This window comes from Oreochromis niloticus, linkage group LG2 (genome assembly GCF_001858045.2).
Source record: "Oreochromis niloticus isolate F11D_XX linkage group LG2, O_niloticus_UMD_NMBU, whole genome shotgun sequence".
Classification (NCBI taxonomy): domain Eukaryota; kingdom Metazoa; phylum Chordata; class Actinopteri; order Cichliformes; family Cichlidae; genus Oreochromis; species Oreochromis niloticus.
This window is the reverse complement of record NC_031966.2, coordinates 5601846-5673934: the sequence shown is the minus strand read 5'-3', so window position 1 is coordinate 5673934 and position 72089 is coordinate 5601846. Positions and strand designations below refer to the sequence as shown.

Sequence of the window (72089 nt, the reverse complement as noted above, 5' to 3'; positions counted from 1 at the left end):
TAGTGCACGCTTGAAACAGCCATCCACACATCTCGCCACAAGCGCTCTGTTCTGTTCAACATCAAAATATGGCAACGTTTTCAGAATTTTACCCAGAAATTCACTGAATTGAAAAATATATAAGAACATTTTTCTTATTTCCATGGGACATTTATACAAATACTACACATACCTTTGGTTGTGAACACTCTTGCCTGACAGAAAGCTTCCTCTTCCACAGCCCCGGATGGTGAACATGCATCTTGCTATTCCAACATTTTCCACCCCTTGATCCCCTCGAACTCTGAAACAAAATTAAACATCGACAGTACAATTTCTTTTAAATCTAAAAAAAACATGTCACTCTTAAAATTTATTGCAGCCTTTGTGTTTTTAATATAGTTTTACTTTAGACTGGTTATTAGAAGTTTATTGTTTTGGTCATTCAACAGTGTGGAGCTCTGTATAAGCACACCTTTCAAGAATTTGTCAAGGTTCAAAAATATTGAGGGGGAATCTAAAAATAAGCACAGATCCAGCCTGGTGCAATTAGACGGCATTTTAATGAATTACACATGTGTGAGTTCAACAACCCAATCAGTATTGAACTGTCTTACAAAAGTCAAAACAAAGACTTTATAGAGGTGAGAATTGTACCGCCCCCTCTTCTGTTGCTAGGCAGATTTAATACAGCATACGTCAGCCTAAACCACAATGACTTTTAACATAGTTTAAAAGAACATTGTCTTCGCGTCGAAGGCAGAGGCTTCCTGTCTCCATCCTCGGACGCTCGCCTCCGCTGTCGCTTATCTCTGGGACATCTGGTGTACTTCCTGGAACAGACTAACACGTACACCTCGACTTTGCAGCCATAAGCAAAACGTATTTCAACTCTTGCCTACTAAATGAGTCTATCTAATTTGTGTGTGCGTGCACGTGCGGGGGCGCGTGCATGCTGTGTACTGCGTACGTGTCATGACCTCTCTCACTATATGTGTCTGTATGTGTATGTCTCGTCTGTCTGTGCGTGCAGAGTTTGCATGTGCTCTCTGAACCTTAGTTGACCTCAACTTAGGCAACCAGGCTAAGGCCATCCTGTGTGTACCGATCTTGACTTATATATAAAATGTATAAAACAACTATTTCAATCTAACACAACTACTCAACGCTTACTCAAAGCTAGATGCATAATAACAATAGCCTACTCTTTGGCTTGCACTCACTCTGCTTTCGGTTTCACTTCTGCAAAAGCATGCCCTGCAGAAGTGTTTCCTGTCACTGAGATTATAGAAGCATTAAAAACATTTAAAATTATAGATTCAACTCAACAGTTTAAAGTGGTTCTTCTTGGACCTGTAATAAAGACTAATATAATACCAATATATTTGAACATCTGAATGCATCTGAAATGCAACATCACTATTAATACTGAAATGGTAATGATGATTATCCTAATAGCAGCAAATAATAGCAGTAAAATATTTCTCCTCTGGACAATCCCCTCCCTCGACCTCTGGCACACCAGAGGTCACCATACATTACGTTGGGTCACTCCTTGGCCCATTCAGCTGCTTCCCTGTCCACCCCTGACGTCATGGACATTAGGATCACTGACCCTCTCTAGGCATCCTGTGACTTAGCGAACCAGACAACCTCATGTCATCTAGGTGGTCTTAGTTATAAAAGGCCCACTCCCACTTGAGAACACTCATGCTTAAGGTTAATCACACCAAAGTATCAGTGAGCCTAAAGTTGATCAGAGGCAGGAGAGAATAAGAGTGCGAGCAGAGCTCAATCAGCACTTCTCCCTCACCCCTGAACCCAATCATACCCGGTGAGAGACCCCTTACACTTGTGAATCTCCAGTGGTCTGTCCCTTTCCTGGGTCCCTCTCTTGTTCTCTTTAATCAAACCTGATTCAACCTAATATTACTCAAAACATGAACCTAATTTCGTATTCGTAACACTACTCAGCCTTTGTAAAACTCTTAAAAGCACTGCTTGCACGTCTCTGCAGGCGCTTCCTGTTGCTCCCTTTATCTGATTATCAGCATCCTGTACACAAAACTGTCGCTGCTGCAAGTGCCTACCTCTCATCTAAAGTCACCTATCACAAGAAAATGTATCAAGAAAATCACTATAACTGCTTATTCTACTAAAGGATCAAAGAAAAAACAACCACTTTAATTGACTAAGTGTAAACACATAGTTAATTGCTCCTAAGTAAATTTCATCATAGCTAAAAGCTGAACTCTAACTGTATTTTTGAACTCCCATTTCCTGGGTTATAACCTGTTCTAATATATCATTTTATTTCATTTTGCTGCCCTCAATGTAATGATTCACTCTAATTTATACTTTATCAGACTTAACCAAAATATATATAAACTTCCTCCCTTTGCTTCTGTTTTAAACAAAAACTTGGTCACTTCAACAAGCATTTGTTATTCTGTAACTGCATTTTATATAATAAGACTCATTTAGAGCTGCATGTGTTATCTCAATACTAACACGTCACATAGTTTAGTCACAACCAAACTCCTATTCAGTTCCTCTTGTCTGTCACTTGTTACAGGGCCAGCTCAAATTCAGTTAAAAGCTAAAGGAATTTCAGGCCCTAGGCCTCACCTATGTTTAAACCATATGTGTTTGTAAGCGTGAATGCTGTTTATCCTTCTGTTGCTCCAAGTCCCCTACAATATATCGACTGAGACATAACGCTCATCGAAGCTTATGACCTTAAATGGACCGAACATCAACTCTGTTAATGAGCACGATTGCAATGTGTCAGAAAAAATCATTTCTACATATTTAATCTCCAATATTATTCATTTGAGTCAGCGAGACTTTTAACATCCTCATAAAAGCTCTCCTCTACCCCAGAAATAAATCTCTTTACTATCTTTTTCTAAAGCCTACATTATAACAACTTTATTCTAAAAATCAAAAAGAAATCACACATTTTCTACTCCTAAAATCTTCACTAATCTTCCCCATTATTATTATTCCCACAGTTTCCCTTTAAGTTTGGTATACAACTTCTGATTAACACCAGCAATTTATCTTCTAAACCGAATTCAGTTCATTTTAATCCTTTCTTTAGAATTAACAATCTCTGCCTCAGTTTTACCATATCTAAATTATCAAACAACCCCAATAGTTATAAAATCATACTAAAACCCATTTCAAATTAAACAAGTTAAATCTTAAACCCCTCTCTTTTTTGACACATCTCATGTGGCAAAAAACTCAAAATGCTTCACCCAAGCTTAGGAAATTAAAAGGGAAAAAAAAAGGTTAGTCATATCATATCATTTCTCAGGACAGCTCAGCAATCCTCCTCTCCGGTATTTTGCTCCAGCCCTGAAAACCTGTGTTTAAGGAATAAGATCAATTTAATCATCATGTCAAATCTTCTCAAACTCGTTGCTCCATCGAACTCTGGATCCTTGGAATTTCCTGGAAACAAAACCTGTACTTTACATTTCATACTCAACTTCCCTTTATGATCCAATCTGTGTCATAACACAAAATAAACTTAAACAGAACAGTTATTAATCATGTGTTACCTCAGTTAATGGTAACTTGAGTTACATCAAACAATGTTTCCCTTTTAGCATTTAGCATTCTCCCAACAATATAATGTAATCCCATAATCTAACCCCAGTAAAAAAGAAATTTTTTCCAAGCAAACATCAGCATCCCAAAATCAGCATCCCTAGATTTAAGTCTCCCACTTGTCCTGCTTATGGCAAAAGCAAAACAAAGCATCCCCTTTCTTTTCCTCACATGGTAAATTTGTCCACATTTATTCATCCCCACCTTAGTCCAGTCACTCACATTCACTCACACACATTCACACATGATATTTTTGCTGATCTGCAGCCTTCCGCGAACGTCATCAGATGCTCCACATCAGCAAAATGAGCTCAATCATTTGTTTTATTTCGTTTTCCTTCCTTCCCACACCACCGCTCTCTCTCGAACTGAAAGCCTCCGAGACACACACACAGGAAGTGTCTTTGTCGCTCACTCACTCCAGCTAATTTGCATACTGAGTCACAGCTCAACAGCCAACTTGACAAGAGAAATACATGTTTAAACCTTATCACATTATTGAATTATTTTCATTTTCTTTCTATACTAATCACTGGTTTGATCACTCAGTACGAGAGCACTCCTAAGTCACTCTTATAAAAACTGCTTTAATCACTTTTCTTTTGTTTTTTCCATCTATTTTATTAAACATTCACACCATTCTATCACTCATACAAGTAGCAAGCTGATCTTCATTGCATATGCTTATGTTCTTAGCCAAGTTTATTCAATATCTATGCATTAAGCTTCATGAGCTTGTCTTTGTAAGGTTAATGCATTCTGTTTGTGTGTGTTATTTTTGCATCTATGGCTTCGCAGTCTCCCAGACACCTTCCCAATTCTCCAGTTAACCAGTCAGTTTTCTCTTTCCCCGAATTACTAACCCAAATTTTAATTTCCCACCTTGCATAACAGCCCTCCTGGTCTTCAGCCAGGAGTTAGGGCTTGCTTTTCAGGTTCCTGGACACATCATTCTGTGAACAATTCAACCAGAAACTTGCCTTAACTTATCCATTGATGTTAACCTCTAATTTCTTCCAACTGCTGGATCTGGAGAGTTGGTCCAAGTCTGCTTTACTCCTGAAAATAACAAAACTAAGACATTTTCATTATTATCATCATTGCTTAAACGACCCACTTCTCTCTCTTTCCTGTCACAAATATCAGTTATGTCATGTGATCATCTTAATTAAGTGTAAGCTGCATCTTCATTGCATCCTATATATTCATATTTTTATTTATGCATCTTTTCACTGAGCTTTAGATTCAAACTATCTCACTTCTGATTCATTTCAAAAATAATTTCACATGTAACAATTTGTGCATGTGTGTTTTCTATTCGTGTTTACCTCTTTGTTGTGATGTGGTGGACATCCCTAAACAATCATGAGTTCAGGTTTCAATTTCAATCCAATCATATCCTATATTCTCGCAGTCCTACTCGTCCAGGTTCATCTCTCACTGGTCCTTTTTCATTCACAGTGTCCTGTTCGGGCTTCAAAGCTCCAGCAAACACAGTCTCAACTCAGCTGTTGTCTTCTTCTCTGTTTCTTTACAGTCTTTTCTTTTAAATTAAGTCCCAGCATGGCAAAATATCACATTCAGTGCCTTCAGTCTTATTTTCATTTGTTCTGTTTTCTTCTCCATTCATCTTTTCAGTCTTCTCTTCCAAGATTGCTCCAAGCATGGCAAATATGACACTCAATGTCCAGTGCTCTTCCACAATTCTTTATCCCACTGTTCAACTGCCCAGCCTGTCATTCACAGCACATGTTATAGCTTTGCTTTTCTTCCGTGCTTCTGCTGGTCGTCAGTCGTCATCAGTGTTAATGGATCAGTGGCACTGTCGTTTGCCTGCTGTATTCAAGTCCACGATGTTCTGTCGGTCTTCATCAGGAGATTGACTGTCCTTTGAGTTTCTTCTCAGGGTCAAGGACAAAGTGAGAGATCAAGCTGCACAATTTCGAGCCAAAGACTGGCTTATTTTCTCCCAATTCTATTAATCTATTGTTCTGCCGCCGTACTCAAGGTTCCAATGTTGAGAGAAGTCCACCTGTATTGGCACACTCAAGCATATAATTAGTATCATATTCATTTTTCATCTTAAACCCTCCATTTTGCTTCATCTGCCTAGAGTTAACTCCCTCTCTTCTCTGGGTGCACACTTGTCACCGTAAGCTTCCCTTTTATGGGCATGCATTTCCTGTCCCAAACACACACACACGGTTTCCTGTTTCTGCAGCCTCTGCAGAGACTTCCTGCAGGCAACAGGCAGACTCTGTCTCCCTTTGAATTTCACAGTCTACAAACAATCAGTAATTCTACTAAATCTTGATTTAAAAACAATACACCTTCATTTCACTCACACACATTTAAATAGAGCTCTTTCAAACATCAGGACAATTAACACTCCTTCACACACATGACCATTCTTTGGTCAGTTTTGTAGCGTATACACTTATGTGTTTTCAATCAGAAAAAATAAACTCAACCTCTCATAACATCACTCATGGATTTCTTGAATTAAAAGCACTTTCAAACTTTAAAACATCCTACTTTACATCACAAAAGAAATATATTTCACACTCTTTTATTTCATACACACTTTTTAAATGTTCTAACCTCTTTCAGACGCCATCAATCGTCTCACACACACTGCCTTTTCTCTCTCAAACTTCCATTTTCCACTCACTCAGACAAATCATGCAGAGTGACTCAAACCAAATACTGACAGCATTCACATGGTTAAAATCACTCAAAATACGCTTTCATACGAGTATTTTGGACATGCCTTCCATAATCAGAAAGAGCAAGTCAAAAGAAAAGAAAAAAAACCTGAAACCTCTCATCATCCTCACAGCTTCTCACCACACACACATAGCTAAAAATAAAACACACCACCATTTATTACTCAAGATATATACATCTATCAAAATTCAGTCAATTACTATACATAAACACTAATATATTCAAATCGTATTTATACTCTCGTAATAAGCAAAACCAGCCTCTTAATTACAGGCATTTAGGAATATTGGCAAACAATGGTTATAAAGCTCAATACTCTCGAAACTGAAACCACCCTCTCTTGCTGACACAGAGACTGATCTTACTCATAGATCTCATATCTTATATTTACACAGACGTCTTATATTTACAACTGCACAGATTTTTTTTTAGGCCTTTATAAAACCTACCGAATTTCGACAAATTTAAGAATAACGGTCCAACCGATAAAGTCCCTGACTTTTTTGCGACCAATTTTAGCCAATATTCCGTCCCTGACGGTGGCCCGATTACTAATGCCCTAACCAAATTTATCGTAGCCAAAAAAGCGCAAAGTAGGAGACTCTAACTCCTAGCAATTTTGGAGGTTCCCCAGTTCTCCCCGGTTTGTCGTACCGTACTATCCCATTAGTCGCCGCTAGGTCAAGGATAAACGTCTTTATCCAGGAGGGAGCGTTACCTCCGAGAAAATGCGCTTCTTAAGGGTCCCAGACTCCTCGTCCTAAAGTAATTTAGAATAATTTGAAACAACAATCTACACCCAAAACAGGATTAAGATTAAGGACAACCCTCAACAGTTTTGGAGATTCCCCAGTCCTCCTTGGATGTTGCCCGAAACTATCCCTAGTCGCCGCTAGGTGAAGGATAAATTTCTCTATCCAGCAGGGAGCGTCACCTCCAAGAAGCTTCTTAAGGGTTGCATAACCAATTGGGCTCCAACCCACAAAATGACCAAATTCCCTACCACACTAAATTAGCAGCTCCAACTGCTTTAAATACACTTATTCTCTTTACTCTTTACTTATTTTCTCTTATTCTCTTTACTCTTTACTTATTTTCAACGTTTCGTTACCTTTACTTCAACTTATACTTTAGTTCTCATGAGATTTTCACCACAATCAAAACAGACATTCACCAGTAATTTTCAGTGAGTAGACTTTAACTTTTTTGTCATATCCAATCTAGCACATTTTGGAAAATTCAACAGGTATGTGCCTTACCTTTGTATAAGCTGGCTTGTCTCTCACTTCAGACCACTGACTCGTATCTGCCCATCTAATCACCGTGGACCCCGGATCTCTCCGTCTATACCAACATTCCCCTCTCTCACCGGAACGAGCCCCCAAATGTCAAGGTTCAAAAATATTGAGGGGGAATCTAAAAATAAGCACAGATCCAGCCTGGTGCAATTAGACGGCATTTTAATGAATTACACATGTGTGAGTTCAACAACCCAATCAGTATTGAACTGTCTTACAAAAGTCAAAACAAAGACTTTATAGGGCTTTGGAGCGTGATGTCACTGGAGGTGGGCCACGCCCCTTTCCGCCATGACAGTAGGCTAGACACAGGATACAGCTTCAGCTATGGTTCGTACGTGTTGTGTTATCAGTTGCAACGTTTGATCACACGATCGTGAAGGCAAGAAGCTGGATAATGGGCTCTCTTTTCATCGTTTTTCAACCTGGAGGCAATGTGAGGGATCCCATGTATCCGATATTACTAAACAAAGACGTCAGGCTTGCATTGCAGCGGTGAGACGAGCGGATCGAGTTCTGTGCAATCCCCAGCTTTTTGTTGGTTTGGTCTCCGCATCGTCTTTCCGGTGAGTTCTAAATTAATTCATATCACTATTAAAATGCTTTTAGTGTTATTTTCAATGTGCTGAGGTCATAGATAATGAGATAAAACATGCTAATGTGTGATGCTGCAGAACCACGTCATGTCATCATGTCGACTGAGTAGCTTATGATTTAGCATTATTGCAGGCAAACCAGCATATGAAATGGATGTAACAAATCCAGACTGGGCACCAACACTGCTCATGGGCCTCTAAAAACATACTAAATTGCTCTCATTGTACACTAATCCGCACATAACTTCCAGATGAATCACACACCTGTCATGTGCACTAATTTTATCTTTTTTTACATTACTTCACTAACTTTGTTGTTCTCCAAGCTTACAGATCAACTAGGACGTAAGTTTCAGCCGAAAATGATAGCGAGGCGTTTCTGTTGAGCTAGCATTTCAGCAAAAAACGTTATAAATAAAAAAACAGAAAAAAAATTAACCGTAACAATAGCCACTTCTTAAATTCGTAGTATTCACAGACTGCAGTGTAATTGTTCCAAACTTGAACACTCGCCTGATTGTTCGCGCCAGCAGTGTTGTTGGAAGACGACGCCATCGTTCACTGAGGGACAAGTTAACAGCAGCCCCCACCCGATACAATGCGCGCTACTTTGAGAGCATGGGAAATGACCACTTCTCACGTAGTGCCTGGGAAAACGTCTCATAATTGATCAGTTACGGCGTAATTTGTACACATTACTGCTTGAAAGAGCTTTAGTAACTGAGTTTTAGCAGTTATGCATGACATGTTTTCTAAACATTATCAAATAATACAGTGCAGGAGGTGTTTGATAAATTATGTTCATTCCCAGGTTTCCTGAAGGCAACATGAAAAATGGACCATCTTGAGCCTGCAGCGGTCTGCTGTCACTCATGATTCCCCGCCCCTCTCTGTGTAGCCACGCCCACCACGCCAAAACAGGGCCAAAAGTCTGAAACTGAAAAATAGAGATCTGAAAGTGAAAAAAAAAATTTGAAGCTGAGAGAAAAATCCGAACCTGAAGAAATTTTTTTTGTACATTAATTTAAAAGATCTGAATCTGAAAAAATGTAATCTGAGACTGAATAGATTTTTTAAAAATAATAATAATGAAAAAAAGATTCAGTTAATACAAATATTCAAAACGTTTGATTTTATTTTAAATCCAACTCTTTCTTTTTCAAAGTTCACTCTAAAAATGTGACTTTTGCTTTCAATTCAATTCAATTCAATTTTATTTATATAGCGCCAAATCACAACAAAAGTCGCCTCAAGGCGCTTTATATTGTACAGTAGATAGCACAATAATAAATACAGAGAAAAACCCAACAATCATATGACCCCCTATGAGCAAGCACTTTGGCGACAGTGGGAAGGAAAAACTCCCTTTTAACAGGAAGAAACCTCCGGCAGAACCAGGCTCAGGGAGGGGCGGCCATCTGCTGCGACCGGTTGGGGTGAAAGAAGGAAAACAGGATGAAAGACATGCTGTGGAAGAGAGACAGAGATTAATAACAGATATGATTCGATGCAGAGAGGTCTATTAGCACATAGTGAGTGAGAAAGGTGACTGGAAGGGAAAAACTCAATGCATCATGGGAATCCCCGGCAGCCTACGTCTATTGCAGCATAACTAAGGGAGGATTCAGGGTCACCTGGTCCAGCCCTAACTATATGCTTTAGCAAAAAGGAAAGTTTTAAGCCTAATCTTGAAAGTAGAGATAGTGTCTGTCTCCCGAATCCAAACTGGAAGTTGGTTCCACAGAAGAGGGGCCTGAAAACTGAAGGCTCTGCCTCCCATTCTACTTTTAAATACTCTAGGAACAACAAGTAGGCCTGCAGTGCAAGAGCGAAGTGCTCTAATAGGGTGATATGGTACTACAAGGTCATTAAGATAAGATGGGGCCTGATTATTTAAGACCTTGTATGTGAGGAGCAGGATTTTGAAATCAATTCTGGATTTAACAGGAAGCCAATGAAGGGAAGCCAAAACAGGAGAAATATGCTCTCTCTTTCTAGTCCCTGTCAGTACTCTTGCTGCAGCATTTTGGATTAGCTGAAGGCTTCTCAGCGAGTTTTTAGGACTTCCTGATAATAGTGAATTACAGTAGTCCAGCCTGGAAGTAATAAATGCATGAACTAGTTTTTCAGCATCACTCTGAGACAGGATATTTCTAATTTTAGAGATGTTGCGCAAATGGAAGAAAGCAGTCTTACATATTTGTTTAATATGTGCATTGAAGGACATGTCCTGGTCAAAAATGACTCCAAGGTTTCTCACAGTGTTACTGGAGGCCAAGGTAATGCCATCCAGAGTAAGAATCTGCTTAGATACCATATTTCTAAGATTTTCAGGGCCGAGTACAATAACCTCAGTTTTATCTGAATTAAGAAGCAGAAAGTCTTCGGTTTCGGTTTACATATTTTCGATTTCAAATTTTTCTTTTAATTACACAAACATTATGGTCCTGATTTAACTCCATAGAATTCTGCTATATAAATAAACTTGCCTTGCCTTGCCTAAACAGCCAAGCAGTTTTGCATGAAGAAGTTCGGTGTGTTTTTGAGTTAAGGTGGTCATTGGTGTGACGTTTCTAATCATTTTACAAATGATATGCATTTACACGACTCTCCGAACATCACATACTCTTTTCAGAGTCCTGAGCCTCAGTAAAAGCAAACTTTGCAGCTACTTGAATAATAATTATTTGTACTTTGTGTACATTTTCTCAGGGCAGCGAGACTGTTTTTCTAGCACGTCAGTTGCTGGTGCGTAAGTGCATTAGGTCCTCATTGTCTGAGTAAACATAAGAATAAGAACAATTGTGGTTTCTTTTGACATGTGTGCGCAACTTAGACACATTGTTTGACACCCTGAAGGTAGGATTTTTGATTCATGACATTTCATTGTGGGATTTTGATAGGCCTCAAACATGCTGGAAGCACCTGGGGATTGAGGTTGTTCTTCCAGAGTTAAATGTGGTTGTTTCGGTTTCCCAATAGGCATCACTGATATGGGGATAGTAAGGGTAATTGTAAATGCCTTTGAGATGTTGTGAACTGTTTAAATGGGTCTACAACAGTGAAAAGTACAATACACTGCATAGATAGAGGCAAGATCGATTACTCTGTAAAATTTAGCTCAGGAGTGTGTGATGTTTGAGGCATGTGTGCCTCAATCCCTAACAACACTGGGGATGAGGGTGCTTTTACTGAAACAGTTAATAAATTGGAAAACATGACTATATTGATTTAATGATACGGGGCAGGGTCAGCAGTGTCTCCACAAGCTTGGTTTTCTGTTCTGTGTGTTTTGATTAAAGAATGTTAGCTACCGCTCACCGCTCATCTGCAGGCTTTATTTAATGGAAAACTTCCACAACAGAATGGCGCTGTGAGCAGGGTGGTCCGTGTGGTCGCTGAACAACGGTTCTGTGGACGGGCTGATCACCCCTCAGGGAAAAGGTACCTTTGTCCTACCGGCTGTTGAAGCAAAGGACATGGAGGAGTCACGGAGCCGCGTGTTTCAGCAACCACCGAAACCATCGACTTTGAGGGGACTCCTGCAGATGGGTGAGTGATAGCTAACTTGTAACAAGTCACGAGAGTTTTGTGTCTGGCCGAGGAGGTGAGCGTGTTGCAGCCTTCGGGGAGCCCAAGAAGGTGTGTTACGACCTTCCAGGGCAAGAGCTCCGAGGGAGTCTTCGTGTAGAATCACGGAGAGTCTTCGTGTAGAATCACGGAGTGACATCCCTAGCGTCTTCTAAAAGATCCTAAACTTCTTCAAAGGAGACTGGGGGTGGCGGTGTTCGTTCCTTGGTCCGTAGAAGGCAAAGAACCTCACGGGGGACGCCTCGTGCAGTAATAAAGAATCTAGAATCCAGGGCCGGTCAGCGGAGCCGGATTAGCGGCTCGAGAGGCGACTGCGGCAAGCGCTCCACCGGGCGGGCAGGGACAAAACTCAATGTGTGACTGTATGTTAAGAACTGTGGGTAAAAGTATGTTGTGAGATGAAAGAGAATGGTTGTGTGGGAAAAGTTGTTGTGTGTGTAAAAAAAAAAAAAAAACAGAAAAATGGGGTTCAAAATGTTGAAAATGGGGAACAAAACAAAAAAAAAAGAGAGAGGAGTGTAGAAATGTGTGTAAAAGCTGTTTCCAACTAGCGGGAGAGGGTGGTACTGCAGGCCACCAGCTCCTCTAGGGTGGACACACAAAATTTCGCAGACTTGTTGATGAAAATAAGCAATAAAATAGGAAGAGGGTTTGGTGTTTTTCAACATAGAACAACTAAAATCTATCTGGGTTTTTAAGAAAGGGGACTTCAGAACCAGAGAGGGGAGATGTGTTGTTTTAAGCAATGAGAAGAGTGACTTGCAGGTGAAGAACAGACCCGGATCAATTTTCCACGTGCAGCAGTGGGAAGAAAATTATAGGTTAACATCATTAGAAACACTCAAGCCAAGTTTTGGCTGAATTGTTTTACAGCTTAACTTCCATGTGTTTGTCACCCTGAGAACACAAGCTCAAAGAATCTCTCCCTGAAGACAAGAAATGCAGTTCCAGAACAACGAGATGGATATCAAGAGCTCACAGCAGTGTCCTGAGCAGTGAAGAAAAGTTGCAGCAGCAGCAGCTGTGCAAGACAGCGACAGCAAGGAGAAAAATGGCGTCATCATGACTGGATGGATGGATGTGCATTTCCAATGAGCTGCAACTTCACTGTGTGTGAATGGACCATTGAAAAGACTTGACTGAGTTGGACATTTGCCACTTTTGGAGCAAAATGGCAAGATGAGACAGTGGAAAACACAGGACAAAGGTGAAAGACAACTGACTCTCACTGGACTGCTGCAAGGGGATGAGACCACAGTGGAAGGAGCAGGGGAGAACATGGCTGTTTTAGTGTGGGAACTGAAATTTGGGTTTAGGAAACTGGGAAGAAAAAACGACTGCCTTGCGTGGAGAATTGAAAAGTGTCTGGAGCACCGCAAAGAGGAGAGGTACACAAAATTACACAAACAGAAAAATGCATTAATCCTACTAACACAAACACACATGCAATGAAGCTCATGAAGACCAAATAGCATTTTAAGCATGCATTGCTGTTACCATCATCTTGTCCGGTTCACTTAGTGGGTTAAGAAGTGATACATAGACTAGTGAACTAGTATTATTTTGGGGAAGGATGATTGAATCATTGCAGGGGTGAACAGAATGATGCAGGGGGGTCAGATGAGTGGAGACTAATAGATTATTGAGTTTCTTGTTTCTGATGTGTGGGGGAGGTCTTATCATAACACACATCTGGGTACATGGGGGAAAACAAAAAAACTCATTATCTAATAGAATATTGTTGTTGTGTGAGGTGTGGCTGGTGGATGAAAGTTTTGGGGATTTAGCATTTTCTTTTGGTACCACTTTTAACCTACCAGTTAGTTGTGTTTTGATCTATCATTCTAAGAGAGTATGCTTAGACAACTCCTAAAAGGAGGCCTTCATATTGTTTTGATTTTTAACAGTGCACTGAGATTTTTGTTTGGCAGTTTTCTCCTTTTCAAGCAGGCCTGCAATATCGGGATCGAAAGCGCTACACAACATGTTGAACAATCGCAAGTGAGTTTCTCCAAAAAATTAAAATGGGCTCGGGAGAAAGCCACTTATTTGGGACAATCAGAAAACAAGTCCCTGCCAAAAAGGATTCAGCGAGGTAATCCAGTCTAAATTATTTTTTTCTTTTTTTTGAAATGACGTCATTGCTGGCAGTAGAAACTTATTGCATCACGAGAGGTTCTACTGTCAGCAAATAAAAAATGGGGACTGACTGGACTGACAAAAGCTTGACTGACTTGACACCAGTATGCAAGATTGCACCTCCACCTTGACCAGACCAAAGGGTGGATGTATGTATGTATGTTTCTTTTTACAGGAGCAGAAAGATGACAGCAACAGGTTGCATGAGCTTAACTTAACCTTTTAATTCCCATTTTCTGTGTCTTTGTGAATTTACCAGCGGTGTGTTATTCATGACCTTGTATTGTTTACAGTGCAGAGGTCACTGTGAGAAAGTGTGCATACAGATGCGCTGCGCTAACATCTACATCACATTTTCCACAGCAAAGGGTTAATCGTGGGATCTAATCACATGATTTACAGCAGGACACACCACTGGCTAATGTTTTTTTTTTTCCTTATGACAGGGCCTGGAGTGAAACTACTCCAGGGGAGAAGCCCTGGGAATTTTTAAGTGACAATGCACAACTTTATTGTGCATGTCTAATTGTTCTAAACTAACATTTGGCAAAAGAGGGTTTTCCGGGGAAATTTTCATTTTTAAATTGCAGAGACCGTGACATGAGAGATATAGAAGGCTTCAAAAGGACCAGTGAGAAGCAGGGACCATCTGCAGGACAACTGACAAACGACAGTGGGCTGCACCACTGGGCTTCCAAAGGATTGTCACGAGGAGATTTTGAACAGCAAAATCTTAAGATAAAATGAAAGAGTTTTGCCGTTGACGTTGAGGAAGACAACTAAGGTGTACGACGTGCTCTGCCTTAAATCTACAGCCGCGTTGGAACAGAAATCGAGGGATGAAGAGAGCGTGCCAAGCTCCAAAGTTGACAGCACAGAGGGAGATCAGCGTTTGAATTATGACTCTGTAAATGGCACAGACACCAGGAGCCATGACTGGGACTGAGAATGACCACCTAATGCTGTTTCACTTTGCCATGCAAAGTACTTTGACACTCTGGAGAATGCCTTTCCTCTCTATCATTGTTGTAGCCATTTGCATGCGAGAGCTTAGATTGTGGGAATGATTAAAGATGAACAAAGGGTGGTGAGAGAACAGTGAAATGAGGATACACAGTGTGAAACTCCTTTAAGTGTACAATAATGTTGATGTGATTACAGAATGTCGGGAAAGAAATTCTGGTATTAATGTGATTCTTGATTTAAGAATCAAAGGGTGGGATTGTAAAGGAATTTCTTTTACTTATATACTAATCAAGTTATTGTAATGCCTTGGTGCCACTGGATTTTAACATGTCTGACACCCATACTGGAAGAAGGAAGTTGGGGGGGAAGCAGACCACTCCACGGGAAGAGTCTTTTGTCTCTTCGAGGACTCTGGGAGGTAGCAAGGGAGTGTGAACCTTAAGGTGTGAAACAGCTGTACTGCCTTTTGTTCCTGGCGAAGGTATTTAACTGAGAGCCATGCTAGGCTCAGGGAGACTCTGCTGACCCTGCCCCGCGGTCATGCAGGCTCTCCACAAGCTTGGTTTTCTGTTCTGTGTGTTTTGATTAAAGAATGTTAGCTACCGCTCACCGCTCGTCTGCAGGCTTTATTTAATGGAAAACTTCCACAACACAGTCTCTTCATTTCATCAGGGACAGTTATCACAGCTCGTACATTTTGCTTTACACACAGCATGAGCTAATGGTCATTTACTAGCTAAACTTAAAATGACTGTTCAGTACAGAAATGAAGCCCAAGAATCATGATTTTACCGTCCCGTGGTCTCAGCCTCAAATATTTATCATCAATCACACAAAGCTCTTGTAGAAACAAACAAATGAACAAAATGTGTTCCCCTTCATTTCTGTTAAACAAAGCTGTGTGCCACATTTCCAGCAGTTAGTATCATGGTTGCTAGGCAACCTTGGCAGCGTGACGGAGGCAAGACTGTCACCTCAATCGGGCTACAGCCTAGCTGTGTCCCAAAACCTAGGCCGCATCCTTCAGGTTGAAAATGACATATTATCAGTATTTATGTTATTTTAAAAGTTATTCAGCAGAGACTGTTTGGGATATAATGTGTCACATATAGCCCTTCTGGATGATATCCTACAAGTTTGAACCAGAAATATTGTTTCTGTCACAAGTTATAGGCCACAATCATTTTTGGTAGCCCTAAAACGGCATGTTCTTAGCCGTTATTCTGAACAAACAAGAACATGGTGATACTGGCACAATATGATTAAACTCCCCATTTTCATTTACTACACAAGGGAATAAAAGCCTGGTATATAATCATGTAAGGGAAAAGTATTCCGAGCATGTGAAAATATGTACTCAAAGTGGTTAGAAAATTAATTTTAAAAAGAAAGAAAAAGTGTGTGTCTTGCATTTGTTATTCCAGAAAGAAGTTTTGTGAGTCAAAAAAGTGTCTAAAATTACTGCAGTGAGACAGTTCTTCAAACTAAGATGCAACCTAAAACACTTGTTTCAAATAGAAAAGTCAATATATATTAGTCACCACACAGGGTTTAACCTGTCTCTAGAGCGACGACCATGGCGTGTTCATGGGAGCTTCCTATAAAAGTGAGCAAACAGAAGAGAAGAAACAAAATGCATGAGTTGAAGTAAACATCAATGGCTTTCAAATAAAACCCTATAAATACCAACCCCTTCCTCTTTCAAAGGAGTCTCCAAACTTACTGCGAGACATTCCCATTACATTTGGCCCACATTCCCTGTCAAAAGCACCTCCAATCCCACAGTCCATCTCTGACAATGCACGAGATGAAACAACCAGACATGCAGCTAAATGTGAAACTGTTCCACGCTTGTTCTGGAGTGCTGAGTAGGTTTCCAAAACGTCCTTACCATTCATTCTGCCCATCCTTAAAGACGTTGACACAGAGGGCACAATGTACAGATAAACTTCTCCTTACAAAATAAATCCCATTGAATAGTGTTTCTCTTTGAATACTCTGATGGAGCACAAAACTGCTGCTACAGTTTCACATTGTTGTTCAAAAGTAGGAACAGTCATGTTTCGTGATTTTGGAAGGAATCACATTCTGTCTGGAAAGACCAAATGTAGGTCGACTGAAAGTTTTACTACATGCCGCCTCCTCTCATCAGGCCTCCCATGTTGCCCAAGCCCATAACTACAGGGAAAGCATGACAATGAGCCTCTCATTCCACTGCCGTCTTTCAGTCAACGGATTAAAAATGCATCAGTTACTTTGTTCAGTTTCACGACTGTGCAGTTAGGTACCTCCAGGACAAGAAAAGACATTAAACTCTCCAAACCTTCAATGTACGCTTTTATTCTAGAACATACTCACGGGGAAGAGCAGCTGCTCCTGGTGGTCGCTCACCAGCGTGAGACTCTTCATTCTGTGAAAATAAAAGTAATTCTAAGCATACTCATGTCATACAGCTCTAATGTACAGTAAAGACTAAGCAGTGTGACCTGCATTGTTCTGTTGAACAGCAGCTGTCCATTGAACATTGCTTTGAAATCATTAAGGAAAACAGACATCTTGAACCAAGTCACTATAATAGCACGTTTCACAGTTTCTCCCCTCTGCAGCCTGTTACTTTCAGGGGTTGGCCACTGAGTGACATCACTATACACAATCTCATGCGGTTCAACGTTCATCACTGTCAGTTGGCAGTAGAGCATTGGTCACATCCCTGTGCTTCCAACAATAGGCAGATAATCCCCAGTGACAGAGGATTCCCAAAGTTTTCCAGCAGTTCTATGGAATGAGTTTTATTTATCAACCATCTAGCAGCCTTGTTACAACCTCTTGCAGACCGCGTTTCTGTATCTGAACAATGGCCAGCATAGTAAATAAGGAAACCAAAGCTAGTGTGTCTCAGCTTGTTCCTATGCTTCCTTTGCTTTACTAAACTATGGTCAACTATGACAAAACCCCACAACACAAAAACCCATAAGCATGAATCGAACAGATGAGAGAGAAACCTGGAGAAACCTGAAGACAGACTGAATAGTAGGGCTAACACACACAGAAGGTAGGAAAGTGGAAACACCTGGGGAGACACAGCTGACACCTATCAGGATGACACCACAGGGGACGTAAAAAAAAACAACACATTGAAAGCCTAGTTTCAATGTTCAAAATAAAACAGAAAACATGGAGCTGTAGACATGACACAACCTTGACAACATGAACACAACACAGACATGAAATAACACATAACCACGGAGACATGGATGAAACCAAAACCAGAATAAAACCAATCAAAAGCAACGCATCAGGAGGTGGATACCACACGAGTCCATAACCAAACATTTCTCACCCTCTGCCAGCTGCAAGCAAATGCAACCTCCTCAGAGTGCTGTGACTCATTTACTCAAACCCTTAACAAAAAGAAAGGCAGTAGGCCCTGTTCAGAGAAACTAAATAATTTAAAAAAACAAAAAACAAAGGTGCAGATAAAACAAAAAAACTGTCTTCTTTTTTCCACAATAACCGTGTTTTATCACGTCAAAAACATGAGAATGGGTCAATCCCTAAGCCTGATACCTGACCTTTCTCTTTCCTCTGGGCTTTGAGGGCCTGCCATTTAACATCATACAGGATGTTACTTACAGAAAGGCGAGCTCTCTTGTTGACGCGGCGACCACCACGTGTCTTCTGCTTTCTCTTCTTCCTGCAGGCAAAGTTTAGAAAACTTTCTAAGCATACTTTGACAAGCTTTTAGAAGACTTGGAAAACTTTATTGCACTGCCATGTCAATTACGCCATTTTTACGATTATATATCATGTCATTTTTGAGTATGAAGATCAGAAAGCCCCTGGGGCATTTATCAATAGCAGTCTGCTATCTGCAATGCAGCCACTTAACTAGGCCTCTTCCTGGATACAGTGGGCCCGTGCTTCATTAAACTGTTTAAAGTAATGACAAGAAAGAAAGAAAAAGATACAAAGTGACCAAACAGAAAGTGAAATGTGTCCACTTTCTGTTGCAACAAAGCAATACTAAATGTACTTCTTATCCCTAACAGAAACACAGTAATGTATAACACAGGGTTGCATTTAGTAAATAGACGGGCCCCAAACGCACACCGTCCATTCATCACAGAACCTTAATGAATGGATTTACCCCTGCTGGTGCTGCTCCTCCATGGATCGGCTCCCATGGGGAGGCTCCTGCCGGGACGCCTCAGGAGTGGTCCCCACCTGCTCTCCGTCAGGTGCCTCTACCTCCTCTGCTGCATCTGACATTTTTTTATTTATTTTTTTTTTTTTTGTTATTTATTTATTCGTTTTTAAGAGTACAATCACAACACCAACAGAGCAAAACACAAGGCTTAAATACACTGAGGGATAACGAGGGAAATGAGGGACATGAGGGACACACAGCTGGGAGAAATCAGACTTAACGAGACAGGGGAAGTAAAAATAGACACACTGACAAGAGACACGGAACTTCAAAGTAAAACAGGAAACACACCATCTGAACTCTAGACATGAAAGCTTAAAAGAGACTGGGGAGACAGAGCATAGAGGCCTGAAACACAGGACAGAAAGGCACAAAGAAAGCACAACATGGAACACACGAAGCCATATAACAACAGCTAAGAACTAAAACCATATTCTAGGGTAATAGAATAGAATAAAATAAACGAGCAGCTGTCATTTCTAGAAATACCGACAAATTTATTAACCCCCCCCCAAAAAAATATGGCTATCCAGAGTTGGAACCAGGAAGCAGAGCTGCAGTCTTACACACCTCTCTGCAGCTTCTCTCCTCCTGCTATCCTTTCATATCAAACATCCTTGAAAGAGTAGTTGTCAAACAGCTAACTGCTCATCTGCAGAGTGAAGAGTTTCAGTGCTCATCACAGCACAGAAGCACCTTTAGTGAAGGTAAATGGCCTGTATTTGTATAGCGCTTTACACGTTCAGTCATCCACCGATTCACACACTGGTGATGGCAAGCTACATTGTAGCCACAGCCGCCCTGGAGCGCACTGACAGAGGCGAGGCTTCCGGACACTGGCGCCACCGGTGAGGGACACAACGACCGAGACTGTCCGAGCCGGGGCTCGAACCGGCAACCTTCCCATTACAAGACAAACTGCAAACTCTTGAGCCACGATCGAGGTTACAAATGATCTTCTTATGGCCTCTGACAGTGGACTCATCTCTGTGCTTGTCCTGCTAGACCTCATTATGGTCGACAGTATCGAACGCTGCACTATCCTATTAGAGCGATTAGAACATGCTGTAGGTATTACAGGTACTGCGCTGCAGTGGTTTGTATCATAGCTATCTAATAGACTCCAATTTGTACATGTAAATGGAGAGTCCTCTTCACACACTGAGGTCAATTATGGTGTTCCACAGGGTTCAGTGCTAGGACCAATTCTGTTTACATTATACATGCTTCCCCTAGGCATCATCATTTGAAGACATAGCATAAATTTTCACTGCTATGCCGATGACACCCAGCTCTATCTGTCCATGAAGCCAGGTAACACACACCAATTAGTTAAACTGCAGGAAAGACCTGGATGTCCGCTAACTTTCTGCTTCTTAATTCAGATCAAACTGAGGTTATTGTACTTGGCCCTGAAAATCTTAGAAATATGGTATCTGACCAGATTCTTAGTCTGGATGGCATTACCTTGGCCTCCAGTAATGCTGTGAGGAACCTTGGAGTCATTTTTGACCAGGACATGTCCTTCAATGCACATATTAAACAAATATGTAAGACTGCTTTCTTCCATTTGCGCAACGTCTCCAAAGTTCGAAATATCCTGTCACTTAGTGACGCTGAAAAACTAGTTCATGCATTTATTACTTCCAGGCTGGACTACTGTAATTCATTATTATCAGGATGCCCAAAAAAACTCGCTGAAAAGCCTTCAGCTGATCCAAAAGTCCTGACAGGGACAAGAAAGAGAGAGCATATTTCTCCTGTTTTGGCTTCCCTTCATTGGCTTCCTGTTAAATCCAGAATTGAATTCAAAATCCTGCTCCTCACATACAAGGTCTTAAATAATCAGGCCCCATCTTATCTTAATGACCTTGTAGTGCCATATCAGCCTATTAGAGCACTTCGCTCTCACACTGCAGGCCTACTTGTTATTCCTATAGTATTTAAAAGTAGAATGGGAGGCAGAGCCTTCAGTTTTCAGGCCACTCTTCTGTGGAACCAGCTTCCAGTTTGGATTCGGGAGACAGACACTATCTCTACTTTCAAGATTAGGCTTCAAACTTTCCTTTTTTCAAAGTTAGCGTTATGTTCATACGTGTTACAAATGCCTGTAAATCAAATTGAGTTCAGTGACAATTACTGTTTGTTTGAATCAATTTATTAATAACATAAAACCAGGGGCTTTCTGATCTTCATACTCAAAAATGACATGATATATAATCGTAAAAATGGAAGATGTAATTGACATGGCAGTGCAATAAAGTTTTCCAAGTCTTCTAAAAGCTTGTCAAAGTATGCTTAGAAAGTTTTCTAAACTTTGCCCGCAGGAAGAAGAGAAAGCAGAAGACACGTGGTGGTCGCCGCGTCACAAAAAGAGCTCGCCTTTCTGTAAGTAACATCCTGTATGATGTTAAATGGCAGGCCCTCAAAGCCCAGAGGAAAGAGAAAGGTCAGGTATCAGGCTTAGGGATTGACTCATTCTCATGTTTTTGACGTGATAAAACACGGTTATTGTGGAAAAAAGAAGCCAGTTTTTTTGTTTTATCTGCAACTTTGTTTTTTTGTTTTTTTTAATTATTTAGTTTCTCTGAACAGGGCCTACTGCCTTTCTTTTTGTTAAGGGTTTGAGTAAATGAGTCACAGCATTTGGGTGCACTCTGAGGAGGTTGCATTTGTTTGCAGCTGGCAGAGGGTGAGAAATGTTTGGTTATGGACTCGTGTGGTATCCACCTCCTGATGCGTTGCTTTTGATTGGTTTTATTCTGGTTTTGGTTTCATCCATGTCTCCGTGGTTATGTGTCATTTCATGTCTGTGTTGTGTTCATGTTGTCAAGGTTGTGTCATGTCTACAGCTCCATGTTTTCTGTTTTATTTTGAACATTGAAACTAGGCTTTCAATGTGTTGTTTTTTTACGTCCCCTGTGGTGTCATCCTGATAGGTGTCAGCTGTGTCTCCCCAGGTGTTTCCACTTTCCTACCTTCTGTGTGTGTTAGCCCTACTATTCAGTCTGTCTTCAGGTTTCTCCAGGTTTCTCTCTTATCTGTTCAGATTCATGCTTATGGGTTTTTGTGTTGTGGGGTTTTGTCATAGTTGACCATAGTTTAGTAAAGCAAAGGAAGCATAGGAACAAGCTGAGACACACTAGCTTTGGTTTCCTTATTTACTATGCTGGCCATTGTTCAGATACAAAAACGCGGTCTGCAAGAGGTTGTAACAAGGCTGCTAGATGGTTGATAAATAAAACTCATTCCATAGAACTGCTGGAAAACTTTGGGAATCCTCTGTCACTGGGGATTATCTGCCTATTGTTGGAAGCACAGGGATGTGACCAATGCTCTACTGCCAACTGACAGTGATGAACGTTGAACCGCATGAGATTGTGTATAGTGATGTCACTCAGTGGCCAACCCCTGAAAGTAACAGGCTGCAGAGGGGAGAAACTGTGAAACGTGCTATTATAGTGACTTGGTTCAAGATGTCTGTTTTCCTTAATGATTTCAAAGCAATGTTCAATGGACAGCTGCTGTTCAACAGAACAATGCAGGTCACACTGCTTAGTCTTTACTGTACATTAGAGCTGTATGACATGAGTATGCTTAGAATTACTTTTATTTTCACAGAATGAAGAGTCTCACGCTGGTGAGCGACCACCAGGAGCAGCTGCTCTTCCCCGTGAGTATGTTCTAGAATAAAAGCGTACATTGAAGGTTTGGAGAGTTTAATGTCTTTTCTTGTCCTGGAGGTACCTAACTGCACAGTCGTGAAACTGAACAAAGTAACTGATGCATTTTTAATCCGTTGACTGAAAGACGGCAGTGGAATGAGAGGCTCATTGTCATGCTTTCCCTGTAGTTATGGGCTTGGGCAACATGGGAGGCCTGATGAGAGGAGGCGGCATGTAGTAAAACTTTCAGTCGACCTACATTTGGTCTTTCCAGACAGAATGTGATTCCTTCCAAAATCACGAAACATGACTGTTCCTACTTTTGAACAACAATGTGAAACTGTAGCAGCAGTTTTGTGCTCCATCACAGAGTATTCAAAGAGAAACACTATTCAATGGGATTTATTTTGTAAGGAGAAGTTTATCTGTACATTGTGCCCTCTGTGTCAACGTCTTTAAGGATGGGCAGAATGAATGGTAAGGACGTTTTGGAAACCTACTCAGCACTCCAGAACAAGCGTGGAACAGTTTCACATTTAGCTGCATGTCTGGTTGTTTCATCTCGTGCATTGTCAGAGATGGACTGTGGGATTGGAGGTGCTTTTGACAGGGAATGTGGGCCAAATGTAATGGGAATGTCTCGCAGTAAGTTTGGAGACTCCTTTGAAAGAGGAAGGGGTTGGTATTTATAGGGTTTTATTTGAAAGCCATTGATGTTTACTTCCACTCATGCATTTTTTCTCTTCTCTTCTGTTTGCTCACTTTTATAGGAAGCTCCCATGAACACGCCATGGTCGTCGCTCTAGAGACTTTCTCTAAATTCATGAAATTCCTGACGGCCATGGCGAAGATGCAGTGCTCCTGCCGGGACTGCCGCTCTTAAAAAAAAATAAAAAAATAAATAAAAGCGTAAATTTTAAACTCTGCTGGTCTGAGAGTCTGATTAATATGAATCTCGTCCCCAAATTGCCACAACGAGTATTTGAATGAAGCCAACATAAGTTGGGAATGAGAAATCATTCAGGTTAAACCCTGTGTGGTGACTAATATATATTGACTTTTCTATTTGAAACAAGTGTTTTAGGTTGCATCTTAGTTTGAAGAACTGTCTCACTGCAGTAATTTTAGACACTTTTTTGACTCACAAAACTTCTTTCTGGAATAACAAATGCAAGACACACACTTTTTCTTTCTTTTTTAAAAAATTAATTTTCTAACCACTTTGAGTACATATTTTCACATGCTCGGAATACTTTTCCCTTACATGATTATATACCAGGCTTTTATTCCCTTGTGTAGTAAATGAAAATGGGGAGTTTAATCATATTGTGCCAGTATCACCATGTTCTTGTTTGTTCAGAATAACGGCTAAGAACATGCCGTTTTAGGGCTACCAAAAATGATTGTGGCCTATAACTTGTGACAGAAACAATATTTCTGGTTCAAACTTGTAGGATATCATCCAGAAGGGCTATATGTGACACATTATATCCCAAACAGTCTCTGCTGAATAACTTTTAAAATAACATAAATACTGATAATATGTCATTTTCAACCTGAAGGATGCGGCCTAGGTTTTGGGACACAGCTAGGCTGTAGCCCGATTGAGGTGACAGTCTTGCCTCCGTCACGCTGCCAAGGTTGCCTAGCAACCATGATACTAACTGCTGGAAATGTGGCACACAGCTTTGTTTAACAGAAATGAAGGAGAACACATTTTGTTCATTTGTTTGTTTCTACAAGAGCTTTGTCTGATTGATGATAAATATTTGAGGCTGAGACCACGGGACGGTAAAATCATGATTCTTGGGCTTCATTTCTATAAATAAAATATATAAATATATATTTTATTTATAGGAGATATGACGAGAGAAGAAACGGGTTCATTTTCGGCATTTGAAAACTGAGAGGAGGACAGATTTCCACCCCTCAAACAAACGTAATTCATTGTTCAACGGTCAGATAATTGTAAAAACTGCTTCCACTGTGAGTGTCAGCAGTGTCTGAAGACATATTGGCACAAGCCTCATGTCCTAACTTTGCTTTGTTAAAGAGATATGGCGATTTGAAAATGCCTGCCGTTACAGAATTTCAGCTCTGAATTTCAAAACCTCCCCATAGACTTTGAACGGGGAGTTGTCAGACCTTGTGTCACTCTGAGGCAAATTGCGAAAAAACGGTGAATCTCACAATACAGATAGTGACATTTTCCAAAAGCCAGCAAAAATACCTACGTGTTGATGTATAATTTGTGGGGGTTGAGTGGAAATTGAGCGAGTAGCAAGAAGTCGTTTAGACATGAAGAGAAAATTCAGAACGGACCAGCACTCACTCTGACTTAATTGCATAGCAACCATAGCAACGCATGTATTTTCTGAAAAATCACAAAGCTGCAACTGAAAACTTAAAGAGAGATAAGATTAAAACGGTAGAAGGTCTGAAAAAGCTGAATCACACAGGAATAGCCCAATAATCTGAGAACATTTTAAAGTTTGAATGGAGTTTCTAGGTGAAAGTATGAGGAAGTAGTTAAGTTTCAAAAACAAGCAAGTTTTAGCACAATTTCTGAAGATTTCCATTCATTTCAATGGGACAAATTAAAGGAAAAAAGTGTAATATTTTAAAAAGTATAATAGTAATAAACACCAAAAGATAAAGCGCACATTAGCAGAAAGAGCAGAACAGTTTAGAGTTTGAACGGAGAAAATCGGCTGAAAACTGAGGAAGTAGTTCCACGGCAAAAAACGTACGGAAGTCCTAAGAATAATAATAAAGAACTAGAAAAAGTTTGCATTTCCTGCGAAAATGCTGTGTGGATGTCTTAACGCTGAAGCTGTCTGCTGAAAAGCTGAAAAAGATGAAAAGTTGCAAAAAGTTGTATGGTGGTGAAAAAAAAGTTTTGCGCTGAGCAGGATTCGAACCTGGCCCTCCTGGACTCAAGGCAGCTACTCATCTCACTGAGCTAAAGTCATTCTCTCAAAATAGAGGAGGAGAGACTGACAATTCTGCTAAAATGAGCAGAAGCTGCTCATTTTTTGTGCTGAGAAGAGGCGAAAAGGCTGAAAATTTTGCAGAAAAGAGATAAATCAGCAGAATTTCTGCAGAAAAGAGGTAGAACAAAAGAGAAAACTGAAAACAGTTTTTGCCATGACCGGGATTTGAACCTGGCCCTTCTGGTCTTAAGGCAGCTGCTCATCTCACTGAACCAAACTCTTTCTCGCACAACAAGAGATGGAGAAAGGGACAATTTTGCTAAATGAGCAGAAGCTGCTGAGAATTGTGCTGAGAAGAAGTGAAAAGGCTGAAAATTTTGCAGAAAAGAGGTGAATCAGCAGAATTTCTGCAGAAAAGAGGTAAAGAAGCAATAAGTTGCTGTTACGTCCCCACATGAAAGCTAGGCGAAGAGGGTGGGGGACAGTAACAGGTGGATCCGGGTGAAATGAAAAGAACGCCAGGCAGATGGTTTTTAACACAAAATAAGTCTTTATTATAATCAATTGACTCAATAATCATTTAAAAGGTAACAACAGAAAGAGACAGCACTGCTGCTTTAATTATAACTCAAAACAGGTCAACCCAAAGAGAATGGTGACCACTTCACCGAAGAAAACAACTATAAGGCTTCAACAGAAAAAGACAGCAACGCTGCTATTAGCAAAAACTAGGCAGGCCAAACAAAGTAATGGAGGCTGCCGACACCCAAGCAAAAACACTACCCAGTTGAGCTACTCACGGTAAGCTACGCACAGTAGGGCTAGTCACACGCACACAGCAGGCCTTTCCCACACCTAGGCTGGAAACACACACTATCCACAGAGGAAAATCCACCAGAAGCCTCTCCCACCTCCACACTGCTCTCCTCCAGCTTATATCACCTCTCAGGGTAATTGGTGGTAACGAGGGCAGATGAGCAGCAGGTGTGTCCTAACGGAGAAGGAAGGGGCGGAGAGAGACAAGGGGAGGGGCAAGAAAGAAGGAGGAGAAGAGGGAGAAGACAACACCACACCCACACACTCCCACAGCCTCACAGGATGTAACATTCCCCCCACCTTATGTTCACACTATACAAAACACAGAATAAACTCATCACTATGCACTGCGTGAGAGTGCATCAGCCACCAGGTTTTCACTCCCTTTCTTGTGTTGGATAACCAGGTCATAATCTTGCACCAGCAAAGCCCAGCGCATTAGCCGCTGGTTGTGGTTGTACATACGTTGGAGAAACGTAAGGGGATTGTGATCTGTATACACAGATACTGGAAAGGAGCTAGAGCCCACATACACAGTGAAGTGCTGCAATGCCATCAGCAGCGCTAGAGCTTCTTTCTCTATGGTGGAATAGTTTAGCTGATGGCGCTTGAACTTTGCAGAGTAGTAGCAGACTGGGTGACACACACCCTCTGTGTCGTCCTGCAACAGCACCGCACCAGCTCCGGTGGCACTGGCGTCAACTTCCAGTTTGAAAGGCTGAGAGAAGTTGGGGGCGGCCAGAACTGGGGCGCTGCAAAGGAGGGATTTTGCAGACTCTAATGCATGCTGGCACTCTCCTGACCAACCAAAAGGGATTTTGGGGCTACATAGCTTTGTCAAAGGGGCCACAACTACCGCAAAGTTCTTGCAAAAACAGCGATAGTATCCAGTCATGCCCAGGAACCGCTTTAACTCCCGCCTAGTGGCTGGGGCCGGGTAGCTGAGGATAGCCTCGACTTTTGCCTCCACCGGGCGAACCCGCCCGAAACCCACCTGCTTTCCCAGATACGTGACTGTCGCTTTGGCAAACTCGCACTTAGCGAGATTTAGAGTTAACGAGGCATCGGCCAATCGCTGAAACACTGCTTGTAGGATGGCCACATGCTCTTCCCACGTGTCCGTGTATATCACTACGTCATCCAAGTACACATTACACCGAGGCACATCCCCCAACACCAGCTGCATTAAACGCTGAAAGGTGGCCGGAGCATTTTTCATGCCAAACGCCATCACGGTGTACTGCATGAAATGGTCGGGTGTGACAAATGCAGAAATGTCAGAGGCTCTGGGGGTCAGAGGCACCTGCCAATACCCTTTAAGAAGGTCTAGTTTGGAGATGTATTTGGCAGGACCGATATTGTCAATGCAATCCTCCATACGAGGAAGTGGAAAAGAATCAGAGACGGTCACTGCATTTACCTTCCGGTAGTCGGTGCAGAAACGTGGGGTGCCATCAGACTTAGGCGCAAGCAAACACGGGGAGCTCCAAGGGCTGTGGCTCGGTTGTGCCAAACCGTTCTCTACTAAATAACTGACTTCCTTCTTCATCACCTCACGCTTTCCCATGGGGCAGCGGTACGCATGCTGTTTGATTGGGGTTGCGTCACCAACATTGATGTCATGTTCACAAACACTAGTACGTGAGGGCACATCACCAAAGAGAGAAGGGTAGGAGTGCAGTAGGCTAAGCACATCTTTGCACTGTGAAGGGGACAGATGAGACAAGTGGGCCGTTACCTCGGCTAAGTAAGCTGAATTTGCCAACCGCCCACACTGTTGTCCCTCAGAAAGCATATGCAGACCATCGTCGGCACTTGCCTCTACGCTCAGCATGGCAGCAGAGACAGCACTGGGGGTTGCTGCGCTGGCAACGGTCTCATGGGTTTCCCTATCATGGTAGGGTTTCAACATGTTAATGTGACACAGGGGGGTTTTCCTCCTGCGTTCTGGGGTACTGAGGACATAATCTGTCTCGGACACCTTCCTCACTACAACATACGGTCCTGCAAAACGGGCCGAAAGAGCAGAACCAGGCACCGGTAGCAACACTAGGACTTTGTCTCCAGCCTGAAAATGTCTTTTTACAGCTTTTCTGTCATACCATTTCTTCATGCTTGCCTGGGATGCACACAGGGCCTCTTTTGCTAATGAGGTAGCTTGTTGCCATCGATCCCTACACGTCTTCACAAAATCTACCACGTTAGTTTTTGGAACACCCCCACTAAGGAACTTCTCTTTCAACACCTTTAGTGGGCCCCGCACATCGTGGCCAAACACAAGGGTAGCCGGGCTGAACCCTAAGGACTCCTGCTTGGCATCGCGTATCGCAAACAGCACAAAGGGGACACCCTCATCCCAACTTCTGCCCGTGTTGTGGCAGTACTTTTTCAGCATCGCCTTAAGCGTCTGGTGCCAACGCTCAAGTGCACCCTGCGACTCTGGGTGGTAAGCACTAGACACGGAATGAGAAATGCCAAGGGAAGCTAAAGTCTGTTTAAATGCTCGGGATAAGAAATTAGTTCCCTGGTCCGTTTGCACTGTTTTTGGGAGACCAAAGGTGGTAAAAAACTTGATTAGCGCCTTAGTAATGTTTGCAGTGGTGATCCTCCGCAGAGGAATTGCTTCGGGGAACCGCGTGGACAAGCACATTATGGTCAATAAAAACTGATTACCTGCCCGTGTTCTTGGCAACGGACCGACACAATCAACCAAAACGTGCTCAAATGGCTCACCAACAGCAGGTATTGGACATAGTGGGGCGGGGGGCACAGTTTGGTTTGGTTTGCCCACCAGGTGACACGTGTGACAAGTATTACAATACTTTGCAACATCTGTTTTCATTGCCGGCCAGAAGAAGTGCTGCAGAATACGGTCATATGTTTTAGTTATCCCCAAATGTCCTGACCATGAATGGTCATGGGCTAATTGTAGCACATGCTGACGCAAACTAGCCAGGACCACTATCTGTTGGACTACACTCCAGTCCTCCCCTGGCTTTGAGGTCCACCTGCGCATTAACAATCCATCACAAACAACAAATGTCTGCTTCCTGTCTCCTGTCGGACCATCACTCTCATCTACGGCGGCAAAACATTTGGCTAACGACGGGTCCTTTTTCTGAGCGATCATAAGGGCCTCCCGCGTGAGGAGAGGAGGGGCTGCAGGTTCAGGAGCAGGCTCAGCTACTTCTTGAGCCAGTTCCTTGGCATCAGGACCCACCTCCTCCTCGGAGGGCATCACATCCTTTTCCAAAATAGAGCCGACCACTGACTCTGACAAGTCAACCACTTCTTCCTGCCGACGGGCGTGTGACCGGGTAAGAACACCTACAGGAAATACATCCGGGTGCTGCTGGCTTAAAGCATCTGACAAAGGACTTCGGCCAGGGGTCTTTGTGACCTCTGGGGTAGGATAAACCTTCCCGCCTGCAATGTCATTGCCCATTATGAAATCCACGCCATCAATCGGGAAGCAAGGACACACAGCCACAGGAAAAACACCACTTACTAGGTCACTCTACACCCAAATTCGATGGAGGGGGGCGGGCACATAAGTCATTCCAACGCCTCTGACAATAACATCAGTGCCACTGGCAGTCTTTTCATCAAAGGCAAGTGCACTGGCCAGTATGAGGGACTGTGAGCCACCCGTGTCACGTAAAATGGTCACAGTCCGCTCATCTTTAGGCTCACCAGAGAGCGACACCGCTCCTTTGAAAATGAAGGGTTTAAAGCATTCATCAGGAGTCTCAGTGCTAAGGGGTCTGTTAACTGGAGAAGCGGTTTTAATCAGCCCCATCCCTTTTGACTTATGTGGTGTTGAGGCTGGCTGCTTTCGCCTGTAGGCCTCGCAGTCCGCTATTAAATGGCCAGATTTAAAACAGTAAAAACATTTCCAGTCTGACCTGGGACGTGGCACAGGCACCTCCCCCTTGTGCCATGCTCACCACTAGCACCGCTAGCCTTCTCTAGTGTGTCGCGTCGCTCTTGCTTAATGACACTGGCTTTATGGACGAGTGCGAACTCGTCAGCCAGTGTCACGGCCTGCTGCAACGTGGAGACTTTCTGTTCGTTCAGATATACTGCCATCCGCTCGAGATGCAGTTTTTAAATTCCTCAATGAGAATTAACTCCCGTACCGAAACTAGATCTGCAGCTTTACAGGCCATACACCACCGGTCAAACAGGACACTTTTTTCCCTCGCGAAATCCAGGAAGGATTGACCCTGCACCTTTTTCAACCCCCGAAATCGCTGCCTATAAGCCTCGGGGACTAGTTCGTAGGCTAACAGGATAGCACTTTTTAGTTTGTCGTAATCCAAACTGCACTCAGTGGACAACGAGGAACAAACCTCCTGTGCCTTGCCCACCAGCTTGCACTGCAGCAGGATGGCCCACGCATCCCGCGGCCAACGCAAGGCTGTTGCTATCCGCTCAAATGATTCAAAGTAAACCTCCACCTCAGTGTCACGAAACACAGGGACCAGACGACTATTCCTGCCTACATCAAACTGCACCTCTGTCTGTGACAGAGAGGCCGCCACAGGAGGGGAGGAGGCCTGCTGGAGTTCCAGCTGTCGCATCTTGACCTTAGTCTCCGCCTCCACCTCCACCTTCTTTAGCTCGACCTCCCTAGCCCTAGCCAGTTCCGCGTCCAAACGCCTAAGCTCTATTTCCCTTTTCAGCTGGAACTCTCTCTCGAGCTGCTCCTTTTCCAGCTGGAGACGAGCCAGACGGACTTTGAGCCTAGCATCCTGCTTAGAACCCTCCGATGACTGGGTGGAAAGCGGATCAAAACGGGGCAGCGTTATTGGCCCTCCCTCGGGCAGCCCCTGGCCCACAGGTGTAGACACTGATGGTTCTACGACCTGGCTTGGAACATGAGGCGCTGCACTTGGTCCAGCCGGACCGGGTGTGCTCGGGGTTGCATTACAACCACCCCCTTCTCCAACAACCCGGACACCAGAGCGGCCTTCAGCTCCGCTTTGCGTAGACCAGTGGAGACACTGATCCCGTAATGTGTTGCCACCTCCTGCAGATCCCTCTTCCTACAAACATCCAGCACAGCGAGCGACGGCTTTGCCGTAAACCCAGCAATGTCAAAAGTGGCCATGAAACTCAAGACGGCCCGCAAAACACACAAGTTAACCACCCAAGGGCCACACAACACCTTTACTACGCACGCAAACAAAAGAACAGGCAAAACAAAATGTGTTATGTCAAGTCAACCATTAACTAAAATACTACCAACCCTCTCCCCAGTCCTGCCTACTCAGAATCTAGCCTCACCTAGCTTCTGGAGCGTACCAGGCTCGAGGCCACTTTAAAGGCAAATCATCAAGTGCCGAAGGCACCGAAAAGCCTACCCCCAACAGAGAATCAATCCCCACCCGGGTTTGCTCCGAAAATAACAAAGGCAAAACAAAAAATGAGTGTCCGAAGGAAGAGCAAACGCTCAGCTAGACACGCCCCTGTTCTAGCCAGGGAGAGCAGCAGCTAGTCAAATGACCCTCACACAACACACAAACACCTGTTCACAATCGTCACAATAACTCAACTCCTTTCATTCCGATCCCGGACGAGCCCCCACTTTGTTACGTCCCCACATGAAAGCTAGGCGAAGAGGGTGGGGGACAGTAACAGGTGGATCCGGGTGAAATGAAAAGAACGCCAGGCAGATGGTTTTTAACACAAAATAAGTCTTTATTATAATCAATTGACTCAATAATCATTTAAAAGGTAACAACAGAAAGAGACAGCACCGCTGCTTTAATTATAACTCAAAACAGGTCAACCCAAAGAGAATGGTGACCACTTCACCGAAGAAAACAACTATAAGGCTTCAACAGAAAAAGACAGCAACGCTGCTATTAGCAAAAACTAGGCAGGCCAAACAAAGTAATGGAGGCTGCCGACACCCAAGCAAAAACACTACCCAGTTGAGCTACTCACGGTAAGCTACGCACAGTAGGGCTAGTCACACGCACACAGCAGGCCTTTCCCACACCTAGGCTGGAAACACACACTATCCACCACAGAGGAAAATCCACCAGAAGCCTCTCCCACCTCCACACTGCTCTCCTCCAGCTTATATCACCTCTCAGGGTAATTGGTGGTAACGAGGGCAGATGAGCAGCAGGTGTGTCCTAACGGAGAAGGAAGGGGCGGAGAGAGACAAGGGGAGGGGCAAGAAAGAAGGAGGAGAAGAGGGAGAAGACAACACCACACCCACACACTCCCACAGCCTCACAGGATGTAACAGTTGCGCTGAAAAGAGATGAATCAGCAGAATTTCTGCTCAAAAGAGGTTTTTTTCTGAAAACAGCTGAGATTTGTGCTGATAAGAGGTGAAAAGGCTGAAAATTTTGCAGAAGAGGTGAATCAGCAGAATTTGGGCTGAAAAGAGGTGAAAATTCTGAAATTTCTGCTGAAAAGAGTTCAATCAGCAGAATTTCTGCTGAAAAGAGTTTTTTTTGCTGAAAACAGCTGAAAAAGCTGGGATTTGTGCTGAAAAGTGGTGAAAAAACTGAAAATTTTGATGTAAAGGGGTGAAAAAGCTTAAATTTGTGTTGAAAAGAGTTAAAAAAGTTTAACTGTTAACTGAAAGAAATGTTGCCATAAGCGGATTTGAACCCGGGCCTCCCAGTCTGAGAACGGCTGCTCATCTCACTGAGCTAAAACACGGCTCAACTGGGAAAGGAAAACTAGTGACCCCACTGATAATGTGCAAAAATGGGCAAAAAATATTGCAAAAAAAATTCAATATCTCAAAAAGTATAGAAGTTATGAGCACCAAAAGTCATAGCAAACATTAGCAGAAAGAGCAGAATTTTTTAAAGTTTGAACTGAGAAAATCGGCTGAAAACTGAGGGAGTAGTTAAGCGGCAAAAAACGTACGGAAGCAACTTGAAGAATAACTAGAAAAATTTGCATTTCCTGCGAAAATGCTGTGTGGATGCCTTATTGATGAAGCTGTCTGCTCAAAAACTGAAAAAGATGAAAAGTTGCAAAAAGTTGTATGGTGGTGAAAAAAACAAAAATTGTCCTGAGCAGGATTCGAACCTGGCCCTCCTGGACTCAAGGCACCTACTCATCTCACTGAGCTAAACTCATTCTCTCAAAAAAGAGGAGGAGAGACTGACAATTCTGCTAAAATGAGCAGAAGCTGCTCATTTTTTATGCTGAGAAGAGGCGAAAAGGCTGAAAATTTTGCAGAAAAGAGATAAATCAGCAGAATTTCTGCAGAAAAGAGGCAGATAAAGAACAAAAGAGAAAACTGAAAACAGGTTTTGCCATGACCGGGATTTGAACCTGGCCCTTCTGGTCTCAAGGTAGCTGCTCATCTCACTGAACCAAACGCATTCTCGCAAAGACAAGAGATGGAGAAACGGATAATTTTGCCAAATGAGCTGAAGCTGCTGAGAATTGTGCTGAGAAGAAGTGAAAGGGCTGAAAACTTTGCAGAAGAGGTGAATCAGCAGAATTTCTGCTGAAAAGAGGTAAAGAAGCAGAAAGTTGCGCTGAAAAGAAATGAATCAGCAGAATTTCTGCTCAAAAGAGTTTTTTTCTGAAAACAGCTGAATTTGTGCTGAAAGGGTGAAAAAAAAAAAAAAAAAAAAAAAAAAAAAAAAAAAAAAAAAAAAAAAAAAAAAAAAAAAAATGAAAATCTACACCATCTTCCACTTCTTTGCAGTGTTCACTTTACTAAGGCACTACCCAAAAGGCGCCACGAGAGGGCACTCCAACACAAGAGATGAGGTGAATGAGCAGAATTTCTGCTGAAAAGAGGCAGAAGGTTCTGTATGTAGAAAAAGAAACAGTGTTGAACCATGTGTGAAATAAATAAAGAAATGAAATGAAAGAACAACCTGGTTCTGCTCAAATTCACCAATCAGAGGTACTGCCTCAGTCTGCTTCATCAGGCTGTGTACTTGTTTCTGCCATGAGCGTTAACAAGAATCTGAGGTCCATATTAGAAAAGCTGCTAAAATCATAAAACTTTGCAGAATTGTAATGAATTAGCAATATAAATTACAGGTCTGTGATAGTGTATAAATTTGTAGTGAAAAAAAAAACGTGAACCAAAGTGGGATTGAACCCACGACCTTTGAGCTGCAGAGCCGTGTCATTACTGATTGCGCCACCTGGAAAGGGGCGGCGGTCTGAAAGACAGATACTTGGGCAGTCAGAAAATAGATCGCGGTGAGAGGCGAAAAACGCCGTTTTTTGGAGTTACAAAACGTCGTGTAACTCAAAAACTAGGAGGGCTAGCAGCTTAATTCTTGTACTGGGTGAATCAGCGGACTTTGGTGTATTTTGACTGCGATTTCCATAGCTCGTTCTACCTTCGTCGCGGAGATATGACGAGAGAAGAAACGGCTTCATTTCCAGAGTTTGAAGACTGAGAGAAGGACAGATTTCCACCCCTCAAACAAACGTAATTCATTGCTCAACGGTAAGATAATTGTAAAAACTGCTTCCACTGTGAGTGTCAGCAGTGTCTGAAGATATATTGGCACAAGCCTCATGTCCTAACTTTGCTTTGTTAAAGAGATATGGCGATTTTAAAATGCCTCCCGTTACAGAATTTCAGCTCTGAATTTCAAAACCTCCCCATAGACTTTGAATGGGGAGTATTGAGACCTTGTGTCACTCCGAGGCAAATTGCAAAAAAACGGTAAATCTCACAATAAAGATAGTGACATTGCCTGAAAGCCAGCAAAAATACCTACGTTTTGATGTATAATTTGTGGGGGTTGAGTGCAAATTGAGCCAGTAGCAAGAAGTTGTTTAGACATGAAGAGAAAATTCAGAACGGACCAGCACTCACTCTGACTTAATTGCATAGCAACCATAACAACGCATGTATTTTCTGAAAAATCACAATTTTGCAACTGAAAACTTAAAGAGAGATAAGATTAAAACGGTAGAAGATCTGAAAAAGCTGAATCAGACAGGAATAGCCCAATAATCTGAGAACATTTTAAAGTTTGAATGGAGTTTCTAGGTGAAAGTATGACAAAGTAGTTAAGTTTCAAAAACAAGCAAGTTTTAGCAGAATTTCTGAAGATTTCCATTCATTTCAATGGGACAAATTAAAGGAAAAAAGTGTAATATTTTAAAAAGTATAACAGTAATAAACACCAAAAGTCATAGCAATAATTAGCAGAAAGAGCAGAACAGTATAGAGTTTGAACTGAGAAAATCGGCTGAAAACTGAGGCAGTAGTTAAACGACAAAAAACGTACGGAAGCAACCAGAATAAAGTATAATAAAGAACTAGAAAAATTTGCATTTCCTGCGAAAATGCTGTGTGGATGCCTTAACGCTGAAGCTGTCTGCTGAAAAGCTGAAAAAGCTGAAAAGTTGCAAAAAGTTGTATGGTGGTGAAAAAAGAATGTCACCAGCAGGATTCGAACCTGGACCTCCTGGGTGCAAAGCAGCTACTCATCTCACTGTGCCAAATTCACTCTCACAAGATAAGAGATGGAGAGACTGACAATTATGGTGAAATGAGCAGAAACTGCTGAGAATTGCGCTGATAAGAGGTGAAATGGTTGAAAATTTTGCAGAAAAGAGGTGAATCAGCAGAATATCTGCAGAAAAGAGGCAAAGAAGCAGAACGTTGCGCTGAATAGAGGTGAATCAGCAGAATTTCTGCTGAAAAGATGTTTTTGCTGAAAATAGCTGAAAAAGCTGGGAAACTGAAAATTTTGCTGGAAAGGGGTGAAAAAGCTGAAATTGAGTTAAAAAGGTTTCTCTGCGTAAAACAGGTTTCTGCTTAAAACAGCTAAAAAGTTAAGATTTGTGCTGAAAACAGGTGTTCAAATCCCATGACCAGGATTTGAACCTGGCCCTTCTGTTCTCAAGGCAGCTACTCATCTCACTGAACTAAACTTGTTCCAACAAATGCAAGAGATGGAGAAACTGACAATTTTGCTAAATGAGCAGAGGCTGCTGAGTTTTGTGCTGAGAAGAAGTGAAAAGCTGAAAAATTTGCAGAAAAGAGGTGAATCAGCAGAATTTCTGCAGAAAAGATGGAAAGAAGAATATTGCGCTGAAAAGAGGTAAATCAGCAGAATTTCTGCTGAAAAGACGGAAAGAAGCAATCACAGTAGCTGCTCATCTCACTGAGCCAAAGCAGTTCTTGTCCCACCAAGAGATATGATGAGAGAAATTCTTCTGAAAGAGCAGAACAGGCTGAAAATTTTCAGCTACTCATTGAGTAAAACTGGTTCTCACATAACTGAAAAAAGGTGAAAAAGCTGAAAATTCTGATAAAAACAGCAGAAGTGGCTGACATTTGTGCTGATAAGAGGTGAAAACGCAAACTTTCTGCTGAAAAGAGGCAAAACAACCTGTTTCTGCTCAAATTCACCAATCAGAGGTACTGCCTCTGTCTGCTTCATCAGGTGGGTACTTGTATGTATTTCTGCCATGGAGCGTTAACAAGAATCTGAGGTCCATATTAGAAAAGCTGCTAAAATCATAAAACTTGCGCTGAAAAGAGATGAATCAGCAGAATTTCTGCAGAAAAGAGGCAAAGAAGCAGAAACTTGCGCTGAAAAGAGATGAATCAGCAGAGTTTCTGCTCAAAGAGTTGTCTTTTTTCTGAATACAGCCAAAAAGCTGGAATTTGTGCTGAAAAGGGGTGAAAAAAATGAAAATTTTGCTGAAAAGGGGTGAAGAAGCTAAAGTATACTAAATCAAAGTATTTGTGCCAAAACATAGTGTTTCTGCCATATTGTGGTACTACTACATTACAACATGAATACGGATTAAAGATGAAAGAAACTGGCAACAAATTCCTCCACTACAAACCAGTCTGATACCACTTCTTTGCAGTGTTCACGTTTACTAAGGCACTACCCAAAAGGCGCCACAAGAGGGCACTCCAACACAACAGATGACCTATGTACACTGATGCACTTAGTAACAGTCAGCCTCCTTGAATTGGCAGAAATACTGTGATTTAGTAGTAATACTATAACATAACAGATATACTACCAGGCTCAAAGCAGCTTCTCATCTCACTGACCCAAACACATTCTCACAGAGAAGAGGTGGACAGACTGACAATTCTGCTGAAATGAGCAGAAGCTGCTGAGAATTGTGCTGATAAGAGGTGGAAAGGCTTAAAATGTTGCAGAAAAGAGGTGAATCAGAAGAATTTCTGCAGAAAAGAGGCAAAGGAGCAGAAACGTGCGCTGAAAAGAGATGAATCAGCAGAGTTTCTGCTGAAAAGAGTTTTTTTTTTCTGAAAACAGCCCCAAAAAATGGAATTTGTGCTGAAAAGGGGTGAAAAAAATGAAAATTTTGCTGAAAAGGGGTGAAGAAGGTAAAGTATACTAAATCAAACTATTTGTGCCAAAACATAGTGTTTCTGCCATATTGTGGTATTTGTGCCACAAAAGTTACTACATTACAACATGAATACGGATTAAAGATGAAAGAAACTGGCAACAAATTCCTCCACTACAAACCAGTCTGATACCACTTCTTTGCAGTGTTCACGTTTACTAAGGCACTACCCAAAAGGCGCCACAAGAGGGCACTCCAACACAAGAGATGAGGTGAATGAGCAGAATTTCTGCTGAAAAGAGGCAGAAGGTTCTGTATGTAGAAAAAGAAACACTGTTGAACCATGTGTGAAATAAATAAAGAAATGAAATGAAAGAACAACCTGGTTCTGCTCATTTTCACCAATCAGAGGTACTGCAAAAAGTTGTATGGTGGTGAAAACAAAATGTTGCCCTGAGCAGGATTCGAACCTGGCCCTACCAGGCTCAAAGCAGCTACTCATCTCACTGACCCAAACACATTCTCACAGAGAAGAGGTGGACAGACTGACAATTCTGCTGAAATGAGCAGAAGCTGCTGAGAATTGTGCTGATAAGAGGTGAAAAGGCTGAAAATTTTGCAGAAAAGAGGTGAATCAGAAGAATTTCTGCAGAAAAGAGGCAAAGGAGCAGAAACGTGCGCTGAAAAGAGATGAATCAGCAGAGTTTCTGCTGAAAAGAGGTTTTTTTTTCTGAAAACAGCCCCAAAAAATGGAATTTGTGCTGAAAAGGGGTGAAAAAAATGAAAATTTTGTTGAAAAGGGGTGAAGAAGCTAAAGTATACCAAATCAAACTATTTGTGCCAAAACATAGTGTTTCTGCCATATTGTGGTATTTGTGCCACAAAGTTACTACATTACAACATGAATACGGATTAAAGATGAAAGAAACTGGCAACAAATTCCTCCACTACAAACCAGTCTGATACCACTTCTTTGCAGTGTTCACGTTTACTAAGGCACTACCCAAAAGGCGCCACAAGAGGGCACTCCAACACAAGAGATGAGGTGAATGAGCAGAATTTCTGCTGAAAAGAGGCAGAAGGTTCTGTATGTAGAAAAAGAAACACTGTTGAACCATGTGTGAAATAAATAAAGAAATGAAATGAAAGAACAACCTGGTTCTGCTCAAATTCACCAATCAGAGGTACTGCCTCAGTCTGCTTCATCAGGCTGTGTACTTGTTTCTGCCATGGAGCGTTAACAAGAATCTGAGGTCCATATTAGAAAAGCTGCTAAAATCATAAAACTTTGCAGAATTGTAATAAATTAGCAATATAAATTACAGGTCTGTGATAGTGTATAAATTTGTAGTGAAAAAAAAAAAACGTGGACCAAGGTGGGATTGAACTCACGACCTTTGAGCTGCAGAGCCGTGTCATTACTGATTGCGCCACCTGCAAAGGGGGCGGCGGTCTGAAAGACAGATACTTGGGCAGTCAGAAAATAGATCGCGGTGAGAGGCGAAAAACGCCGTTTTTTGGAGTTACAAAACGTCGTGTAACTCAAAAACTAGGAGGGCTAGCAGCATAATTCTTGTACTGGGTGAATCAGCGGACTTTGGTGTATTTTGACTGCGATTTTCATAGCTCATTCTACCTCCGTCGCGGAGATATGACGAGAGAAGAAACGGCTTCATTTTCGGCGTTTGAAAACTGAGAGGAGGACGGATTTCCACCCCTCAAGCAAACGTAATTCATTGCTCAACGGTAAGATAATTGTAAAACTGCTTCCACTGTGAGTGTCAGCAGTGTCTGAAGATATATTGGCACAAGCCTCATGTCCTAACTTTGCTTTGTTAAAGAGATATGGCAATTTGAAAATGCCTCCCGTTACAGAATTTCAGCTCTGAATTTCAAAACCTCCCCATAGACTTTGAATGGGGAGTTGTCAGACCTTGTGTCACTCCGAGGCAAATTGCGAAAAAACGGTAAACCTCACAATAAAGATAGTGACATTGTCTGAAAGCCAGCAAAAATACCTACGTTTTGATGTATAATTTGTGGGGGTTGAGTGGAAATTGAGTGAGTAGCAAGAAGTTGTTTAGACATGAAGAGAAAATTCAGAACGGACCAGCACTCACTCTGACTTAATTGCATAGCAACCATAGCAACGCATGTATTTTCTGAAAAATCACAATTTTGCAACTGAAAACTTAAAGAGAGATAAGATTAAAACGGTAGAAGATCTGAAAAAGCTGAATCAGACAGGAATAGCCCAATAATCTGAGAACATTTTAAAGTTTGAATGGAGTTTCTAGGTGAAAGTATGACAAAGTAGTTAAGTTTCAAAAACAAGCAAGTTTCAGCAGAATTGTAGAAGTTTCCCATTCATTTCAATGGGACAAATTAAAGGAAAAAAGTGTAATATTTTAAAAAGTATAACATTAATAAACACCAAAAGTCATAGCTGGAATTAGCAGAAAGAGCAGAACAGTTTAGAGTTTGAACTGAGAAAATCGGCTGAAAACTGGAGGAGTAGTTAAGTGCCGAAAAACGTACGGAAGCAACAGGAATAATAAAGAACTAGAAAGCGAAAATTTCAGAAGAAATTTTATGTGTGCCTATGCCGCTGCTAATCAGTGTAGTTTGCCATTCATACGGCTACAGAGAGCAAAACTCAGCAGAGCAGCCATTCTCCACCATGAATTATGATAAAAACAAACACCGCTCGCGCCTCACAGATGACAGCTTACAGTTTTGGGTAAAGATGAGGTGACTTCGTACAGCCCCGATTTGCAGACGCTGTGCACAGAGGTTCATGAGCAGAAGTCCCATTGTATCACGGCAGACCCCGACAATGTTTGCATGAACATGCTTTGAAGCATTACGTTATGGACCACTTTTCACACATGGTTGGTGTACCCACACAGGCAGCCGTAGCTTTTCAACTCATAGCCCAACACACACCCAAAAAACAGCCAAGAGAGCACAGACTTTACACCCGTGGGTCCACCTCCCCTGCAGCGGCACTGCAGACCACGCCCCGACACACATCAAACACATAAAATAAATATGTATGCACTTTCGCATTCACTTTTTGTTTTTTGTTATTTTTACATAGTGTTCTGAATGATGAACAATGGTCTACAGCCAATCTTGTGTATTATTATACAAACTTTGGTTGTAAGATTCAGATAACTATTTAATAAAAGCTAAATATTTTATACAGGGAGTGCAGAATTATTAGGCAAATGAGTATTTTGTCCACATCATCCTCTTCATGCATGTTGTCTTACTCCAAGCTGTATAGGCTCGAAAGCCTACTACCAATTAAGCATATTAGGTGATGTGCATCTCTGTAATGAGAAGGGGTATGGTCTAATGACATCAACACCCTATATCAGGTGTGCATAATTATTAGGCAACTTCCTTTCCTTTGGCAAAATGGGTCAAAAGAAGGACTTGACAGGCTCAGAAAAGTCAAAAATAGTGAGATATCTTGCAGAGGGATGCAGCAGTCTTAAAATTGCAAAGCTTCTGAAGCGTGATCATCGAACAATCAAGCGTTTCATTCAAAATAGTCAACAGGGTCGCAAGAAGCGTGTGGAAAAACCAAGGCGCAAAATAACTGCCCATGAACTGAGAAAAGTCAAGCGTGCAGCTGCCAAGATGCCACTTGCCACCAGTTTGGCCATATTTCAGAGCTGCAACATCACTGGAGTGCCCAAAAGCACAAGGTGTGCAATACTCAGAGACATGGCCAAGGTAAGAAAGGCTGAAAGACGACCACCACTGAACAAGACACACAAGCTGAAACGTCAAGACTGGGCCAAGAAATATCTCAAGACTGATTTTTCTAAGGTTTTATGGACTGATGAAATGAGAGTGAGTCTTGATGGGCCAGATGGATGGGCCCGTGGCTGGATTGGTAAAGGGCAGAGAGCTCCAGTCCCACTCAGACGCCAGCAAGGTGGAGGTGGAGTACTGGTTTGGGCTGGTATCATCAAAGGTGAGCTTGTGGGCCTTTTCGGGTTGAGGATGGAGTCAAGCTCAACTCCCAGTCCTACTGCAAGTTTCTGGAAGACACCTTCTTCAAGCAGTGGTACAGGAAAAAGTCTGCATCCTTCAAGAAAAACATGATTTTCATGCAGGACAATGCTCCATCACACGCGTCCAAGTACTCCACAGCGTGGCTGGCAAGAAAGGGTTTAAAAGAAGAAAAACTAATGACATGGCCTCCTTGTTCACCTGATCTGAACCCCATTGAGAACCTGTGGTCCATCATCAAATGTGAGATTTACAAGGAGGGAAAACAGTACACCTCTCTGAACAGTGTCTGGGAGGCTGTGGTTGCTGCTGCACGCAATGTTGATGGTGAACAGATCAAAACACTGACAGAATCCATGGATGGCAGGCTTTTGAGTGTCCTTGCAAAGAAAGGTGGCTATATTGGTCGCTGATTTGTTTTTGTTTTGTTTTTGAATGTCAGAAATGTATATTTGTGAATGTGGAGATGTTATATTGGTTTCACTGGTAAAAATAAATAATTGAAATGGGTATATATTTGTTTTTTGTTAAGTTGCCTAATAATTATGCACAGTAATAGTCACCTGCACACACAGATATCCCCCTAAAATAGCTAAAACTAAACACAAACTAAAAACTACTTCCGAAAACATTCAGCTTTGATATTAATGTGTTTTTTGGGTTCATTGAGAACATGGTTGTTGTTCAATAATAAAATTATTCCTCAAAAATACAACTTGCCTAATAATTCTGCACTCCCTGTATGAGAGTAAGAAAGAAAAGTATATCTTTGTGTCCACCTTTCTCTGTTAATGCCCTACCTGGCCCCCTGGCAAAAGCTTTGCTAGATCCGCCCCTGCACAGTTACCAGCTGTCAGCTAAATAAAAAAAGGAGCTCGGTGTTTATTTCTCTCAGAAACAGTTCATAACTTCCCTTCAACTCATTCATGTCACCTAAAAAAAAGGTAAACCTGTTTCTCCATCACCAGTTCAGCTCTGATGATTCAGTAAGGTCATCTCCTGGTTTCGACCAGCCGCTTCTACAGCTGTGGCTCCAGCAAACATCAGCTGATACTAGAAATTAAAATCAAATGAATTTAACAACAGCTGATCAAGCTTAAACGTGCTGCTGTTGTTTAGCGCGATAAACAAACAAGAGAGAAAAGCCGATCATTGATCAGTTTCATGACTGAAGTTTGAACAGGCGAGAGAATGACAGGGGAGGCTGTCATAAAGTTCAACATCAGTAACTTAGCGCGCACACAGCTGTATAGAAACTCCATCGTGCTAGCTACCACGCAGTACGAGTTATTATAACTGATTGTAAAAAGTCAGCACAACGAAAATAAACTACACCTAAACTCGGTTTATATCTGACCCAAATAGAGTGCAGGTCACAACTTCTTACCTGAAATTCAGTTCACCTCACGCTCCGACCGGCAGCCGCCTGCTTCTCCTGCCTTCGGTTTCCCTGATCCACGATCTACCACCGGTCGATCGGCGGTCGCCTCGCCGCCTCGTTCCCCGCATGTTCTTTCTGACACACACCGGTGGATAGCTGCCCTCGGTTGTAGCTCCGCGTCAGCGACTACCAAACAACTCAGTTATTTTTTCCACATCGACCAGCATCTGGACAATCCACCGCCTTTCACTGTTTGTACCGTTACTAAAAAAAAACCCTCATCGGCTCATAAAAACGAAAAATAAGTCCAGCTATGACCCTGAGTCAAAAAGACAGCCAGCTCGGGTTAGCTAGCTACCTGTCTAGCTCTTTGCAGGCACCGAAAACATCAGAGCTAATATGGGATGTCTTGGTAACACGAGCAGATATTTGAAGTTTACATCTGGCCAATCCACCACCTTTCACTGTTTATACCGTTACTAAAATGAATAAATAAATAAATCATCGGTCCATATAAACGAAAAATAAGTCCAGCTAAAACACATACTGTCGGCGAGCGACCGGGTGCTGACACGAGTTTCACCCGCCTCAATATAAGCCAAGCCTGGGTGCTTTTTCACGAAGGGTCGCTAGCAGTGCTAGCTAACTATGCTAGCGGCGCTAGCTAGCTAGCCGGCTATCAGCAACACATAAGAGAACTGCTGCTAAATAAACTACACCTAAACTCGGTTTATATCTGACCCAAATAGAGTGCAGGTCATAACTTCTTACCTGAAATTCAGTTCACCTCACGCTCCTGCCTTCGCTTTCCCTGATCCACGATTGACCTCCGCGTTAGCAAACACCGGTCGATCGGCGGTAGCCTCACCGGCTTGTATGTCTCGTTCGCGGCATGTCCTTTCTGTCACACACCGGTGGATAGCTGCCCTCTGTTGTAGCTCCACCACCAAACAACTCAGTTATTTTTTCCACATCGACCAGCATCATCGGCCCATATAAACGAAAAATAAGTCCAGCTAAGACACAGACCCTTGCCGAGCGATCGGGCGATTAAACAAATTTTAGCCACCTCACTATCAGCCAAGCCTGGGTGGTTTTTCACGAAGGGGCGCTAGCTAGCTAAGCTAGCGGCGCTAGCTAGCTAGCCGGCTATCAGCAACACTTAAGAGAATTGTCGCTAATATGGGATGTCTTGATAAAACGAGCAGATATTTGAAGTTTACACACCTACATTCTCGCCTGAAAATATCTTAAAAGTGTATTTTGTGACCTAGAAACATGAATAAAAGACATATAAAACGAAGTGGTGTCCGCCATTGTTTGACTCGGTAGAGGCATGCTATGAATTGTGGGATATGTAGTTTTCACCAAGCATGGCACCCTTTAGGCCGTACTTCTCCCGGTATACCACTAGAGAGAGCCAACACACCACAAATGAAGTCTGTTTCTATGGTGCCAAAAGCAGAATCTTTCTCAGGAGCCTAGAAATTCGCCTAAATTTGCACTAAAATCTAAATATTTCAAAAACTATAAAAGTTATAAACACCAAAAGTCACACCATACTAGCCCAGCTCCAGCCGCACAAAATGATGTAACATATGTACCCCTATTGTCAAAACTGTTTGGCAGAGGAGCGCGGGAAAATTTTCACTAAAATATTAATATTTAAAAAACTATAATAGTCATAAACACCAAAAGTCATAGCACACCATTCCAGATCCAGCCGCACAAAATGAGGTAACATATATGAAGCTTTTCTCAAAACTGCGGGGCGTGATACGTGCCGAAATTTAGGCGGAAGATGGAGAATAATAATAATAATAATAAGAATAATAAATCCGACGAATAGTAATATGTGTGCCTCTTGGCATAGGCACACATAATAAAGAGAAACAGGAAAACAATTGTGTGGAAGCCCTTTAGGGCATCCACACAATAAAGAGAAACAGGAACTCAATAGTGTGGAAGCCCTTTTAGGGCATCCACACAATAATAAAGAATAAAGAGAAACAGGAACTCAATAGTGTGGATGCCTAAAGCATCCACACAATAAAGAAGAAAGAGAAACAGGAAAACAATAGTGTGGATGCCTTAAAGCATCCACACAATAAATAGTGTGCACACTTAAACAAAATAAAAGTACTCGTTGGAGTTAAGTTGGCAACAGCCAATTTCAAAGGTCCTTGTGAGTGTAATTGGAATGTATGAGTGTGTGGGTGTGTATCTTCTTTGGGGTGGATCGTCCTCAAAGTGGTTGGCTCGCCATCTATCACGACCGGAATTTTGTCCTGGTCCTCGGACTTTTCTGTCCTCTCCAAAAACCTGACCGTTGCTCTGTTTCACAAAAGCCCAACACACACTGGTGTCGGAATTGCAGCAGCTCTCCGGATGAAAGGTGAGTGGTTAGCCGACGTTGCTTCTCTCCTTCATCCAGCCACTCGACTCCGGACTTCCAGCAGGTAAGTAGGGTGGCTTTCCTTCCTCTCAATTCTGAGTTTTTCCTCTCTTTTGTCAGTGGATTTCTCGGTTTGAGTAGCAGATGCCTCCACTCCTCTTGCTGAGATGAGGAAAACCTGGGAGCACCATGCACCTTCACCTCACTTCCTGGCTGACAGGGTCAGTGCGGCCTGCGTAGGCTCTGATTGGTCGCTGAGGTGGGTGCCCTCACCTGGGGTGAACTGAGAGGTGCATTCAATGGTCATAGGAAATATGACGCTCTGTTGATGTGGACAGTTAAAATAAAGAGAATAAATACTCTTTCTTTATCATTGGTGTAAATGTGTTGTGTTTTCATCTGGGCTACACTAAGGATTATTCAGCGTCTAAAGGCAAATTTAGTTGTGATACAGAGCCATATTATTTTACTGTTTTAGTGTGTTAGAGCAACTAAGTTATTTCCAGAGGAGGGAAGTAATGAAGTACAAATATGGTACTTTGTTACTGTACTTAAGTGGAATTTTAAGGTATCTGTGCCTTACTTGTGTATTAATTTTTCGAACAACTTTTTACTTTTACTCCCTACATTTTTAAACGCATACCTGTACTTCCTACTCCTTACATTTTCAAATTGGGCTCATTACTTTTGGTTTAACGCATCTGATAGGAGTTATTATTTCACTCACTGCGAGCCTCCAAACATCAAACCAATCTGAGCCTAAACAGTAACGCATGAAAGGCAATCCTGCTCGTGTATTAATCAGCAGGGGAAGTCGCATAAAAAGAGATGACATGTGCCAAAGCCAGGGTTTAAAGCGCACCGTTTGTTTTTCTTTTTTTTCCCCACAACACGAAATGACTGCAGGTGTCCATAAGTTGCGGTTGTGGTACTTCAGCATCTAGCTAGCCTTACAGAAGAGGACTGAGGAGCATAAAGGGAGTGATGTTTTTTTAGGTGGCAGTTAATTTGAAATGTAGCATTTCTATCAGCTCAGCAAACATGAGCAAACACACAAACTGTTTGTGTGCAGTTTGTCACACAGTGTGTTGCTAGCTAACCATCCATCTGCTGTATTTCACAGGGAGAATCGTTATCTTTCTTCTTATTTTTCTCCATCTCACAGATGCTCATACCAAAACTAGTATGTGTTTACATGCTTGACTTAAAAAAAATAAGAATTAGGTGCACAAGTTTGAATTTGAGGTTTTCTCTAATTTACACAGACCCAAAACTATACATAAATATACATACATTTCCACTAATAGAGCTAGGTAAAGTGGTGATACATACTCTTATAATGAAGAACTAATAAAGCTTAAACAAATGACAGCAAAAGATCAGATCCTTCCACACCAGTGATATTTATAAATATTAAGTTCAAACAAAGGTATGCTTATGGTCTTTTTAAACCAAATCCAACTGAATCGGTTACACTGACTGTTGTTATCACTGAATACAGGTGTTGTTTTCAGCTTCTTGTGAACACTGATAAGCTGTTTGCTATTGATTAGAAATGAAACACAGCATTTCGATCGGGTTTATATCTTCAAAGAACGTTTGAATGACTTATATTCTTAATTACAGTGTTTCCTTTACAAAACAGACTACGATGCATTGCAACATGTTGTTCTAAGTGACAAATGGATGTATAAACACATATCACCTAAACACATCTATTTGAGCATATTTTTTTTAATCTTTTACTATTATGCCAGACACACGCTCAGGCATTAAATATGTTATTTCCCCTGTAGTAATATAAATTAAAATGTACATGCTGTCAATGATAATAACGCACTTGCTATTTTTGTGGTTTTGTATTGTTAAAAAGGAGCATAAAGATCACTGTGAAACTGAAAAAATGGCAAATTTGTGCAGCAAGTGATTGAAATTTGGAAAGATACATCGAAATACAGCATGAAAACAAAAACATAGTTCACAATGAATAAGTAATCGGCATGGCCACCTTTATTTTTCTGCAAAGCCTGAACTGTCTTAGACATGTGTTCTTGTAATTTCTTGAAGGACGTTCCAAAGGTCTTCTTTGGATGCTGGCTGTCTTTTGCTCTGCTCTCCATCAGGAGAATTTAAACTGCTTCAGTAAGATGAGCTCTGGGCTCTGCGGAGGCCAATTCATGACAGAGTTTTCAACTGTGTGTCTGTCTATGTCACGGTTAGCGGGAAGAGAGGACTCAGACGGAGCTCTAGATGACTGGAGATAGTCGGTTTTATTTACAGTTCCCAACATGAAAAAAGGTGCAAAGTCCAAATAGTACTCTTCTCCCGAATCCCAGTAGTAGTGTGACTCCGTTCACTTGTGATAATCCAGTGACCGTGCTTCTTCACTTCAAACCATCCACTCCATCCTCAAAGTCCTAGAAAAGGAGAGCAACACACGACAGGTGAGGAGGCTTCCTAGCCCACACAATATTACTTTTACAGAGCTCACTGTACTACCAGGCTTAGTGCAACAATTCAGTGCTGACTGCCGCCTGATCACATCGTTAAATACTTCTGCCCAAGATGTATGATTAGAGGCATCTGGATGGAAAATTAGGCTTCAGTGCGGAGGTGCTTCCGGATCAGAGGCTGCTCAGCCCTCGCTCTCCCGGAGGGCTGAGCAAGCATGAAGGAGCGGGGAGGAAAGGGAGAGAAACACACACACAAAAAACAGACAGGTCGTCCAGCGAGGACATTCCAACCATGACAGTCTGTCCAGGAGTGCTTTTACCACAGTGGCAATGTGTTTGGGATCTTTGTCATGTTGAACATTGAAGCCATTGCCAGTCAAATGCTTTCCAGAAAGTACTGCATGGTGGATCAAACTCAAACTGATGTTACTTTTCTACATTCATAATTCAATCAATTTTGACAAAATCGTCCCAAACCAGGCCACAGCCTTTACAGAAGTCTGTAGACCCGCACTGCTATACCTCTCTCCTGACCTCATTTGTGCATATTGACTTGAAAAATAAAGTGCTTTGGGACACCTCTGCCTTTTCCCCTGTTTTGACAAATAATAGATAGATCTACTGAAAGGCCGGGCACATCTCTCAGGTCTTGTGCAAGGACTTTGCTTTTTCTTAAGGATATGGGTTTTTAGATACGATGTAAATCTGCTGTAGAATATTTTTTGTTTCTGCTTTTGTCCTCCCCTTGTTCAGTTTCCTCTAATTATTTAAGGACGACTATACAAGACATGCTAAGGTTTTGGCTAATAGCTCTTTGGAAATTACCTTGTTGGTGCAAAAATACTATTTTATGATATATATGTTTTTGCAACAGACTTGTTGTAATAATAATATAACTAGTAATAATAACCTTTATTTTTAGAATACCTTTCTAAAGCAAAGGTAAAAAGCAGTATAAATAGGGAACTTGTAACAAAGTACCAAGAGATCAAATTTAAAATTGGCTCATTCCTATGTTATCAGTTATGTGTTGACACAACACTGGTCCATCTCTTCAGTTATTTGCCTTGTTTAATGCTTAATAATTAATAACTCATAGGTCAGTTTTAAGTGGCTGACCAAACAAAAAAATAAAAGAAGACACTCCTCTGAAATGGTAAGATTCAAGGACTGAACTAAAAAGTGTAAAAGCAGCCAGTTTCCAAATTTGAATGACCTTCAGAAAGGCTGGAGAACTGCTGCCCAATACCACTTTAAAAGAATTACAATCAAGTCTGGTTCCATGGAAAATATAAAGAAGGGTTGGCTCAAGAATTTGGCACAGTACTGTATACTCAACAGTTACCGTGTCTTTTTGTCTCTTCATAATCACCAAAGTACATGAAAATTGGGCTTCCTGGAAGGTAAATATAATGCTGGGTAGTACTTTTGGCCAGTACTCAGATGTTGGTTTCTTTGATGAAAGAGGAGAACATTACTCATGGCCACAGTTATTTATAGCATCCACAATTAGTTATCCAATAATAAGATGGTAGATAAAATTCAATGTACATTGACTTATTTTCAATGAAGCTTGTGAATGGCAAATTGAGCATATTAATGTGGGTAGAAGGAAAAAATATAAACAATTATAATAAGAAATTCAAGCACTGTGAAACTGACTGTCATGTTAAATTGTCTGACTTTATTTTTCATATTTGCTTCACCTTATCATCATCAGCAGAAAACAAAGTATACACTCAACTATGCATGAGGTCCTCACATTGTTTAGACATCCAGCCCCTGGTTAATAGTTTGTGAGGACACTGATTAACCAGGACATGCCGGAAACCATTTAAGACTTTATACGTGCTCTGCTTTTTACACTGCTTATTACACTTGTTCACACACAGTCTGTGAGCTAGTGTGCTGTATGTTGGAGGATGATATGGGGTGCTCCAGGTCAATTTTAGTAAGGAAAATCCAATTCAGCTCCCTTATGATATTTGTGAAGATTCTAAAGCTTTTAGTTTACCCTTGACTGAAGTGCCTCTTCATTGTCAAGACTCCTGCTGAACCCATTCCAGCATGCATTACATTATAACTTCCCCAATTTCTGCCTTTTGGCCAATGGTCCTTTTAAGCTGTGAAATATCCTGAATTTTAATACAATTTAAACTGAAAACACAAGAACACATTGTTCTTTTTGGCAGATAAGTAAAACTACGGCACTGGTGGGCTTTGAATCCACATCTGTGTATTTACCTTTTAGTCATCTAAAAGGTAAATAAAATCGTCAAATCTTTAAGTCATGGATGGCTAAAAGATTTTTAAATTTTAACAATCGCAAAAAGGAAGCGATTTTATTTGGCCCAAATCAATTTTCTGACCCTCCAGATGTTGATTTCGCTGTTTTGACCTCTTTTTTGAAAAGTTCGATCACAAATCTTGGAGTAAAGATCGATTCTGCACTTGCCTTTGATGACCACGTTAATGGGGTGGTAAAATCAGCATTCTACCACCTCAGACGTCTATCGAAGGTCAAGCCCTTTCTCTCCAAACATAACTTAGAAACTGTAATTCATGCTTTTATTACTTCACGCCTGGATTATTTTATTTCCATTTTAATAGGGGCTGGGCTGGGCACTTTGTCACACTTACAATTAGTACAAAATGCTGCGGCTCGATTTTTAACTGGTAGAAGGAAATTCGACCACATCACTCCGGTTTTGGCCTCTCTACATTGGCTTCCAATCGAATACTGGTTTTTAAATCTTAAAATGGTTTGGCACCGGTTTATTTATCCGATTTGTTGAAGTCTTATGTTCCCACTCGTTCCCTCCGATCAGCTGAGCAACTACTGCTTTCAGTCCCTAAGTCACAGCTGAAACTCAGAGGAGGCGGGGGGTTCTCTATTGTGGCCCCGTTGCTTTGGAACAATCTTCCTCTTCATATTAGACAAGCTACATCAGTGCCGGTTTTTAAGTCAAGATTAAAAACCTGTTTTTATTCTCTGGCTTTTAACTCTGTGGGTGACTGACATTTTTATTAATTTTTATTAATTTTATTGTTTTGTTCAGTTCTTATATTATTACTATTTATAGTTGTATTGTTCAGCACAGTTGTGTTTTTAAAGTGCTATATAAATAAAAGATGACGATGATAAGAAAATGGAAGGATAGATTAGCTCATCATACTGAGTCCAAAAGTCTTCAGCAAAGTTGCAACTCTCATGCATATAAGGTGATTAAACAAACAATTTTTAGGAACTTGAGAATGTTTTCATGTTGTTCTTTGTTGATCTCCGGAGAAGGCACTTTGCTTCATCTACTGAAGTTAAAATTTAAAACAAAGGGATATTGAAAGTTCATATTAAGTAGCAGGAAGAATAAACACTAAAACATTAAAGAAAAAAACTTAACTGGTGTGAGAAGATAAGAAAAAGAAAGATGTAGATTTCAGTATGTAGGTCGGGTGTCTAGAGTGAGCTCATCATAAATAGTTTACCTCTTGTTATATAATAGTGCAGTCCTGTTTGCTTTTATCACATTGCATGCACATAGATGCCAGTCTTGCTCATTTGTTCAACTTGAACAGATGCAGCACAGCACAAGAGGGCCTCTGTGATTCCACTGTCATCTTCTCATTAATACATGAGTGTGTTTTTGTATGTATAATGTAAGTTATGTGCACTTTGCTAACTACACCCCTAAAAAAGACAGACTAAACAAAGCTGGTGCATTAATATGCTTTGTACGTGCTGACATTTGGGTGGAACATGTCACCAGCTCTCTGTGGGTTTCAGCTCATGGGTCTGTCTCCCTGCAGCCTCTCATTATGATCTTCAGAGTGTACTTCATGTCTCCAGGGGATTGACAGTAGCCATGTTAGAAATATTTCGCTGTTGGTCAACACCTGCCAGATAAAGTCACAGTAAGCTGTGTTCGTCAGCACCATTTAATGTTTCCATATTTCACTGTACTTCAGAGTTATGATCCCATAACAATTATCAGGTTACCAGTGACCAGTTCAGAGTGGATTATGGTTGTTTTAGCCACATGATAAACAAGTACATATTCAGAAGCCATGAGGTGTAGCTTCAAATGAAATTCCAATTATGCATTTGTATCAGGAACAGAGTCTCTGGTGGTTATCTGGTGGTGTCTGTGGCTGGTGCAAAGGTTTCAGTGTAGTGTGTATCAGCAACTATAAAACTTCATTCAAAGAATGGATTACTCATTTTTCACATAGGATACCTAATAGTATTTAATTCCTTTTAATGAGAAGTCGGTGAGATGGTTGGGCAGGGGTACACTCTAACCTGGTGTGGCTTTAAAGCACAGTGCCCTTGTGTGGAGGAGATCCTGCTGAACATCCTTTGTTCTTTTTTTATTGAGTTTGTTTTTATGTATGCTGGGAGATAAAGATGCATTTCCAAAACGCTCACTTAACAAAAATAGTCATAGTGAATACTCAAATCAGCTTTATCCCTGAGCCAGTTTAGCTCAGTGGGTGAGCAGATGATCATAAACCACATAGCTAGAATCCAGTGGTGCAGGTTCAAGTCTGACCTGCTACCGTTTGCTGTGTAGCTTCCAATTCACTCTCCCTACTTGTCTGGTTTCACTGCTCTATTATGAAATTAAGGCTAAAATGCCCAACAAAATTGGTCTTCAACATGCCATGTATGTTCTGGTAGACTGTGCTGACTTTTAATTGACTGAGGTTTATATAATACAATCTCAAGTACTAAATTCACCCAGTCTTCCAAACCTGGACACTAGGGATGCACCGATCCCGATACTGGTATCGGGTATCGGGGCCGATACTGTAAAATGTGTGCGTACTCGTACTCGTAAAAGTTAACCGATACCATGAACCGATACTTATGTAGCCCGGATGGGAATTTGGGAGTAGATAATCATAATTCCCATGGACTTGAACGCCACATAAGGTGTTCACAGTTCACAGAAGAGAACGGCATGGAGAGATGCACGAGGTTAGCTGAACCAAAGTGAGAGACTCGGCTAGTTTTACTGAGGTTAACTTGCACAAAAGAGTGTGTGACTAGAAAGCTAACCGTGTGAGAGCTTCGCAACAGAGTGTGGGTGAAGTGACTTTTTGTTTCAACGGTCGCACCACCGTCCGTGGAAAACTGTGTTTCCAGCTACGACCGCCGAGGCTAAAGGCTAGCCCGGACTGCTTGGCTGCGCCACGGAGGCAGCTGCTATGGACTGTCGGGGAGCTGGACAGTGACTGGCTAACGTGCTGTAGCAGAGACAGCATCGGGTCCGCAGGGAGTGGATTTAGTGTGGGACTGGTGAACGGCGACCTACCGAGCAACGGAACTGTAAGTCAGACTTTTGTGCTCTTACTGGGGAGAAGAGGATTTTTCTCCATCGTCCAGCGTGAGCAGCAAACAGGCCTGCAACAAGTGTGAATGTGAGTGTGTGTGGGGCCCATGTGTGAATATTGTATGTTTAGTGGAGTTATATAACGTGTTTTGGAGTGTATATTAGTGAGTAACTTACCAAAAGGTGATAACATAAGTTGGGTTGTTTAATATAATTTGAAAGGGAATTATTTCATTTATACAGTGTATTTCATTTGGTTAAGGAATTGGAATATCATTTGAGTTTAAAAAAGGGATGTGTTGTACAGTATTTGTCTCTGCCCTTACGTTCAGTAAATGTTTCGTTTGTGTTAAAGAGTTGTCTGGGGTCGTTTCTTTACTACCGGTTAAGTTTAACTTGTGTGTGGTAGAAGTATCGGTTTTTGTACTCGGTATCGGCAAGTACTCAGATCCAAGTATCGGTATCGGATCGGTTTGAAAAAATTGGTATCGTTGCATCCCTACTGGACATGCAATTACTTTCTAAAGTCTTAAGATAACGCTATAGAAGCTGTGATCAAACCTGCTAGATAATACCAGAAAAACACCCATTTGATGCATTTGGCATGAGCATTGGGCTCAAACCACCAGGGTAAGTGAGCTAAACTATGAGCAGATTAAATTGTCTCCATGTCAAAGAACTACACTATAAAAGTAACATATGTTTTTGTAAACTTTACAAAGCCCAATAAGTAAATTTGATGTTTGTATGGAACTACATTTAGAAAGTACCATTACCTTTATGCAGAACTCTGTAGCCAGGACATGCTGGAAAGATTATATCTCTTGGCTAGCTTGGAAATGCCTTGACATTCCCATGGATTAGCTGGAAGAGATGGCTCGGGAGAGGGAGGTCTGGGCTTCTGCCCCGCGACGTTGTCCTGGTTAAGTGAAAGAAAATGGATGGATGGAACAGACCTAACCCACAACTGCATCCTTTTAATGTGCCACTCTTTGTGGTAAAATAATCATTTGTGATGTGTGAATAATACACATGGGTTCAGCAAACTATTTTAATATAATTTGCAATGTATTATAAAATAATGCTTTACAATATTAGCTTGTAATAAGACCATGCCATAGAGGACTGCAGCAGCATGACTGTGTCTGTGTCTCAACTTCTTAAAACTAACCAGGGCATTGTTGACCTGTTGAGGGTTAAGGTTGGATTTTGTTGCAGCTCATGCATCTTGGCATTCCTGTTTTTGGGTTAAGAGCTTTTCCAATGTCCCCCCCCCCCTTACACTGTATATGTTGTTAAGATAAAAGGTACGCTATTAAACAATCCAGCAGAACATCACTGAAAAAAACTGCAAAAAACTTTGAGTAATTTATTTTCTAGCAGCTTGAATCTCACACAATCTGACTAAACAATAATATTCATGTAGTTGTCTGTGAAGGTTCTCAGTCATCCAGGTCATCGTAGTCTAAGGGGCTTGGAAAGAAAAGCGTCGAGACTTCTTTAAGTTGCTTGAAGACGTTTCTCTCATCCAAGAAGCTTCTTCAGTTCTAGGGTCAAATGGTGGGGAGTCCCAGATTTAAGCCCTGTGGGAGTGTCCCCCCAAGAGGGACAATGGACCCCCTAATGATCGTCTACCTAATCACATGAACCAAGGTGAAGACGGGTGTAGGTCACAATCAGCCAAGGTTTTGGGTGAGCTCATTGTGAAACCTATCCCCACCCTATCATATGATTTCCTGAGGTCAGATGGCCCAGGATGTGAGTGGGCGTTAAGGCGTCTGGGAAAGGATCTCAGAACTGGATTATATATGGCAGACAGTTGGTGTCGTGCAGTTGTTTTGTACTGAACACAGTGAAAGCTAAAAAAATCACTGAATGTTCCGTGGTGCAGTATTTCCCACCCAAATTAGAATGTACTAGTACTTTTGTCTTGTCTTATACTGGATACTTAAACAAATATGTTGTTTTTCCATTCCTCTCATGAGCTTTGCAAGATGAACACTCAAAGGAACAGTAGGCTCAAAAAAATAACTATTTGAATAAAAATTTAAAAAATCACAGAAAGGATTTCCACATGTCTAAATTGCTTTATTTTAGCATTATGCAATTCTGTTATTTAATTTAACTTAATGTACTTGAGTTGGACCAACTTAATCAATTAATTAATTAATTAATAATGAATCACCTTATTTGCTGCAGATGAGTCTAACTTAAATTAATAGAGTTGATCCAAACCAATTACATTAGTCCAACAAAATTACTTAATACTAATAGAAAGCCATTTAATAAAGTGGAAATCCCTTCCACGATTATTTCAAATTCTTTAAAAGCGTTATGTTTTGCAGTGTTCATCAAAGTCTAGAGCCTGGTTGGCAGAAAAGTTCAACAGATTTATAACAACTTTCACATAGTTGTCACTCATCCATCCTCTTCATCCAGTTAGACTCTTGTAGATGTAACAACCACCCAATTTGATTTTTGTGATTGTAGCAACATTGTTGGTCTTCACAAGAGGCAACGGTGCATAAAAAAGTAATACTTTTCTTTTTTACACAGGCAGTTGCTGCTTTATGTGCTCAACAGCAGTGAGAAGTTTTGATATTAATCGCAAATGCATTTCATGTTATGAATATTGAAAGGCATGTATAAAAAGTACGACAAAGAACATCATTTAACATATTGCAAGGATATGGGTGGCTGTGTGTTCGTGTTTTACAATCTGTTCATGATAATGTGCTAAACATTAGGACTGATCCATGGATGTACAGAATACTACTAAAGATTATATAGTTATAAAATGTATGAACTTCTGTTTTTGAATATTTTTTATTTTTCAGCATCAGGCGATATCTGGAAGAACTGAAATAATCTAAAAAGAGCTGAGTACTTTTGTTATCAAATTTTATTATACTTTCCTACCTGTTGCACATATAGTGTTTATATTCCCTTTGCATGTTACTAATAATAAAGTACTTCTGTTTACATGCAGTCTTTATTTAAAAAAAAAATAAAATTCAGTACCCTGAGTGCGCACATATTATGCAAATCTTGTCCTTCTTCATCCTTCAGTGCTCAGGATACATCTTTACCACTGCTTGTTGGGATAATTTCTTTTCTGACAAACAGTGGCTCATGATACATTCAGTATTTACTCTTAGCCCAGCTCTGTACCAATGACAGCACCTCTCTGTGGCTTTTCTTATCCACTTATACACACACTAGTCTTAGACAGCCTCACACTGTGTTGAAAAACCCACCAAAAATATCAATACAGGCATTAAAGTGCAGCCTTTTTTCTTTCTACACTACAAACCACTACAAACAGAAAACAATTTCCTTCGCTTGTTAGCTTAAAGGTTACTGTCAGTTGCTTTTTGAAGCTATTTAATAGAAGAAAAAGAATATTGTTCTCATAAGGATGCACTGATTATCATTCAACTGCTGTAATTGCATAGAATTAATCCTTTAAAAATGCACAATTTTAGGCGATGGTTTGTGGAAGCTGCCATGTTTCTGGCCAATATGGAAATCACAGTTCCGCCTAATCCCAATTTATATATGTCACTAGAAACCAGTTGCTTATATAAAACGCTACAGGAGGAGGAGAACTCGTATGTGTTCATGTGCTGTGGGGGCAGATTTTGATTCATTTCTACACCTTCAGAATCACGATATGAAGGATCTTCCTATGTTTTATCTTCTGAGATGATGTTCCCTTCACCAAAAAGTGAAAATGTGAAGGAAAGAGACAAGGCAATTGGCACTGGGATAAAATGAGAGCAAATATTAGAATATTAGCCTTTTGATGGAATGAACTGCAGAAAGAGAAGAGATTTTTAAAGCCACTCCGACGCTGACAGCTTTTGGCTCAGCAGGTAATTCAAGCGTCTAAATGTAATGTTTTGATCTGTCTTGGCTGTCTAAAGCACAGCCACAGCCATAATGCTACAGCTAGTTTTAATAACAGCCTTAGAGTGCAATTATGAAATGGTTTTGTGACAAATAACACATTTCACCTACTGACATGTAATTTTCATAAGAAAAAGTTATACTTGTGTTTGTCCTACAGCGGCCACTGTAGCTAGGACTGTGCAATTAAATTGAAAGGGGCTAGAAAACAGAATTCTGACTGCAATCTACTGACATCTAACACTGAGATTTTCAACACTGTCCTTTTAAGCTGCTGTTGTTTGAACTGTTTGTCCCTAAAACTGAGACATGCACCTACATGCAAATGCTGATGTGCCTTTACAGCAAGCTGACTGTGTTCCAGCATACTAAAAGTCATACATTTATAAGACAACAAGTAAAAATGTCAGGAAAAAAAGTATATGAATTAAAATACCTAATCAGTACGCCATGCCACACACAAATTTTTGAGGAAAACAAATTGTGGGGGAGGGGCACATATCTACAAAGAAAAAAAAACACACGAAACACAGCTCACAAATTCATGAGAAGACACAGGAATGGATAATTTCAGAGAATAAAAGAGTTAGCATTACCAAAATATGCAAAAATTGGTGCCAGTTCTATAGTAACCGAAAGCCAAACAGATCGCACCAGCCTGGAGGATCTAAACAGCCAGCTGTGTACTATATCACAGGCTCCTGTAGGTTTTTAGACTCCATTCCTGCTTGATTAATTATTTAGTTCTACAAACAAATGCCGATAAATAAAATCCTGCATAAATCTATGAAGAAACATTTGACATTGAAGTTAATTTCAAACAGCAGGAAAATAAAATCTAGAGACTTTATTTTTGGTTTCTTCTCTGGGGGCTTTATTATCAGAACTTAGTTGTTCTCAAATCTAGCTACGCTGTTGATTGAGTTACAGCGTCTGGACACAGCTATTATCGACTTGGCTTCAGGCCCATTATGCACTTCCAGTGAGTTTTGATTAGCAAGCCTAGGGCAATCGTGTGCGTGTGCCCCACTGTAACTCTTAAAGTCATGTGCAGCAGGTATGAGTAACTCCCGGTTACTCACGCCTGCTGTTATATGAACCGTTTGCAGTTTTAGTCTGGCATGACATTCTGTATGTAGTCTGCTTTGGGAAACTGAAAATGGCAGATACAAGTGTAATAAATATTTTAACGTTCAGTGGAACAGCTGAATCTGTCTTCAATGTGTACATACAAGCGCACTTAAATTAAATATGAAGCTGAGGGAGGCTGCTGTGGCAGCTTAGCTACTCAGCTAGATGTGAGGGTGCCGGTTTGAACCAAGCTTCTGACCTCCGTTCCTCCCCGACAATGTGTACAGTCTAATTAAGCAAATATTCTGGAAGATATTCCCCTCCCAACTGCATGTCTGGTGCTGTACAGTATTATGTTACAGACAGTGATGTCCACAGTAAATTCAACCAATTACGGTACCTTGTGTCAGTGAATACAGTGCATACATCCAAACAGCAGCCGTGATGCTTTGCCCGTGTGGTGTAATAGCTCCTACTGTTGCTAGCGGAGATGAGAGTGCCAACAGGCTTCAGCCTGCGGATGCTGCTAATTATCATTCTCTGGTAGCAACTGTATCAACACACAAACACCGTGACAGATGCGTGTCTTTGATCACACGCACACTTTGATATATTTCCATGCATTGGTATGATTTTAAGTCAGAGTTCCCCTCTGATACTTCACATAACAGTCCTGTACAGTCATTTATGTGCAGTGTATTATCTTTTTAGACCAGGAGTAATACATGTAGTCACATCTAATTAATATTACACCACCTCTTGCAAATCATTTTGCTCAGTTCAATTCAAAGATTATTGCCACTGTTCAGTTTTTGTGTGGAAATCCCCCCCCCCCAGTTCAGGGGTACTTCAGTTCTGTTACTTGAAGGGGTTCAAGTATCTCGGGAATTGACAGACGGATTGGTGTGGCATCAGCAGTGATGTTGATGCTGTATGGAACTGCTGTAGTGAAGATGGAGCTGAATATGAAAGCAATACCTTTGATTTACAGTTGATCTATAGTCATACCCCTAATCTATGGCCATAGGCTATGGCTAGAGACCCAAAGAATGAGATGAGCTTCAAAGTGACTAGGCTTAGGTTTAGAGATAAGGTGAGGAGCTTGGTCATGCGAAAGAGCCAATACTTCTCCAAAATGGAAGGGAATCGATTGAGGTGTTTCGTCTAAGGCAATGTGTTTCAGGCATGTCCTGATGGGAGGATGTTCTGGGGCAGATTTAAGACTCCTTGTCTTGTCTCATTTGGTAATACCTCAGTGTCCTCTCGGATGAACTGAAGGAGTTGGCTGGAGAGGTCTGAGCTTCTTCCTTACAAAGTTAATGCAGTTTAAATAGGTGAATTATGTAAAAAGTTAGCCCTCCTATACTTGAAGGGGATACAGCTGAAAAACGTGACAATGTTGGTTTCAAATTTGTCATGGGGATCTTTGGAGATTTGTTTACTTTTGGACTTGAAGTGGCCACTAGAGGTACAGCCAATCAAATCCAAAGACCTTTTTGACCTGCGTAACTTGCTCTCACTGCCCATAGGAAAGCAACTTTCAAGTCACGTTTGAGACAAAACTGACAAACAAGAAAGGATGAGTCTGTGTAGGAAGCAAAGTTAATGTGATGGTGTAATTCCCGAAGGAACTATATCGGCCATAAATGAAAAATTATGACCACAATATTTTGTGAGGTCACAGTAATGAAGGACACATTTATTAATAGTATATACTAAGCCTCTCCAACACTCTGAATATTATTTCTGGGGAAATTCCTAAGAAAAAAACTATAATGGCACAAACAAAATCTCCAGGTGATAGAATTCTCACCAAACATTTAATTTAATTGAATTTAGTCATAATGAGACATTTAATGTACTTTGTGAAACTCTATGGTTACCAGAGTTGTAGATTAGTAGAAATGCTTCACCTATCTTCATATTTCCTATTGTGGCTTCTGCACGGGAATTGAATAGAATGTGAATGGGCTCATGGAAGTGTCCTAATGACAGTTTTATGAAGGAGTAAAAGAGTCATTCTCAACCTGCCCTGTCCGTATGGGATCTTTTATTGCTGAAGAAAAGTGAGAAATGTTTTAATTTTTCATTTGCATGTAAGCTGAAACACAATGTGTTAAACGCTGTTCGAGGTGATTGTGCAAAAGACTTTGGGAAGCCTCCTTGTAAAGTTCTGGCGGCGTTATTTTATCTGCTTTATCGTTCTTTCTCAAGGTTCCCTTTCTCTACCTCTCTCTCTGTGTGTATTCATTTGCTGAGTTTTTGTGTTTTTTATTCCAATATTTTATTCACCAGGTGTTCAAACTTCAATATGAATGGAAGTTTTCATAATGGCAATTTTTGAAGAAAATGCTCAGTCACCATGGAGAACTTGCCATGGTAGCTGAAAGCCTGTAGAGAAACAAAAGGGTAGCCAAAGGACTTCAGATAGAAATGGACTTCAGATCAGATGAAATGCCAGTCTCTGCTCTCAAGACAGCAGAGCAGCTGGCAGAACAAGGGAGAACGTGGAAGGGCAGTGTGGTGCATGTTAAGTAGACAGAAGGATTATTTTAAGAGAATATAGATTTGGCAAACGTCCTGTCAACAAGTCATATGCTTTGACTGACAACATAACATTTTAATTGGGGCCCCTTAACTTTTAATTCAAAAAATCAATATTTAGCAGGCTGCTCTAGTTACATCAGAGTTATGACACTTTAGGCTACTGACACTGCCTGGATACAGATGAGGCAATTAAAACTTTTTTACTTAGTTTGGTTAGGTTATGTTTAAAAGGAGAAAGCAGTTGATATAATGTTATTAGATACATAACTTCTTGTTATGTAATGTAGAGTGAAGGGGAGAGTGACGCAGACAAAGCAGGAGACAAGATTTTATCCTTCTTCAGCTTATTTTTTTATATACTTATGTGCATGTCTTTAATGTATTTATTCATCTGCACCACTTTGGAATCGTTTCCCTCACTTGAACCAATCCTGTCATTGTACATCACAAAGAAAGGACAGACAGAGCGACAGAGTGGGAAGGTAAAAGTAGTGTCAAGTAAATGGTGCAGCTGAATTATTACAAGTGAGAGGTAAGAGTTAAAATAAAAGGGAAGGATGAAGGTAGAGTTTTTTAGTTCCAGCCTGAGAGTTCACTCTTACAATTACACCCAGATGCTTTGGCTTATGTTGAAGATAGGGTGCTGTTTTTATTATTTCAAATGTAGTTAGAGAGAGTCGGGCACAGTTAGTGTACATTTCTTTGAGATGAGATAGAAATACAGATTTTGCAGTGTGGCATGAAAGAGCTTACCTTTTTTCAGCCAAACTCTTGGCAATGCTGTAAAGAAACACTGGCTACCCACTGCTGGATGAGAGGGAAATCATTTAATCAATATTGAAATTTGTTTCCAACAGCTTTAAATCATAAACATAAATCATAAACAGACTTTAATAGTTCCTAGACTTTGATGAACAATTACCACAAAGTTTTGATTTGGGAATATTTCCAATCACATGAAGTGTTACTTCTCTGATAATCAGGGAGCTTAGGAAGAAAGCGACTGGACTTGTGGACCTACACCAAATATCTTCAATCGTGAATCTGATTAACGTGATTTAGGCTAGAGCTGGGCGATATATCGAGTTTTTAAAAAATATCGATATATTTTTATACGAGATATAAGATGTGACAATATCCTTTATATCGATATAGTCTATGTTACGTTGTAATTATAGTTGCGGAGCCGCAAGTTTGCCTCTCTTTCGTCCACTTTTGTCTTTACGCAACGTTACTCAACCTCGCCTCTCCTTCACTGAACACAACTCCCCCTCCTCCCCCATCGCTTCACCTGTAGACAGCGACAAGATGGACACGGCAAATCTCTGTTAATGAGTTACGGCAAATCTCCGTTAATGAGTTACTGCGCATCGCCCCGTGCGTGGGGCTGGACGGCGTCAACGTGTTAACGAGCTAACCACGCTAACGAGCTAGCCACGCTAACACCATGCACGGCCTGAAATCCTTTCATTTTCTCAAAAGTTGACTGCGTACCTTTTGTATGAATTCTGGTTGTGCTTTGGTAAGCTATGGAGCTGCACCGCTTAATGGATTGTCAGAGCATTACGGCTACCAAGGAGCCTCGCAGAGTAAAGCTGGGCATACACTGTGCGATTTTTCCAGTTGCGTTATTCAGCTTCAGCTCAAACTGCACGATTGACTCGCAGGGGTTAGAAGTTCGTCGGTCACGATGCAGGGTCTCACACTACAGGGAGTGCAGAATTATTAGGCAAGTTGTATTTTGGAGGAATAATTTTATTATTGAACAACAACCATTTTCTCGATGAACCCAAAAAACTCATTAATATCAAAGCTGAATGTTTTTGGAAGTAGTTTTTAGTTTGTTTTTAGTTTGAGCTATTTTAGGGGGATATCTGTGTGTGCAGGTGACTATTACTGTGCATAATTATTAGGCAACTTAACAAAAAACAAATATATACCCATTTCAATTATTTATTTTTACCAGTGAAACCAATATAACATCTCCACATTCACAAATATACATTTCTGACATTCAAAAACAAAACAAAAACAAATCAGCGACCAATATAACCACCTTTCTTTGCAAGGACACTCAAAAGCCTGCCATCCATGGATTCTGTCAGTGTTTTGATCTGTTCACCATCAACATTGCGTGCAGCAGCAACCACAGCCTCCCAGACACTGTTCAAAGAGGTGTACTGTTTTCCCTCCTTGTAAATCTCACATTTGATGATGGACCACAGGTTCTCAATGGGGTTCAGATCAGGTGAACAAGGAGGCCGTGTCATTAGTTTTTCTTCTTTTATACCCTTTCTTGCCAGCCACGCTGTGGAGTACTTGGACGTGTGTGATGGAGCATTGTCCTGCATGAAAATCATGTTTTTCTTGAAGGATGCAGACTTCTTCCTGTACCACTGCTTGAAGAAGGTGTCTTCCAGAAACTGGCAGTAGGACTGGGAGTTGAGCTTGACTCCATCCTCAACCCGAAAAGGCCCCACAAGCTCATCTTTGACGATACCAGCCCAAACCAGTACTCCACCTTGCTGGCGTCTGAGTCGGACTGGAGCTCTCTGCCCTTTACCAATCCAGCCACGGGCCCATCCATCTGGCCCATCAAGACTCACTCTCATTTCATCAGTCCATAAAACCTTAGAAAAATCAGTCTTGAGATATTTCTTGGCCCAGTCTTGACGTTTCAGCTTGTGTGTCTTGTTCAGTGGTGGTCGTCTTTCAGCCTTTCTTACCTCAGCCATGTCTCTGAGTATTGCACACCTTGTGCTTTTGGGCACTCCAGTGATGTTGCAGCTCTGAAATATGGCCAAACTGGTGGCAAGTGGCATCTTGGCAGCTGTACGCTTGACTTTTCTCAGTTCATGGGCAGTTATTTTGCGCCTTGCTTTTTCCACACGCTTCTTGTGACCCTGTTGACTATTTTGAATGAAACGCTTGATTGTTCGATGATCACGCTTCAGAAGCTTTGCAATTTTAAGACTGCTGCATCCCTCTGCAAGATATCTCACTATTTTTGACTTTTCTGAGCCTGTCAAGTCCTTCTTTTGACCCATTTTGCCAAAGGAAAGGAAGTTGCCTAATAATTATGCACACCTGATATAGGGTGTTGATGTCATTAGACCACACCCCTTCTCATTACAGAGATGCACATCACCTAATATGCTTAATTGGTAGTAGGCTTTCGAGCCTATACAGCTTGGAGTAAGACAACGTGCATGAAGAGGATGATGTGGACAAAATACTCATTTGCCTAATAATTCTGCACTCCCTGTATACGGCCCGATGCTCTGATGCGACCTGAGTGCTCACACTGTGTGTCCATAAAAATGAAGGTTATAACAGAAAATCTGTCGCTCACTCTCTCTCTCTGTCTTTCACTCACACAGACTCACGCCACCACCATCAACTTTGCTAAATTGCTAATGAAAAACATTGATCAGGCAGCTGTGATTGAGCAGCAATGTAAATCCAACTATTTTCACAATTGTTGTGGTCGTGATAATTTTGTGATGCCACATCGAAAAGACTCAGATGAGCTTTCCAAAGTTCTACAAGTGCCTCCATCGCTTGTGTCCAGATCACACGCTGCACTGCTGTGCTACTCCGTCTTTTTCACCGGCATTTATGTGTTTGCGCGTGCGCAGTGTGAGCGGCTGCGGTGACACCCTCACGACGGTCGGGAGGATTGGCGATTGATGATTGGGAGCTGGTCGTGAGGTGTTAATCGCTTCTCGTTACTCCACGTATACTACACGATGAACGACGCACGATGAAGGCAAAACTCGGGCCGATCAACAAAATGGTCACACGACTGAAAAATCGGCTCAAAATGGGCCAGAAGTCGCGAAGTGTAACCCCAGCATAATACGTACTGTGCTTCAACGTAATATTACCGTATTGTGTGTGTATAAGGACCATAAATGGCACCTGTTCAGAGACATGGTTACGAAGCGGATTTCAAACTCCAGGCTGTCAGTCACGCAGTAGAAGTTGGGAACAGAGCAGCTGTGAAATCTGTCTATGTAATTATGCTCAGCGTCTTTTAGTTTACATTTTGACTGCACAATTGTGAGCTTTTTGTTATGCACAAAACAACATAGTTTTCTTTTATTTATAGAGCATCATTATTTAATAAATGCTCATAATTTATTTTTGAGTAGTTTTTTTCATGTACATCTATGCTGTATGTTAATAAAAGTGCCTGTGTGACATCTGGGACACAGCTTTGACTAAGAACTCTCTTTTTGTTCTTACTTTATGGCTTTAAAAAAAAATTGAGATATATATCTTATATCGCCATCCAGCTAAAAAATATCGAGATATGAATTTTGGGTCATATCGCCCAGCTCTAATTTAGGCCACCACCAACTCGGTGCATTAACAAGTAAAACCAAGCATTGCTGACTGAGGATCAGCATGTGACAAGATGAAAATGAGACTGTGCTGAAGATTTGCATAGACTTTATTCCTACTGATCAGAGTGTGCGACTCATTTTGTTAACGCCCAATAGCACCATTACTTATAATAAATGGACTTGTGATGGTGAGTGTGATGGATGACCCATCTTAAGTTTAAATCCTCTGCTATTTTTTTTTTTTTTGGTTACTTTTTACCTCCAGGCAAGCAGTGTTCTCTGTTTATTTCATTTTATTTTTTTGGAAAATTGCTGGTGAAGATGCACAACATCTGTGATTTGTAATGAAGGCTAAAACTCAGAGAGGTAATCACAGAGTACATGAGACCCATATTTGGAAGTCCTAGAAGTTATTGTAGTTCTCTAGCATTCTCATGTGATCAAAAACAGGAAGGGGCAAAAGCCATTATAAATGGGAGGACTCTGAGATACTGTAGAAGGCAAGAGAAGGAGCCTTCTACTTTAAAGAATTCGAATACATATTCATTTTGTGTGCGTTACACCCTAGGTCAATGATGGTGAGGCCTTTCCAGGCCTGTTTATGGCCTGGAATATAACTGTCTTGCTCTTGGTTGTAATTTCCAGTCACAAAAGCACAAAGGATGGGATATTTGGTCTCAAAGTGTACCTGGTGATATGAAGAAGAAAGGAATGGGAATCTTCCATTAAAAAACAAGGAGTCTGTGTTCTCTGCATTTTCTGGCATTGCTTTTGATGTATTTATTCAACTGAGTTAGCTCACAAATGCATCAACTGAAAATGAAATGCTCAGACTGCAAATTTCACCCATACGAAGTCTGAACACCCTATGGAAAACGAAAATGAAATATCAAAAAGAACCTTGTAAGACCAGTGCAGCTATTCACAAGGATACAGACACGTCATATGCAGCGACCACATGTGTGAACGCAAGTAATGGGCCAATTTTACATGTGTCAACATCAACCTGACTTGGATATGGATAAAAAGTGCAGGAGGTCTGTGTGATGGCGGGAAATGCTAACTATCCATCCATTCTTCCGCTTATCCGGGGCCGGGTCACGGGGGCAGCAGCCCAAGCAGAGTAGGCCAGACCTCCCTCTCCCCAGCCACCTCCTCCAGGTTGTCAGGGGAACACCGCCTTGATGTTCCCCCTGACAACCTGGGCAAGTCGGGCATCTCACATCCCTGTGAGATGCCCGAACCAGCTCAACTGGCTCCTTTCAGTTATCTCTAAGGTAGAGACCAGCCACCCTTTGGAGGAAGCTCATTTCTGTCGCTTGTACCCGCGATCTCATTCTTTCGGTCACTATCCACAGCTCATGACCATGGGGTTAGGGTTAGGGGGTTAGGGTTAATGCTAACCAGTGAAAATTTTGATAGAAGTTAATAGTAATAGTTTGATTCACACACTTACCTTTAACATTGGATGCAGAGCCCAACTCTCACCTCTGTGATTGTTTCCATTTTCTGGTAAAGACAGAGTCTTGGTGATGTTCTACTGAGGTTGAAAAGGCCTAATAATAGGCACCACTGGCATCACTACACAGACTCATTTAAAAAGCTTATGAGTAAAATTATTATTTTTAAATTAATCAGACTATCTACAGTGTTTTTGATTTATCATATTAGGAAGAGTACTTGAAATCTGAAATAAAAACAAAAAGATTTTCAGATTTCCAGTACCGTATTAACCGGACTACATAGCGCACCTGAATATTAGCCGCACAAGCTAAAATCAGGGGAAAATCCTGTTTTGTACATACATTAGCCGCACCTGACTAAAAGCCGCAGGTGTTTCAATGTTGACTTATCATATGTAAGAGAATATGCACAAAGGGAATTGTCAGGAAAGAGATGGCTGTTTGGAGACACATCCCTTTTATTAATATTTTGAAAAACAAATTAGGGGTACATATTTGCATAACTTTTTAGGTATATGTACAAGTACCGGTAATTACAAGTACGAAACATGTACTGTGCTTCATAAATGAGTAACAAATGTAGTACATAACAATAACCTACAGCACACCAGAAAAATAGATTCAGCCTACCTTTTAGGCTCAGGTGCAGTGACACGGCTTTAACAAGAGGAAAAGTCAGTCATTCACCACCATCTTCCTGCGTACTAAAACCACCAAAGTCCTCTTCTCCAGTGTCGGATACGAACAGGCTCAGGATGACTACGTCATCTACTCTCAGCTTCTTTCCTTCGTTGTCACTTTCAAAACCAAACAAATCCTCGTTGTCAGTGTCGGAGTAGAACACCCTCAGAAGGGCCGTGGCGGTGTCCTCCTCTCCATTATGCAGCAGTCCAGCCCTTCGAAATCCGTTGGTGATCATGGATGTTTTCACACTTTTCCACGCTGTCAGAATCCACCGGTGGAGTTGAGCATAACTTGCTTTTCGCAAGTTTATCACCGCTCATCATCCACGCCTCCCGCTGAACGCGTAGCGCTACTTTGAAGTTTGTTTATCGCGCTACTTCGTACGGCACTATGTTGCCTGGCGGATGGACATGTGACCAACATACCACTCTTGAACCCCGATACTTTGTGTCTGATCACATGCCCTTCCGCCAGGCAACGTAGTGCCGTACAACAGCGGAACAAACAAAACAAATCGTCTTACGATATGACAAAAATCATGGACAATCCATAGAAAAGCCGCACCTGACTAAAAGCCGCAGGGTTCAAAGCTTGTGCAAAAATTACGGTACTCGTGTTAATATGATAAATTATACATCTTCAAACAGAACTGTTTCATTGTATTTGTTTAGCATTTGGATGTTGACTTAATAGTGTTTGATCAATTCTGAGACTTTTAGGTTGCAGCTCCAAGAATGACTAAGCTTTTAATTATGATGCATGTAGCATGCAGAATGGGACTGATTTTAAAGAGGGTGAAAAAACTGATGTATATCTGTGCACGACAGCGTGAGGACAGAATAGATCTGAAATAAATTGGACCATATTAGAATTTCTTTGCATCCCACTGCCTGATAAAGAGCAGAGAGCCTACAGAGAGTGAAGGAACAGGGAGAAGACTGGATCCTTTGCTCTGCTCCATTACAATAATAATTAACAGCAGATAAGCAGTCCGATGGAACGTGCTCAGTCTGATTACACATGGTAATAGCCTCCACTCCTGTGGCGCTTCACTTGTTATTATTTTTTTATTTTTTATTATCTGTCTCTCAAAAATGATAAAGAAAGCTAATTTATGCTTTTTTATGCAGTTATCTATGTCTGGGAATTTGATTTATCATTTAGGGAACTGCTATAAAAATGTAAAGGGATTGCTTCCCACCCACAAAGCATTTCACTGTGCAGAACAGCAATGAATAGAAAGTGAGAAGAGTGTTGTCTGAATCTTTCTGAACAATGCGGATAACAGCTAACAACAGACAAACAAAAGACTGAATGCGTTTGACTTCAGTGGTACATAACTGCATTACTGGAATGCCTTTCAAACCCACAGAAGCTGGATTTGACTACCTTGAAATTTTTGAAAGGATGCTACAGAGTTACTATTTTATTGATCTGCAAAGCTGTGAATGTATATGAAAGTATAGCGTTGTGGACAAATACTTTCATTAGTTCTTTTTTTCAGCCTTTCCAACAGGGTGATATTTTTGTGTGGTAATAAAAACTCCAGTTTATAGAGAACATATGAACAAAATACAGCACATCAGTTGTAATGTCTAGAAACTGATCCACTCACAGGGAAAAAGTTTAAAATTCAATGCTGCAATGTGGCAGTCAAAAGACTTTTAAGGAGACTTTATAAACAAAACTGTATAATAATAATAATAATAATAAGAAGAAGAAGAAAAGTATTAGTATAAGACAGTAATTTAAGTGTAATTTAAGTGTAACAGTAATTCAAATCATGTGTCAATCATGATGGTGTGTTATTTAGAATTATCTCCATTGGCCTCATAATGGGTTTGTCATCTGGAAGCAGAAATGCAGCACTGAACAAAGTAATGGAAATATGGAAGCACCTTTACTTAATAGTTTGAAAATGAAACCTATTTAATGCTCTTTTAATGCCTGCAATGCACAGAGTTCTGGGTGTCTTCACTCAGTTATTGACTTTTTGAACCAGAATGACTATTTCTGCCCTTAAGAAAGACTTCAGGATCATGCTGAGGTGTAGCTCAGGTGGTAGTGCAGGTTACCTACCGATTGGAAGGTTGGTGGTTTGATCCCAGTCTGCATGTCAGATAATTTTGCTCTCTGATGGAGTATGAATGTATGTCAGTGTTAAATAGAAAAAAAATGTTATATCTGTTTTCATCTACAAAACAGCTAGCCATACGGAAAACATGTCTTTTCTCCAAAATTAGACTGAAATCTTTGCGAGTATGTGCACCATTGTGTTACAGCAGTTCATACACCTGCAACCACAAGGCATTACTTGATTTTTGAACCCTTTAGAAAATGTTTCTGTACTTCATACAACATTTAACTCCCAATCATTCAAACTGGTTTCATGCAACAGTTCATTTTACCAAGACTGCAGAGCTAGAAATATGTTAGAAACACATTGCTGTATAGATGTTTTCCATGTTGTTGTCATGCTGAAAGTTTCGGATCACCACTGGCAAAAATAAGCACCTGTGGCTGCTCATGTGAAAATACTGCAAACCAGTTGTTTCCAAATGTTTTTCTGTGCAAAATGGCTTATACTGTTGTACTACACATTATTATACTTTTTTTTTTACATCCCTACCTTCACCTATGGTCAGTAGCTCTGGGTAGTAAACAAAAGAACACGATCACGGATACAAGCAGTGAAAACGAGTTTTCTCTGAAGGGTGGCTGGCCTCTCCCTTGGAGAGAGGTTGGAGTTCACTCAGAGTAGAGCTGCTACTCCTCCACACTGAAAGGAGACAGTTAATGTGGTTTGGGCATCTGACAAAAATGTCTCCATGGCATGCCCCACCTGGATGAAGCCCCGGGGCAGACCCAGGACATGCTGGAGTGATTATATCTCTGTCTAGTCTGGGAACACATCGGTGTTCCTTCCAGATAAGCTAGGGGAGGTGGCTAGGGAGAAGGGGGTCTGGGCAACTCTGGTTAGGCTGCAGACCCCAGCGACCCAGCCCCAGATATGCGGAGAAAATCCATTGATGGTTTTCGGAACTCAGTGATAACTGAAAGGACACAGCATGCTCAAGCAAAAACATTTGCCAACCACACAATAACCAAGGCACATGTCCGTCTAGAAACTGGTCTTGACACTTAACAGCCATCCTGAAACACCTCTGGGGTTGTATTTGTACATCTATGTTGGGGCATTATTTAAATGAATTTTATTTAGACCATTCACAGAGCCATACAAACCACACGAATGGTTTGTAAATGTGGTGTCCCATTTCTCTCTCTCTTATCTCTGCCTAACCTGTGTGCACACATGAAGCAATTCCCTTGTCATGGTCCATTTTTGAAGCTTATAGTTGGTTGCTACTAGAGACTCAGGCTTTGGTTGCCTAGGTAACACAATTTACTATCAGGCCATATGTCAGTCAACTGTATCTTGAGTTTTCTTTCAGTCACTTGAGTCGCTCACCCAGAAGTTGAGAAAAGTTATCTATGTCCTGCCCACGGGATAACGGTTTTCTCTGTGTTGTTTTTCTGTGCTGTAGTCTCTGCAGTGGACTAGCCATCAGTCTAGGTTGTGCAGTAAATGTTACCTGGGACAGGCAGCAGCTCCTGTGAGCCCTTGAAGTGGGTAACTGGTAAAGAAAGTTGATGGAACATCATGTTTTGTGAAATAGCCTTGATAGTATCGACTGAGTACTTTACTGTACTCAAAAGTATAGTGAAACTAGGGTCATGTTTCCAAAGACTTATATACAATCGGAGTCACCCCCTGCTAGTCATTAGAAAGAATTCAGGTTTTAACTTCTTCTATAAAGCATTCAGTTTTTCGTCTGAAAAGTGCATATTTTATTTTTTACAGCTGATTCCAGTGAACTACCAGGTTGATTCCAAAGAGTTTTGACCCTTGTAATAATTTTAAGCTAGAAAAGAAACATAAATACAACCAACCACTCACAGAATCTCTCTTTCAGCAATGATAATGCAAAACATTGTCCTGAATACAAACACAAAGCAGTAAGACAATAGATGTTTTGGCATGGAGTGAATGTCCGTGCACAAAGTGTACCATCTAATCATGTTGTTTTGGAGCAAATATCATCTCACAGGTATTTTGCTCCCTCTCGATGTACTAAATGTGGTACTGTTCTGCTGGTGCCTCCTCTCTGGCACTCACATTTCAGCAAAAGGATCCCAACATTAACTAACTGACACTTCTCCTTTCCACTGTGGGGAAAAAAAGGTATAATTTCCATGAGTAGGACAAAAAGTTAGCATAACTGTCAGAAGTGATCACAGTGTGTCAAACTCAAATAGGAGAAGGATACCAACTCGGCAAAGGCAAGGAAACAGATTTGATTCACCCACTAACTGTGGGCAAAGTGGGAGCAAGCTTTCCATGAAACTTTAGCCCTGAAGAATTAAACTGATCATGAAAACCTGTAAGAAAGGCATGATTAACTATATGGAAAAATTCAAGTGTCATCACTTTTGTACTGGATGGCTAAAATGTGAAATTTTACAACTGAGGTAATCCAGTGCTAAATGAACATAGATGCAGGTGAAAGCTCTTGAATCAGTCACAGTTAAACTCCAAATCTTGTCCCCTTATTACAATTTAGCAGCTGTTTTAAGAAATAAA

The 72089-nt window shown here is 41.2% G+C and overlaps 1 long non-coding RNA gene across 3 annotated transcripts; it reads right to left on the bottom strand.

The window, feature by feature from the left end:
* Positions 1 to 47201: 47201 nt before the first annotated feature.
* Positions 47202 to 68042, bottom strand: LOC106098829 (uncharacterized). Of its 3 annotated transcripts, XR_001225142.3 has the most exons (4): positions 67394 to 68042; positions 66757 to 66809; positions 61705 to 61758; positions 47202 to 48055 (listed from the first exon to the last, which is right to left on the bottom strand). It is a non-coding gene; the product is annotated as an uncharacterized LOC106098829 (long non-coding RNA). The 3 variants fall into 3 exon arrangements; XR_003221400.1 differs by lacking the exon at positions 61705 to 61758; XR_003221401.1 differs by lacking the exons at positions 61705 to 61758; positions 66757 to 66809.
* Between the last annotated feature and the right edge of the window lie 4047 nt (positions 68043 to 72089).